The sequence below is a fragment of the Impatiens glandulifera genome, chromosome 1 (genome assembly GCF_907164915.1).
Source record: "Impatiens glandulifera chromosome 1, dImpGla2.1, whole genome shotgun sequence".
Lineage (NCBI taxonomy): Eukaryota > Viridiplantae > Streptophyta > Magnoliopsida > Ericales > Balsaminaceae > Impatiens > Impatiens glandulifera.
The window spans coordinates 138,136,996-138,209,084 of record NC_061862.1 but is presented as its reverse complement, the minus strand read 5'-3'; the positions used below and the strand labels follow the sequence as shown (position 1 = coordinate 138,209,084).

General features: G+C 33.0%; 4 protein-coding genes and 1 pseudogene across 4 annotated transcripts; 3 read left to right on the top strand and 2 right to left on the bottom strand.

Moving 5' to 3' along the window:
* The first annotated feature begins 45,813 nt into the window (after positions 1-45,813).
* LOC124944904 (uncharacterized mitochondrial protein AtMg00810-like) lies at positions 45,814-46,409 on the top strand. The gene is made up of 2 exons (XM_047485256.1): positions 45,814-46,196; positions 46,256-46,409. Exons 1-2 carry the CDS (start codon positions 45,814-45,816, stop codon positions 46,407-46,409), a joined length of 537 nt encoding a protein of 178 aa, XP_047341212.1.
* A 1,928-nt stretch (positions 46,410-48,337) lies between these two features.
* LOC124944894 lies at positions 48,338-48,868 on the top strand. The gene has a single exon (XM_047485246.1). It carries the CDS (start codon positions 48,338-48,340, stop codon positions 48,866-48,868), a length of 531 nt encoding a protein of 176 aa, XP_047341202.1.
* Positions 48,869-53,272: 4,404 nt separating this feature from the next.
* LOC124940994 (glutathione S-transferase DHAR2-like) lies at positions 53,273-54,618 on the bottom strand. The gene is made up of 6 exons (XM_047481324.1): positions 54,417-54,618; positions 54,242-54,332; positions 54,018-54,161; positions 53,802-53,919; positions 53,574-53,714; positions 53,273-53,491 (listed from the first exon to the last, which is right to left on the bottom strand). The coding sequence occupies exons 1-6, from the start codon at positions 54,553-54,555 to the stop codon at positions 53,405-53,407; spliced, it is 720 nt and encodes a 239-aa protein (XP_047337280.1). The 5' UTR covers positions 54,556-54,618; the 3' UTR covers positions 53,273-53,404.
* A 4,549-nt stretch (positions 54,619-59,167) lies between these two features.
* Positions 59,168-59,638, top strand: LOC124944885 (uncharacterized mitochondrial protein AtMg00810-like). The gene has a single exon (XM_047485236.1). The coding sequence runs from the start codon at positions 59,168-59,170 to the stop codon at positions 59,636-59,638; it is 471 nt and encodes a 156-aa protein (XP_047341192.1).
* Positions 59,639-62,818: 3,180 nt separating this feature from the next.
* Positions 62,819-64,635, bottom strand: LOC124940978 (annotated as a pseudogene).
* Between the last annotated feature and the right edge of the window lie 7,454 nt (positions 64,636-72,089).

The following is a 72,089-nucleotide window of genomic DNA, read 5'->3' as shown; positions in this document are numbered from 1 at the left end:
ATGCCTTGCATCACCCTTCAGTTGAGTAAAATTTGAAAAATTATATTTAAGTCATAAAAATTAAACATAAATTTAATATGCAATTGGTTAAATTCTCTAATCTTGTGCAGCAATCATAGAGAACTGATTTCAGGAAACGGGTAGAAGCTAGGGTGTCACGTCCCAAAATTATACTTTTCACGATCGAGCCTCTTCGTTCCTAGCTAAGATTTGGGACCGAGGATACGAGAACCCAGGACTGAGTGGTCCGACCGATGATCCTGCAGATGAAAGATTTATTAGGCAAGTACTTTTTCTATATTATTTTTTAAACCCATACAATGTTATCTATTCACATATTTAATATAAATAATGCATAAGGTTTTCAAAGCATGTTTTCATTGCATGTCCATGATTACTAAAAAATGATGATTTTATAGAAGGGTTATGGATTCAAAGGAATTGACAGATATGGGAGGATGGTTACCGACATGAGCTTTAGTAGTTTGATTCCACAATATAGCTAACGGAATTGACGGTTGAATGCCTTCTCTTGAGGGCCAACTCTCAAGGTCTAGGGTCCCAATATGACTCAGATGTAACTATACATGATTGACTGATGATATACCTTTAAAAAGCCTCATGGATGCAATGCATAGTAAATGTCTTTTATGTATTCATTTAAATGTTGGATGGGTATATCGACTCACTATGCTTATGTGTTGTAGGGACCCAGTTACCATTTTTATGACTGGTGAAGGAAGATTTGGAGTCGAGCATGGTGAAAGAGATGCGTGTGGAAGGAGGGACCGAGACCGTACGACCAACTTTTATATCACCATTTTAATAGTCTTGTCTAAAAGCCACCCTAGCGCTTCCATATTTATGATCGAAATCATGTTGAAATAGGTGCATGAAATAAGGATTTTAGGGCCTTACAATTTGGTATTAGAGCAATGGTTCCGAACTTTAGTACTATCACACACATACTCCTACAGATGCACCTCTAAGAGATCTCCTTCAGTTTTGTAAATTGTTTTAAAATAATGTTTTACATGACATGAAACTATTTTCATAATGATTTTAAATAAAGTTTTGCATGAAACTATTTTCATAATCACAATAGTAGCACGGCCCATAGGATCGAATTTCGGGTCGAAATTCCTTATTAGGTGGGTAGTTTGTCACGTCCCAAAATTTAAATTTTCACGAACAAGCGTCTTCTCTACTGGATAATATTTGGGATCAAGGATACGGGAACCCAAGACCGAGTGGTCCGACCGATGATCCTACAGATGAAGGATTAATAGGCAAGTACTTTTTCTATACTGTTTTTTAAACCCACACAATGCTATTTATTCATGTATTTTATATAAATGAAGAATGAGGTTTTCAAAACATGTATTCATTGCTTGTCCTTGATTTCTAAAGAATGATGATTTTATAGAAGGGTTATGGATTCAAAAGAATTGAAGGATATGGGAGGATGGCTACCAGTATGAGCTCTAATAGTCTGATTCTACAATATAGCTGACGGAATTGATGGTTGGATGCTTTCCCTTGAGGATCAGCTCTCAAGGTCTAGGGTCCCAATATGGCTCAGATGTAACTGTACATGATTGACTAATGATATACCCTTAAAAACCCTCATGGATGCAACGTAGAATAAATGTCTTTTATGTATTCTTTTAAATACGTGTTGGGTCTATCGACTCAATATACTTGTGTGGTGTAAGGACCCAGCCACCGTTTTTATGACCAGTGAAGGAAGATTTGGAGTTGAGCATGGTGCAGAAGATGCGTGTGGAAGGAGGGACCAAGACCGTACGACCGACTTTTAAATCAACATTTTAATAGTAATGTCTAAAACGCACCCTAGTGCTTCCGCATTTAATATCAAAATCACGTTGAAATATGTGCATGAAATTAGGATTTTAGGGCCTTGCACAGGGCATGCGTACAAGGTAGACCAGATACATCAAATACACTACAAGTACAAGTTCGACCCTTGAAGTCAACTTGAAAATCAAATTCACCGTCATGCACATGGAACTGGAATCGGTTAAGTGCATAAACATTGTAAAATCTAGCATTCTCGCCTTGCTCACGTAAGAACTTTTCATAATATGGAGATAAATATTCTTTATGGTTTGAAGCTTTTTCTCTTTTTTGATAAACCATTCTTGTATTGTGAATCTTAAATAGTCAGTTGATATTGTTATAGGATATTTCCTAGGTTCCCTAATCTGACTATTAAAACTCTCTGTGTAATTTCCTGTCATTTGATTGTATCGTGAACCGGGGAAAAAGGCACGACTCCATCTCTCCACTCCAATTTGTTCTAAATATTCAGCAATTTGAGGGTCTTTAGTCCTGATCTTGTCGAAATACAGATGAAACATTGACTCGGTGTATGCGTGAGAAGCCAACGTGGTAGTTATCAGTTTTAAATTTGGCCATAATATTCATTTTGATGTGGTATGTGCATGCACTGTGATGTACTTATGGAAAAACCGCGGACAAGGCGTTGGCAATACTTGGGTGTTTATGGGATTCGAAGACGAGATCCAGAACTGATCCAATTGCCAACATTAGTTGTTGTATAAAATATGTCTAGGAGTTATTATTCTCTAAATCAACGACGCCAAAAGTAACGGGATATAATTGCTCATTCGTATCTAATGCTATCGCAACCAATAATTGATCTCCAACCTTGTGCTTAAGAAAGCTAGCATCGACGCACAATACAAGATGACAACAACTTATGAAACCCCTAATTGAGATGTTTAGGGACATGAACATATACCTGAATTGGCCTTCCTCATCTGTCTGAATGTCAGTTATGGTACATGGGTTATTCTTCTACAACATGAAAAGGTATGATGGCGATTTACCATAGGAATCCTCCACAGTTCCTCGCACAACCATTAAGGTATTTTCCTTAAACCTCCAAGCCTTATTATATGTCGGAGTTAATCCATAGCTTGTATGCATATCTTCCATTATTTTCTTAGGCTTGTGATCATGGTGATGGTCCATGTACTTACGTTAGATGCACTTCCCAATTACCCTTGATGGTGTTTGCCTCACATCCTCTTGCCTCGTCAAAATTGAGTATGTGTGTACTTTTACAAATTTTCGAATCTCAAACATCTCTGAGAATTTTCCTTTCTTAGCACGCAATCTTCATTTGCAGTTCTCAGTCAAACATTTCACAAACCGAAGATCCTTTGTTGACTTCTCCACTTTGAGAATAAAATGATTAGACATCGCATGTCTATGTAACCTCAATTGTATTTCTTTTTTGATATCGAAAAACGTACCCACTTCTAATTCGTTTTCAATGGTTAATTGAGCAGGTGTTTCAATATCGAGTGGTTCATATGAGAAGTGATTGGTTCCCTTAGTATGGCTGAATATTTTCCTAGTATGGGAAATGCTTGATTCCCGGGGTGAATGACCTACTCTTGTACTAGCACAATGTCTCGGACGCAAACATTGGGCTTGTACACCTTAATTTCTCTATCATTATCATGTTTTGTCTCCAAAATGATCCTCATCATCATAGGTATTTTCTCTTTCTTATATATATATATTTCTCTTTATTTATCTTTATTAATTAATTGTTTTTTTCCCTCACCATATATATATATATAATTTCATAAAATTTAATAATAACGAAGTTTCATCATTAATTATTCTATGTCTATTCCTCTTTTATATATATATATATATATTAATTATTTTTTATTAATTATTTTAAAAGTAAACTTAATAATTCTCATCTAAAATATTATATATTAATTGAATTTAACATTAAATATTAATTATAAAAAACTGCAAAAATAATAAGAGTTTCAGTTATAATATTATATTAATTCAGTTTAACATTAAATATTAAATATGAAAATATACAAGAATAAAAAAAGTTTCAGTTAACATATTATAATTATCTATTAATTTAATTTAACATTAATTAATGATTATATCAACGTATATAACTACAATTAAACCAATATATTAAATCAATCAACTTTTCATCTTCTTCTCTACCCAAATATTTTCTTCCTATAAATAATCTTAGATCAACAAGGTTCAATTGAAGAGAGAATAGTGATATCTCCATATCGACTCATAATATTCTTAATTTCTCTATCAATATCATGTTTTCAATAATTGAATTTGCATTACGTTATGTTCTAACAATTTGTTGTTCATTGTTTTACATTTTTTGACTTGGAAAGACATCTTTCTGTTCACATACATCTTGCTGCCTTGGGAAGACATCTTACTGTTGAAATATGTCATTTTCCAGGTCAAATATTGGGAATACATCACGATTAGATCCTGGTATTTTGCTTTCTTGAGTTGAAGGTAGTGACTTCTCTACTAAAGAGACACATAGTGGAGTGCGATGATGGGGTAGTGAAGTCGAAATTTCTTTTAAATAGAATGCCACATCGCCATCTCGCTTGATTGTTGCAGGATGAGCATTCATTATAACCATATTATACTTCACTTTAAACACTAAATCATATATCTTAATTTGTCCACACCAATAGAATCATATATAATTTCATCTAATTCGGCATATGTAACATTTCCGGGTACATTCACACCATGCCATTAACTTGAGACAAAAAAACTAACACCACCATCATCAATTTTCCACTCTCCATCAAAGAGGAGAAAAATACTCATAAACATATTGTCATCTGCAATTGATAAACATTCATAGTGAGTGGAATTTGTGTCACAATCATCAATTGTATACTAGAAGTGTGAATCATCAATTGCATTTTTCGTAGGTGAAAATGTATTTTTCATAGGCAGAAAATGTATTTTCGTCTACGAAATGCATTTTCGCTTGCGCTTGCGTAACAATCAATAAACACAGTATAACAATCAATATAAACAATATGAACAATGTTTTCATCTATAACAATATAAATATGAAACTTACCCATCGGCGGAGTTCGGAATGCTACGGTCGTGGGGTAGCAGACGTCGGGGAGAAGGGAAGTAGAAGAAGCAGACGTCTCACGTTGTCGGGGCTTGTTGTCTTGCTGCGCTGAGGGAGAATGAAGATGGTTCGTCCGTTAGCCGTAGAGAATGAAGGAAGTGACCAGGGAAAGAAGAGAAGAGAAGAGGGAATTATTTTTTCCGGGGTATAATGGTCTTTTGTCAGGGAAAAAATGTTAGTTTTGCAAAGATTATTCTCCCTGTTATTTTTGGAAATAACTCTCTTATCAGGGTTATTTCGTCAAATTTTCCTAAAAATTAACGAAGTTAATTTTTTTTCCATTAAATGGAATAAATTTGATACAATTTATTAAGTTTATATACATAAATTAAATTTTACAATTTAATAAACAAATTAGAAACTTTCGTCCAACTTTATACACAATATTGACATTACCCAATTAAAATTAGGTTAATATAACGACCCAGCCATAAATAAAAAATAACATTATAATATTTAAATTAGGATTAAAATAGTATTTTTATATTAAATAATAAAATTTATTTAAAAATTACAATATTATAAATTTTACCCATTTTCAAATAAGTTATAGGATCAATCAAATCAAATAAAAATGATAGGGGCCACGAATCCTACGTGGTCTTCCAAGTCGCCCTACGTCGGCATTTAAAAAATAACTTTCGGGACGTTTTCTCCTGAAAATAAAAACTTTCAGAACATTTCGTTTTCTCCCGAAAATGAAAACTTTAAGGACGTTTTGTTTTCTCCCGAAAAAAAAACTTTCGGGACATTTTTCTCTTGAAAGTGTACATTTCCAGACTTTATTCTCCCAAAAATAATTAATTTTCTCTATTTTCTGCACACGTGGCAGATCACGTTAGATTTGTGGTTTTGCTTTCGCTGCACCGTCATTATTCAAAATAAAAACTGTAAAATAAACTTAAAATCAAACAAACCTAGGACTATAAAAGAAAATTTAGAGAGAGACAGAGAGAGATGAATTTGGAGCTACTAGCTCCAACCACCAATTAGCATCAAGTGTTTCCAAACCAAATCCAATTTGGATTCGCAACCAAGTGGGTTACTCCCGTTTCCGAAACAAGTTGATCCTATATTTTGAAGTATTTATAAAATGGAGTCACGTGAAAAGGGGTCCTTTTCCAATTGCAATATTACAAGACATAAGAAATTGTCATTTTTATAAATCTCCTACAAATTTCAATCTTCTCTCCACCAATTATTATTCATCTCTCACGTGGGACTGCCTGACCCGCTTTTCATTCGTCTAGTAATTCTCCTTCAATATGATCATCAACTTTATGTATATGTAACCTCTAATGCTATGATCTTTTACTTAACTTATAAAAAACAACAACAAAAATGGATAACCATCGGTTTAAAAGATCTTGGGCGACAGCCGCCATGGGTGACTCTTCCGTATCATATATTCATATATATGTGTGATCGATTTTTTAAAAAAAAGAATTTTGATCAATTAGTTTGAAAATTCCGGGAAACTCTTTAAAAAATTTATTTTTGAAACGTGAGAGGAATTAATTTTAATGTCTCACAACGACTAAAAAAGAGTCGCCACCTAATTTTAAAAATTAGGAATTTATGAGATTTGAGTTCGGTGTTTGGTTACGTGTGGGAAAGGGTTTTTTAGACACTATGTCTCACAACGCCCCTAAGGTCTCTACTAATTAGTTTTGGCCTTTCTTTAAAACATTTTTACGCTTTACATTTTAGAACTTTTTTCCATTTTAAGCGGGTTTGCATAAAAAAAAAATAATAATAATAATAAATAAAAAAAATAAAAAATAAATAAAAAAAAATAAAAAAAATAAAAAAAATAAAAAAAATAATAAAATAATAATAAAATAAAATAAAATAAAATAAAATAAAATAAAATAAAATAAAACTGTACATGTACAAAGAAAATATATTGTTTTTATTTTTATTTTTTTAGTTAGTACTCTTCAAAATATGGCTAGTTTTATAGAAATTTATTAATAACATATCTAATTATTCAAATAATAATAATATAATAATAATAAAACTGTATAAAGAAAGTTATTTTTTTTTATTATTTTTTTTTTACTTAAAAAGTTTAATATTAGATCTAATTATTCAAATAATAATAATATAATAATAATTACAATACTATACTAAATTTTTTTCTTAGGGATCTTCAAATTCAAAAGCGTTTATACAAATAAAACAGTTTTTTTTTTACATTAAACTTATTTTTAGTTATATTTTATTTACATGTTAGGTTTAAAGTTTACATAAAACATACATAAAGTTAAAGACCTAATTAGCTAATAATTATACATACAATCATATTATATAATAAAAAAACCAAAAGCAATCTTATTATAGAAAGACCAAAAGCAATCTTATTAAAGACAAAAAACTAAAGATAGAGTCAAGAAGCTTACAAAGATGGTTGCTTTCTTGACTCAAGTGTATGAACTCTTTTTCTTCAAAAGGGGCAGCCTTGGCACTTTAATATTAAAATTTTGGCTCTTGAAAATAATGTGAAAATAGTGCAATGTGAAAAGAGAGAAAGGTGAAGGTCATGAGCCTTTTTTTCAAGCCCCTTAGCTAGGGTGTTAAGAGGGATATTTATAGGCAAAACTATAAAACCCTAGGGCACAAAGGCCCATTTAACACACTTGACCGTTGGGAAAAAAACTATTTTAAACATTTACAAATGTTTAAAATAATGGAGCAATCTCCACTTGACATGTAAATAAATATCAAGTTTTCATCCAATGAGATTTAAGCTTTATTTAATAAATGATATAATACTTGGTCATTTTAATTTTTAATTAAAAATGACCAAGCCTTTCATGCTTCTCTTCAACACACGGCTGAATTATTCTTCCTTTGACAACTTCTTCCTTTATTTTAGCAATCTCTTTTTTCCTTCTTTGACCTAGGATGCTTCTATAGACACCGTTATCTTTTTATTTTTTCACGTCATCCCTTTATACACCCCTTCATCCTACAAAAAAAAGATTTTGTTAAAAACACAAATAAACAATTTTATTTTTAATTATTCCTATTTAGGAACAATTCTAATTAAATAAATAAAATGCTAACTAACTTATTCAAGAAATCAAATTTCAAAGTTTAATCTAACTAATCTAACAAACAAAATATAAGAAATTTTATAAAAACGCTAATATATATTTTGTAAAATATTTTTTGTTTTTTTAATTTTTTTTATAAATACCCAAGGTAATTAATTAAATAAAACCTTGAATATTCTAAATAAAATAACTTCTCTAAGTGTTGTAACAAAGACAAATTACTACCTTAACTTTATTAAGAATTCAAAATCAATTATTTTCAAAAACTCAATTGTTCTAAAAATAACCGTCTTTAAAATAAATCGTGCAATAAGCCCGTGAATGAATTCGAAAAAACTTGTATATGCTCGGATTTATTAAAAGCATAAACTATAAAATTAGGCGTGAAAAATGAGTGTCTACAATATGATAACCTATTTTTTTAATACATGTTTAAGGGTTTTGAACTCTTGATAAATCTTTGAAGTTGATCATATGGAGATATATGATCATTATGATTCAGGTGCATCATCTAATAGAGAAGTGTCTGATCTTTAACACGAGTAAAAAGGAGTGCAGTCAAGCCTTGTTTAAACATGCAAATATTGAATTGGTCATCACTTCATCTGGTCAGCCTCCTCAAATAGAATCTTTGCTCTTATTTTTTTTCCTTGTTATCATATGTTGGATAAAAAACTTGGAGACTCATATCGCAATTGGTAGAGTGGAGTACTCACTCATCATTTTCATGAGTTCGAATTTTCATATTCGAACCATTTACTTAACTAATAAAAACAAAACTATTAGAAACTTAAACCCATTATTCAGTTTATTTCTTTTAATTCAAATAATTTTATAAAGAGTTTTATTGGTTTCTCAACAAAATAGTTTGTTTTCAATTTAAATTATAATACTATATAGTTTTTTTGGTAAATGTTCCAGATGTGAACTCAAAATCATGACATTTTAGTACATAAATTTTCCTTCTCTACTAAATTTTAACAATAGTGTGAAAGTTAAGTCAAACCATTCTAAAATTAAGTTTCTTCAATCATATTTTAAAAAGAAATTAAGATGATCAATTAATTATAGTTAAGATCAACAACCATTTTTAAAATCATAAAAACATTTATTATTAAACTCATTTTTTGTAGAGTGTAGAAAAAGTTTATAAAAACTATATATAACAAGTTATAACTTGTGGTAATAAATCATAGTCCAAAAGGCAGCCAAACAATCTGGACAAGTAAAGAAAAACAAAACATAAAAAATATAAAAAGAAATTGACTAACAAATTATAACCCAAAAGAAACAATATTTAGATTGACCCAAATATCAATGACTGGATATTGGAGTTCCGACCATTTGTGGATTTTCTTTGGCTCTAATTTAGAGTTTATAAGCTTCTTGTTTTGCCTAACTTAATTAATTTGTACTCTCCTCAGTAAAAAAAAATGAATTTATTTGTTGATGTCTCAATTTTTAATTATTATTAGAAACATTTTGATTTATTGAAGTGAGATATTACCCGGGGGGACGGGACGGGACGGGACGGGACTATATTATTCTAGCTTATTCCAAAGAAATAATATGTGACGCCCTAAAATCCTACATTCCTACACCTAATTCAACGTGATTTCGATTATAAATACGGAATCTCTAGGTTGCCTATTTGACATGACCATTGAAAAGGGTGATATAAAAGTCGGTCTTACGATCTCGACCCCTCCTTCCACACGCATCTCCTGCACCATGCTCGACTCCAAATCTTCCTTCACCGGTCATAAAAACCGTGGCTGGGTCCCTACACCACACAAGCATAGTGAATCGATAGACTCATAGACCTAACAAACATGTAATAGAATACATAAAAGACAATTATTCTGCATTTCATCCATGAAGGTTTTTAAAGGTATATAATCAGAAAATCATGTACAGTTACATCTGAGCCATATTGGGACCCTAATCCTTTAGAGCTGATCCTGAAGGAAAGGAATCCATTTGAACCGAATTTGGTTATGCACAATTAGGAGTCCATTCCTAAATCCCTTGACCTGTTTTGGACCATCATTTAGTTGGCAGTAGTAACTAGAGCTCATGCTATAAACTCTAGTCCCATAAATAACCAGCCAGTATTTTGGATTCAGACTACTAGAGCTCATGCCGGTAGCCATCCTCCTAGATCCATCTGTCAATTCCTTTGAATCCATAGACCTCATATAAAATAATCATTCTTTAGAAATCATGGACATGTTTTGAAAACCATATGCTTCGTTTATATAAAATACATGAATAAATAGCATTGCGTGGGTTTAGAAAACGTATAGAAAAAGTACTTGCCTGATAAATCCTTCATCTGCAGGATCATCGGTCGGACCACTCGGTTATGGGTTCCATCATCCACGGTCCTAGATCTTTGTCAAGACTGTATATTTCTCGGTCTATAAAAGCTGATTTTAGGACGTTACAAACTATCCACCTTATAAATAATTTCGACCCCAAAATTCGATCCTATGGGTTGTGCTACTGTTGTGATTATGAAAATGGTTTCATGAAAAATATTATTTCCAACCATTATGAAAAAATGTTTCATGTCATGCAAAATATCATTTAAAACAATTTACACACTTGAAAGAGATCTCTTGGAGGTGCATCTATAAGAGCATATGTGTGAAAGTAGTAAGGTTCGGAACCATTGCTCTGATACCAAATTATGACGCCCTAAAATCCTACTTTCCTACACCTAATTTAATGTGATTTCGATCATAAATGCGGAAGCATTAGGGTTGCCTATTTGACATGACCATTGAAAATGGTGATATAAAAGTCGGTCCTACGGTCTCGGTCCCTCCTTCCACATGCATCTCCTGCACCATGCTCGACTCCAAATCTTCCTTCACCGGTCATAAAAACCGTGGTTGATGCTCTACACCACACAAGCATAGTGAGTCGATAGACCCAGCAAGCATGTAAAAGAATACATAAAAGACATTTATTCTGCATTTCATCCATGAAGGTTTTTAAGGGTATATCATTAGACAATCATGTATAGTTACATCTGAGCCAAATTGGGACCCTAATCCTTCAGAGTTGATCATGAAGGAAAGGAATCCATTTGAGCCGTATTTTGTTAGGCACAATTAGGAGTCCATCCTAAAAGCCCTTGACCTGTTTTGGACCATCATTTAGTTGGGCAGTAGTAACTAGAGCTCATGCTAGAAACTCTGGTCCCATAAATAATCAGCCAGTATTTTAGATTCAGACTACCAGAAATCATGCCGGTAGCCATCCTCCTATATCCATCTGTCAATTCCTTTGAATCCATAGCCCTTATATAAAATCATAATTCTTTAGAAATCATGGACATGCAATGAAAACATGTTTTGAAAACCATATGCTTCGTTTATATAAAATACATGAATAAATAGCATTTTGTGGGTTTCGAAAAAGTATAGAAAAAGTACTTGTCTGATAAATCCTTCATCTGCAGGATCATCGGTCGGACCACTCGGTCCTGGGTTCCATTATCCACGGTCCTAGATCTCTGTCAAGACTGTAGATTTCTCGGTCTGAAAAAACTAATTTTTAGGACGTTACACTATATGTCAATAAACAATCACTATAGTATTTCTAAGTTTTCAATTTGAAGATCTAATTATCTCGTTGAGTTTTTTTCTCATGTGTAGTGTGGAACTAGTGTGGAATGAGCTGGAAAAGGAGAACAAGGAATTCTTTGAGACGTACTCCCAATCTCAATGAAAAGAAGACAAGATGTTGGAAGTCGAGACTAACGAATTGATCATGAATATGATTACCAAATCATCCAAGGATTCGGACAAGTAATGCATACACTCCTATCTATGCCCTAACATATCATAAAAGTCCCAAATTTATCACCAAGTCTCAAGTTGGGTAGCTAGAAAATGATTATCATATTAATCATGAAAGAAGCATATATATATATTAATCAAGTTGGATAGTTATATTAATGCATGCAATATTAATTAATAGTCATTATGTGCAAAAGGACGGACGAGGTACTCATGATGTGGTCCTTCCTTAATTGATTCAAATTTTCTGCTAAAAAAAATATACAATCAATTGTGGTGGGTGAATATATGTATATATAAAAAGTTGTTGCAGGCTGCAGCTATCAATCGGTCCTATAAATCTTAAATAGTGATAACCAATGTGCGCCATGTTTGTTTTCTTGCTAGCAATAAATGAAGATGTGGAAGTGGGCACCACTTACTTTTGTATAAATAATTTGTGTTGATCTTTATGTGTTTTTGTGATTTTTTTTTGGTTAAAGGTAACTTTTTTTTTTAATATTTATATAAACCATGAAAAAATTAAGCAGTCATTAAACTAACCCAAGTATCATTTCAGTCTCCTTCTCATCTATTACAATTTAATTACTCAATTTACTAAATAAATTTTGTTTTAAATTAATATTTTTTTTATTATTATTATCATAACTTTTATTTAAAGTATTTTTATTAAAAAAATTGCATACATTCATCAAAATCATCACTAATTATTATAATTTTCTTTCTTTAGATTCTAGAACTTATAAAATAACTCAAATTTGAACGAGAGACTAGGGCTTGTTTGAGAAAAGAGTTTTACTTGGGTTTTATCCTAAAAACTCTTGTTTGATAAAAATTAGGAAAAAATTGGTTTTTAAAATTTGAAAACTAATTTATCCTTTGACTTTAGAGAATATGGTGTAGTTAAGAGAGTTATAGTTTAGAGAGAGGGAGAATAAAATTAGAGATAATTTTGGTATTTAAATGGTAAAATTATTTAATTTGATGGTTGATAAAATGTTTGAGTTTTTAGATAAAAATTGAGTTTTATCCCAAAAACCCTTTCATCAAACAAACGAGCTACTAATAAGTTCAGGGAATAAAAAGAGTAAATGCGAGAAAATAAAGATATAACAATTAAGAAATAATATTAAAAGAAACGATACCCTTACAAAAGCCGATTTTCAACGAAGTAATTGAGGTAAAGGGATAAATAATATTGTTAGCGTAATGATCAACGACAGGATGACGTCTCTAAGAAAATAATCAAATATATCTTATATGAAGCACTATCTCAACTAGTTGCAATTTCATTAAAGTTTTTCAATAATGTTAATATATGAGAGAATGAAATGTTTATGATTTATTTTATAATTAAAAAACGAAGAATTTATTAGACTTTTATAGTAATTCGATCATGACTACTCTCACCACAGGAAGGAACGAAATATTGTGAATTAGGACCTAAAAAATACCATGTCAGAAATTTAGAATAAGAGAAATATTTCGATGTTTTTTTAGTCTTTTATTATATGTTATGTTTATTTTATAAACATTAAATTATGTGTATAATAAATAAATTATTATAATTATAATAGTTATGATAATGATATTATCACACTATCTAATAATCTTAACAACATTATGATATATAATTTATTTTAACATATATAATAAATAATTGTAATATATATTATTATACAAGTTAAATCACATTATTTTTTCAAATTATCAAACTTATTAAGAAATTATAAAAACAGGTGTGTTATGGTTAAACTTTCTTCAGTTAACTTCTCTTCATCCAAAGTATTTACTGAAAAATAAAAATAAAAACTTAAACAAAATAGAGAAGAGTATGAATAAGAACAAACAAAAAGCCGAAAAAACCAACTAGCTCTTAGCTCTTACAAGAGGTGAACAATCCATTAGAGAAGTCGAAGAACCAAACAAAATCTCAATCATGTGAGAGGTGCACAATCCCCGTTAGAAAAAGCCGAAGAACCAAACAAAATCTCAATCATTTCATTGAGAATCTTCTGCTATTCAATTTGTAACTTATAATTCAAATTTTGTCGACTTCTTTGAATGGACATTAGTAAAAAATTATGAATTATCTATTTTAATTTGTTAAAGTTGGTCACATCTAGTATTTCAATACAATACCATGGGTTCATTTATCTCAGTTTTGTAAATCATAATTTATTTTTCAACAGAAAGTATTCAAAAATTAGGTGATCAAGAAACAAAATCTTGATTGAGTAGTAAATTGATTTATTAGATTAAGCAATGATGGTAGAAAATGTTGGTAGAAAGAAGCTGTAGAGAATGTTGGGAATAAAGCGGAATAATCATACTTGTGATAATAAACTATTCCCCACTTAATTGAATACTTAAAACGAGAAATAACAAACATAAACGGAAATATAAATGACACAATAACACAAAGAATTTAATGTGGAAAACATACTTAAATAAATGGGTAAAACCCATGGAACTTTCGTCCAAAAAAAACTTCACTATAATCAAATGTTAAACATGAAACACGTGAAGATAAGAGTTAAACAAAGAAGAGATATAATTATTTTTCTATAAGTGTATACTAAATGTCTCTCATATGTGTTTTGAGAAAGTCGTTTTCTCCAGCTTTTATAGAAGGACGTACAACTCAAAAATCTTTTTTCAATAAATTCTTTGAACAGTGGTTGCGCTTTGAAATCAAGACACAAACAAACGTTCCGGTCCTTCTAGCACACGGGGATCGTCCCTACGCACCGGGGACGAAGCGTATAGGTCACTAACGCTTCTCGGAGTGGTTCATCGTCAAAAGAACAACAATGGATTGTAGCATTTCCTTTGTCGGCACCTGACAAAAAGCAAATAGCTTATCTCAACTACTTGACTTTAGTCCCAGTACTGAAAGACGTGATTGAACGAGTTTCTCTGATAACATTCATTGCCCTATTTAACACAAATGAACTTTAGATTTTTATTACATATTTGAGAGCCTAAACAAATAACTCAATTGAAAAAAAGTGTTTTATACTTTTATTACTAGCATATATATAGTCTTCCTTCAAGTAGGTTCACTTTCCATTAGGGTTCATTTTGAAGAACCTTATATAAAGAATCATTTTCAAGAACCTTATTGTTAGGATCTAGGTCGCGGCTGGCAGACCGGGGTTGGCCGGTTTTGCACCTTTCACTCAAGGGGTGGTGATTAATCCGGTTAAAGATTAATACCGGGGTTTCAATACTACACAAACTGTCACAAACCCTTGAACCGAGTTCAAGCGCGGAAGTGATTTGTTTCAGGTTGAAGCAGAACACACACGAGATAGGCAGGACCGGATTTGAATAAGACAGGTTTTGAGATTGCTGGATCGGTTTTGGAACTTAGTAATTCGGTTGGAACGGTATTAGTGGGTTAGTGCAGATCGGTTATAGAGTAAATCATGTAGAAAGTAAATAACAAGACAGATTTTTATAGATGTTCGGAGATAAAACTCCTACGTCACCCCTTCCTCTCGAAACCGCGAGAAGGATATTCACTAAGGAATACAAACACAATACGATCGAGACTTATTTCCTGCTCGATAACACTCGTACAATTTTAACCGAAATTGTAGAATTACACTTTCAAATAAACGCTTTAGCTTTCTAGAGATAGAATACAATGCTTTACTTAGGATGTTGAAAATCCAGAACTTGTAACCCACTTTTATTCCTCTTCAGCTCCTTCTTTTATAGGTGAAATGTGCCAACGGTCACATTTCATTTCCTTGAATCTGATTGGTTGAGCAGAGGTTCATTGATTCAGACCTGGCGGTCTAGTCTTCCAGTGTGTAGGTCAAACCGGCTAGGTTTGTCTTTTACTCAATATGGCAACTGTCAGTTGGACAGTTGTATGTACTTGGAAGATTGCCTTTCTGATTTATCCTTAAGTAGAAAGATCTTGTAGGACGGTCTTCTGCATCCTACAGACTTTCCTCAGACTTGTATGAATATGGCGATATTCAGTCTGTTCCTTCGGTATCATTCTCAACAGATACCCGAAGTATCTTTTTATGCTGGTCGGTTATGTATGTTAACCGGATGACTTCCGGTTTTTCCATGGCTTCTGAATGACTGACTGTTTAATTGATTCTGGCCTTCTAATTTGACCGATCTTGACTTTCTTGTGCGGTCATGTTTCTGGTCGGTTTAATTGCTTGACCGGTTGAGTTTCTTAACCGGTTGAGTAATTTGACCGGTTCGGTTCTTTTCCTGTTCCTGCACAAGAGTTTTATTTTTGTTAAGTTTTATTTAACCGATCTAATTTTATCTAACAATTTCTCCCTTTTTGATTATTTTATTTAAAATATTCAAAATCATGTAAGAATGCAAATGTAGGTCGGTTTTGTTTTTATGAATTTCCTTTGGCTGGATTTTTTGAAACTGACTTGGGAGAATTTTTTTGCAAAATTTTGGAAAATTTTGAGAAAAAATTTGAAATTTTTTATCTTTTATCTTATCAGTTTCTCCATTTTTGATTATTTTATTTAAAATATTCAAAATCATGTAAAATTGCAAATGTAGGCCGATTTCCAAAAATTACTTTATATTTATAAGAAATATGCTAAGGCAAAATACTATATATATGATAACCGAAATAAACATAAGTAAAGATAGAAAATAAAGCCCCTATTTCTTCGATCTGGACGACAGGAAATGGTCCAGCAGTTCATCGTCTGAATTTTCCTTGTCCGCTTGAGCCGGCCTTGAAGAGGGACCTTGACCACCTGAGGTGCCGGTTTGAGGAGAGAACGGTTGACCGATCGTTCTGATTGGAATCGCATTTAAAACCCGTTGTCTTCTGAGTTGCGGCTGGACATCTTCTTCAAAATCATCATCGGTTTGCAAAGTCGGGTTGGGTGGAGGATCAACAACTGTCTCGGTGACACTGTCCAATAGTCCGGTGAGTTGCTCCTTTGTCGAAGCCGCTTTCTTTTTACATGTGACCGGAACTGAAGGAGAAGCAACCGCCCGGTACTTCTTGTGAGCCTTTTCAAACTTGCTGTATGTTTCCTGTTGGGCCCTTAGCTTCTCAGCATCTTCGGCTTTTTGAGCCGCTATGGACTTTGCGATCGCTGATGCATTAACTGCCTGGTTTTGCATATGACCGGCTATGTTCGCATCAGCCGCTGTCGTTTCCTTCTGTATACGAGTCTGCTCGTCCAGCGCGTCCTGAAAATTCTGAGCCGCCCGAGCATTTGCCTCTTTAATCGCTTTATCGGCAGCCAACTTAGCCTCTATTAACTCTGCCACCTGTTCGGTGACCGCTTTGAGATCGGCTTCAAGCTTTGTGTTCTTTTCCTTAAGGGTTGTATTCTTTTCCTCAAGGTTGAGTATCCTGTCAAGTGTTGAGCCGGCTTGGGCACTTGACCGGGCCAGGTCCTCATCGACCTTTGTCAGCCTTTGATCGGTCTTTTCTTGAGACCGTTCCAAATCGGTTACCTTCTGGCTGACCGAAGTGAGGTCATCCACCAACTTTGGAGTTATATCCTCCAATGCCTTGGTTCGATCTAGGTGAGCGTCGTACAGTTCATCCGTATTACCGTAGTTCGTTTCAACTGACGTAATCCGCTTGACCGCCTCGCCAAAATCATCCTTTGTTGTCTCGGCTATCTTGACTGCTTGAACCGCAGTTTTCTTAATTTTCCTCTTCCAAGGCCAAACCGCGTCGTTGACAAATTCTTCAATGAGAGTTATGACCCTCTCTTCTGTTATGGCCGGTTCCGAGTTCCCGACTTGAGTAGATGCTCGATTGTCGATGAGAGGTGTCTCTGTCCTAACTTCGGATATGTTGATCGTCTGATCCGGTGAAGGAGATGATAGCTCTTCATCGCCCGGATTCTGACCGTCAACATTCTCAGGAGGCGGTGAGTTCGTTGTATCTTGATGTTCGGGCACCGCTTCAAGCCGTGCCACTTCCTCGGTGAGCTCTCTTTCCTTGATCGCAAGCAACTCCAACACCAAGAGTTGTAGTTGAAAATTCTGTGTTCCCGGAGTATACTTTTCTTTAAGGCATTGAATGTGTTCGGTGAGCTTTTGTAACCGAGCACGAGGTTCTACTATTGCGTATCAGTCTAAGGCGGTTTTGACATCTTGAGCCTTTGTGAGGTTGATGACTTCCTCTTCCATCTCCATCAACTTTTCGAATTTTTGGCCAACGGTTAGACCCGGTAGCATGTGTTTGTAGAATAAATGATGCCAGTGCCGGATCCATTGACAGAATACTTCGGACGCCTCGCGAGCTTGCTGATGGATTTCGTCTATGATTCTGCTCACGAGATTCTCGGCCATCTACTGGGTATTGTCGTTAGCGTGAACATCTTCTTCCTAAGGTCGTCTGCACCGGTATCAGCATTGTCAAGACTGACCGATTGATCCTCGACTATCGGTCCTTTCCCTTTACCGGACTGATCTTCTCCGGTATTCTGTGAAGCGGTTCGGTCAGAACTGGATGCCGAATCTTCATCATTGGGGGTTTCGGACCGCGGATCAGCCGATCCAGTAGATTGTCTAACTTTCTTGCTTTCGGATTTTTCTTTGACCGTAACCGCTCTCTTAGCGGTTGCCTTCTTCCTTCGGCCACCCGTAGAAACGGAGGCCTTCCTTTTGTTGTTCCTCTCCTTGAATTGCTTAGACTTTATTATTTTGCTGGATGAGAGGTGAACGTCAGGACCGGTGTTGATGTTGAGATGGCGCATAATTTTCCCAAGTGGGATGGCGTATCCCCATGACCGGGTGGAATCCAGATCCACCATTTCACATAGGTTGTTGAAAACAACCTTGGCCCAGTTTATTTGGATGCCGTTGACTAAACCGGCAAGCATCTCAATCTTCGTCCGGGTGAGACTGTCATAGTTTCCCCCTCTTGCTTGAACCGATTAGTGAAAATATCACATAGCGGTTTGTACTCCGGTCGAAGAGATGTTTTCTTTCCGGAGACTGTGATAGAAACCGCGGTTTCCGAGAGAACTTGGCAAGCTATTTCGAAAGTTTCTTCATCTAAAGTCGCCGAGAGGTTGCTTCCTTCTGATGGTAGTTGTAGGATTTCAGCGACCAACTCTTCTATCAGTTCGATCTGCTAACCGCCGATGGTTGCAATTATTGTTCTTCCGGTGAGAGATGGGGTTTGGAAGAATTCGTTAACCGCTTCCTGGTATAGAATAAATGGACCGCCTTGAAAGTATTTGAGGCCGGACTCGGAGATCCGGGATAGGACTTGCTTTTCCGGAGCCGAACCGTTTGCCCGGATTTCCTCAAAGTCGACCTGGACGATATGTTTGAATAGTGTAGAATCGCGACACATTCTGGATAAACGAACCGAAAGAGCAAGTGAATAAGAATTTGAGAGAGTTTGAGGAAGCTTAGAGCTAGAGAGAGAAAGCCAATTCACGTAAGAATGAAATAAAATGACTAAGGACTCTATTTATAGTCGCGGTTTGGAATTCCAATCGTCGCGAACCGTCCCATCACTTTTAGGCGGGAATTTTCCCTCCAAGAGCATTGAGCGGGAAACCATGGGCGGGAAACCACTGGCGGCAAACCGAAGGCGGGAAAAACATAGGCGGGATTTTCTGCGCGGGAACCTATAGGCGGGAGTCCCTAGACGGGAAATTTCCCTCCGAAGATTTTGATCGGACTTTTAATTTAGGTTATTTTAACCTTTGATGAAGCGATTCTTCTTGTTAACCGTTTATTCAAGAAGTGGATTATTTGCCGCGGTGATACGGTTTTTGATTTTGGCCGGATTTTTCAATGAGGTAGTTTAATGATTTTAACCGGTTAGATAGATGTAATGAATATTTGCAATTATTGACCCGGTTATCAAGATGAAATAGATATTCATTGAAATGAAAGATACAAGATAAAAACCGATTCATTTATCGGTTTAGAATGCATAGGAAATGAAATTACAACCTATGTAATGACTATCTTGGAGAGCTTGTCCTCCACCAAATCCATATCAAGAATGTTCGAAGGGGATGCCGGTGTACTCGGTCCAAATTCTGGACGATACTTAAGAATGAGCCGACTTATATGAGGGGCGTAACCGAGACCTCTTTTGGTCTCCACCATAGTCTTCAGGTTACTGTATATGATCGATGACCAGTTTATGGGTGCATAACTCACAATGTAGGTCATCATGTCGTACACCCTCTTAGAGTAGTACTGGTTGGGAGGTTGGCAGATGATGGAGCGGTTGACAATCTCATGGAGAAGCTGGATGTGGTGGCGAAGACGGGTTTTTATCCCGTTGTTCTCCACCGGCACCCCGGTTCCGGAGAACAGCCAAGAATAAGAAGCCGCGGCTCTACCCTCCCGGTTCGGAAAGTCCGAAAACCCTTCGGTGGGTAAGTTGAACATTTGGGCGAGTGCATTTTCGTCCATACAGAAGAAACGACCTCTTATCGAGGAGACAATATGATCTCCTCTCATGGAGGCGTTGTTGAAAAACTCGGTCACCTTAGGAAGGAGTATGGGTCCGGATTCTTCGAGAAAATCTCGAAGACCGGTGTCGATTAGCGAATCGAACATGAGCTCCTTTGTTTCCAGATCCTCGAGCAGGAGACATGAATCAAAGTTGATGCTCAAGAAGTTCCTTAGAGTGCGGCTCGACATGATTCAAACTTAGCCAAGAGAGAGAGTTCAAGAGATTTTGTTTTGAGATGTGTTAAGTTGATGAGGTGAGGTTCCTTATATAGATCCGAATTTGGAGGGAAAATATCAGCATTTAATGTTGAAGATCAGTTTTGTCTTATTAAGGAAGAGAATATTTATGTTTTTAAAATTCCTTGGGAAGGAGTTACTTTTGACCGGTTGCGGAGCTCGAGGTAAGAAATCTAGTTCAAAAGAAACCAAGTTAGTTGGATAGCAATTACTCATGTAGTTGGAAGTTGGAAGTTGAAAGTTACTTCTCATTAATGACGGATACTACAAGAAACCGGAAAAGTAACTGATTAAAACCGAAGATAACATAAACTAAGCCGAAATGATCATAATAGAGTTGAACCGAGATACAACCGGTGCGTACAGCAAAATGACCGGTTATAAGAAGGAGTGACTTAGTATCCGTTGGAGTTGGCGCGGCCGTTGGAATTGATGTGGCGGTTCCTCCTCTTCCAAGCTTTCTCAAACCGCTCATAGAATGAGTCGGTGACCTCTTTGGTGAGTATCTGGGCCTAGTTCAACCCTTCGCCTGGACAGAGTGGAACTCCAAGCTCCAAAAGTAGGCAGCTTATCTGGGGAATGAGGCCGGTTTGGCGAATGCCAATCATCCAGATTAGGACGTCAAACAACATCCTTGACCAGTTAACTGGCGTACCCGTGGTTATGACAGACATCATGTTAAAAACCGCAGCACATTAAGTGTTTGTGACATCCCTACCCAGTATGCTTCGACCGATGACATCGTTGAGAAGCTGATATTCAGCTCTCAGCGATGACCTGGCACCGTGGTCATTAACCGGGTGGTCTGACCGAGCAAAACTTAAGGCGATTTCGGCCTTCAGTTCAGCCGGAATGTTAAGGTCGGTGAGTCCTTGCTTCGGAAGGTCGAAGCATCTAGCAAAATCACACTCTGTGAAATCGAACACAGTTCCTTCCACCTTGGACTGAATGTGAGTGTCAAAGTGAGGAGTACCTCGAAAAACCCTGGCATTGTAAAAGAATTACATGACAGATTGGAAAGATGACATGTTTGTCATCTAGAAAGTGTTTGAGAATAGTGTCTTCAAATGACTTAATCATCTTGAAGACTTCATAATGCTCAGTGCCTTGAGCAGAATCGAAATCCACTTGAAGGATGTTTGGAAACTGGGACATTTTGTCTTAGTAAGAGAATGAGTTGTAACTTGTGATTGTTTTGTTTAAGGTTTGCCTAACTTATATATTAGTGGAGGGATGATCTTATTATCTAGTGTGTTGCAGGTAATGATGTTAATTATCCATAGGATAAAGCATTTTGCATGAAATAAGCATGTCTATAACCTAGGATGTGGGTCATAGGCCTGGACGGTGAAAGATATCATATCTTCACGTCTTTTGAGGTATGACCATTTTACTTTGAAGAGGTAATTTTTCAGAACAGATAAGTTTAAACACAGATAATTATTCCACTTTTGTTTGGAGGCCAGATAATCCGAAATAAGCTATTTCCAAACCGGTCAGTTATCAGTCATTCGTCCCGATGCGATTATTTGGTGCATGCACTAAGTAACCGGTCGGTTTACTCTAACTGATAGACAGAGCGGTTCTTCTATAGATACCTTGGGAAATTTGGAATCCTACAATTTAGGAGGAACTACCAGTTTTGTCCGTCCGAACCGATTTCACTTTTAAGCATCCTTAGGAATAAGTTGATTAATATCGGTCAAACCGAGTGTGAGTCTGAATTGAGAAAACTTAGCTTCCGACAGAGGCTTTGTGAAGATATAGGCTACTTGTTGTTCTGTTGATACGTATTCCAGCCGGATATACTTCAGCATGACATGTTCCCAAATGAAGTGGTGCCTGATGTCAATGTGTTTGGTTCTAGAATGTAGAACCGGATTGTAGGTGATTTCTATGGCACTTGTGTTATCACAGAAAATTGGAGACTCCTCGGCTGTGATACCGAAATTCTTCAATTGTTGTTGGATTCAGAGAAGTTGTGCGCAACAACTTCCGGCTGCCAGGTATTCAACTTCTGTAGTTGACGTGGCTACTGATGTCTGTTTCTTGCTGTGCCATGAAACAAGCCGATCACCTAGGAATTGGCATGTTCCGCTGGTGCTTTTTCTATCAACTTTGCAACCTGCATAATCTGCATCTGAGTAACTTGTGAGGTTAAAAGATGAATCCTTTGGATATCACAGACCGACTTCAGGAGTTCCCTTTAGGTATTTCAAGATTCTCTTTGCGGCTGTGTAGTGAGACTTTTTTGGATTTGCCTGGAATCTTCCACACACACCGACCGCAAATAGTATATCCGGTCTACTTGCTATCAGGTATAGAAGAGAACCGATGATTCCACGGTAAGCTGTTAGGTCTACTGCTTGACCGTCATCATCCCTGTCCAGTTTGACCGATGAGCTCATTGGAGTAGCGGCTGAGGAGCACGTGTCCATCCCAAATTTCTTTAAAAGTTCCTTAGTATACTTGGGTTGACTTATGAAAGTTCCTTCTTCGAGTTGCTTAACCTGAAGACCTAGGAAGAAACTTAATTCTCCCATCATACTCATTTCAAACTTGTTAGTCATTAAGGTTGAAAATTTATCACATAGCTTAGGATCGGTTGAACCGAAGATGATATCATCTACATATATTTGAACAAGCAGGATATGTTCTTTTTTCTCAAACTTAAATAATGTTTTGTCCACCGAACCGATGGTGAAATCATGTTTTAACAAGAATGCGGTTAGTGTGTCATACCTAGCTCTAGGAGCTTGCTTTAGACCGTATAAAGCTTTGTTTAACCGGTATACATGGTTGGGCAGTTCAGCATTTTTGAAACCGGGTGGTTGTTCAACATATACTTCTTCACGTTGGTCACCATTCAAAAATGCACTTTTAACATCCATTTGAAAAACTTAAAAAAATTTGAATGCAGCTAAAGCTAGAAAAATCCTAATAGCTTCAATCCTGGCTACAGGGGCAAATGATTCTTTAAAATCAATGCCTTCTTCCTGTTTGTATCCTTGTGCCACTAATCTGGCTTTGTTCCTCGTGACCAAACCGTCTTCATTGAGTTTATTTCTAAATACCCATCTTGTGCCTATGACAGGTTGATCTTTCGGCCTAGGGACTAGATACCAGACTTTATTACTCTCAAACTGGTTTAACTCTTTTTGCATTCCCAAGATCCAATCCGGATCTGACAATGCTTCATCCACTCTTTTCGGCTCAATCTGGGATATAAAGGCGGAATTAAAGTATTCCTCCAGGATTTGTCGCCTAGTTCGAACGGGTTCTGAAGGGTCACCTATAATTAGCTCAGGAGGGTGATTTGTGTTTCTTTTGAGGTTCGGTTCAGGGGCGTCTACCAAATCACCGTTTACTTGATCAAGGCTAGACATATCGGTAGGCTGAACAGGGATGTCAGACCGACCGATTTCCTCAGTTTGGACCGAAGTGTCAGCTTCCTGTCGTGGGACAGCTTGATCCGGCTGGGTTTCATCATTACCCATTTGTTCATGGACAAACTGCCTGAAAACCGGAATCTCATCTTCACTATCAGAATGGATATTGTTATTTTCCAATCTGTTGTGTAGATCAAAGCATGATGCAATGTTGCTTTCAACCGATTCATCGAAAACAACATGAAGTGATTCCTCCACGGTTAAGGTTCTAGTGTTATATACTCTATATGCTTTACTGATTGCCGAGTAACCTAGCATGATCCCAACATCGGATTTTGCATCGAAAACAGATAGATAGGTTTTTCCATTTATGTGAATGTAGCATTTACATCCAAAAATCTTAAGATACTTAAGGTTAGGAACCCTATCAAAATATATCTCATAAGGTGTTTTGTTGTGAAACTTGTTAATCAAAGACCGGTTTTGTGTATGACATGCGGTGTTGATAGCCTCAGCCCATAATATTTGGGCAATACCCGATTTGGCTATCATGGATCGTGCGGCTTCCTTGAGAGTTCAGTTTCTTCTCTCGGCCAGGCCGTTCAGTTGAGGAGTCCTAGCACTAGACAACTCGTGTCTAATACCGGATTCATCAAGAAATGCATTTAGAGTACTATTTGTGAATTCGGTTCCTCTATCACTTCTAATGCTATTAATGCGTGTTGATTTTTCATTTTGCAAACGTTTAAGCAGTGTGATCAAATTTGATGCGGTATCACGTTTAGATGGCAGGAATATTACCCATGTATACCTAGAATAATCAACAACAACTACCATAGTGTAGAGCATACCTCCTAGGCTGACGACCCTAATCGGTCCAAATAAATCCATGTGTAGAAGATCTAAACATCGGTTAGATTGAATGTGTCACTTACTCTTAAATGTTGACTTAGTTTGTTTACCCATTTGACATGTTGAACAAACCTTATCCTTATTAAACACTATGTCAGGAACTCCTTCAACTAACTTTTTACCGCGAATATAGTTTAAGGTTTTCATGTTTAGGTGGTTTAGTCTTTTATGCCACAGCCAGGTTTGATCGGTTTTAGCTATCATGCATATAGGATATTCTACTTTATTTTTCCAATCTACCTTGTATATGTTCCCTAACCTATTTCCGGTTAGCAGTGTGATACCTTGATAATTTTTAACTAAGCATGCATGTTTAAGAAATTCTACAGTGTATCCAGCATCACACATTTGACTAATGCTTAGTAGGTTAAAACGTAGGTTTTCGACTAAGAGTACATTATCAATTGTTAAGTTACCATGGACAATTTTACCCTTGCCCACAGTTCTACCTTTTGAGTTGTCACCGAAGGTGATTAATGCACCGGTTTCTATTATGATGTTGGTTAGAAGGTTGTTGTTCCCGGTCATGTGCCTGGAGCAACCGCTATCCAAGTACCATTCAGAGTTTCCTAGCCGTTTCTTCATATCCTGTAAATTATACATATTTACAACTATTTGGTACCCACATTTACTTGGGTCCACAAGCGATTAGTCCCTTAGGTATCCAGACTTTGACAAACCGGACAGCTTTCCTGGTCAATGTCTTAACTAATTTTATTGCACTCGGTTTCGAGTCTTTCTGCTTTCCTAAGAAGGCCTTATGTGGAGATGATCTTTGGTTTGTCCTATGTGGTTGTGAGTTGGCTTGCCTATTTTTGAACCGGTTGGCTTTCTTTTTCTCAGGGTGAAGCCATTTTTCAGAGTCGGTTGGACCTACATAGGTTAGTTTGTCTTTCGTATAATAGGCAGTTAATTCCTCTTCAACGGTTAAGCAACTTCTAACAAAACTTACAAAGGGAAGATTATCCTTTGTGAGCCTCATTTTGTCTAAGTGTTTTTGGTCTTTGGATCTATTGTTTTTGTATCCTAGACCAAACATGCAAGTAGGATGTCTTTTATAACTACACATCTTGCTTACCATTTCACTAGATCTTTTCCATGCGGCCATTCTATACTAGAGTCGGGCATTTTCCTCTTCGGTCAGCTCTTGAACTGCCTCCTTGACCGGTTCGGTCTCAGAAGGTAGTTCAATTTTTACCTCGGTTTCTAAGATGTTTTCAGGTTCTATGGTCTTTGGTTCGGTCAAGGTAGGTACTATGGGGTCGGTTCTAAGGTTGAGTTGACTAGGTAATAAGGTTAATAGGTTCTTATACTCTGCTACCATATCATTCAATGCATTATATAACTCATCTTTAGTAAATTCTTCACAAAGGGAGTCAAATACATGTTCTTCATTTGCCATGAGGCATGTGAGTTCATCATCACTATCACTGTGAGCCCATAAGCTTCCTCCATCATCGGCTATCAATGCTTTTTGAACCTCACTTCCTTCACCGGTTTGTTGATAGTTATTTCGGTTATTCTGATTGTCCGGTTTCCGGTCATCCCTCCTTGGTTTTCTGCATTCCCACTTGAAGTGTCCCAAACAGTTGCAGTTATAGCATCTTACGTTAGACTTATCACCATAGTTATAGTTATTGTTTGTCGGTTGGCTTCTCTTTATGAACCTCCCAAATTTCTGTGCAAGCATTGCCATGGCATCCTCGGTGAACTGTTCAGCGGTTCTGATCGTTGCAGATGCAACAGGTTCTGTGGATGTGATCAATGCTCTAGTTGAGGTTGAGGCTGAAACTTCTTCTTCAGTCCTAGATCTCATTTCAAACTCATATGCCTTAAGATCTTCGAATACATCGTGTAGCTTCATCTTGCTTAGGCAGTTTGATTCCCTCATCACCATTGTCTTTATGTCCCACGCACTTGGAAGAGATCTTAACGCTTTCATGATGACTTCCTTGTTGTCATACCTCTTGCCAAGAGTTGCTAGCTCGTCTATCACATTTGTGAACCGGTCACTGTATTCCCTCATTGTTTCTCTCGGTCTCATCTTGATGTTTTCAAACTTCTGAGTAGCCACCATTATCTTATTTTCCTTGGTTCTTTCATTTCCCTCATGAATCTGAATCACCGCTTCCCATGTTTCCTTTTCTGTTTTGCAATCTCTGACCTTGCAGTACGTGTTTCTGTCCAAACCGTTGGAGATGCGGTTTCTGGCATGGTTATCCATATTGTTACTTCTCCTATCTTCAGCTGTCCAATCCTTCCTGTCTTTGTCAATTATTATCGGTCTTTCGGCTATGATGAACTGCATCTCGTCATCCATGGTGATTAAATGCAGGTGCATGCGTGCCTTCCAGTTGGCAAAATCGTCACCTTCTAGCATTGGGGGCCTATCGAACGACATGCTTTCTTGAGTATTGAAATAACTTCTCTAATACCAATTGTTAGGATCTAGGTCGCGGCTGGCAGACCGGGGTTGGCCGGTTTTGCACCTTTCACTCAAGGGGTGGTGATTAATCCGGTTAAAGATTAATACCGGGGTTTCAATACTACACAAACTGTCACAAACCCTTGAACCGAGTTCAAGCGCGGAAGTGGTTTGTTTCAGGTTGAAGTAGCACACACACACGAGATAGGCAGGACCAGATTTGAATAAGACAGGTTTTGAGATTGCTGGGTCGGTTTTGGAACTTAGTAATTCGGTTGGAACGGTATTAGTGGGTTAGTGCAGATCGGTTATAGAGTAAATCAGGCATAAAGTAAATAACAAGACATGTTTTTATGGATGTTCGGAGATAAAACTCCTACGTCACCCCTTCCTCTCGAAACCGCGAGAAGGATATTCACTAAGGAATACAAACACAATCCGATCGAGACTTATTTCCTGCTCGATAACACTCGTACAATTTTAACCGAAATTGTAGAATTACACTTTCAAATAAGCGCTTTAGCTTTCTAGAGATAGAATACAATGCTTTACTTAGGATGTTGAAAATTCAGAACTTGTAACCCACTTTTATTCCTCTTCAGCTCCTTCTTTTATAGGTGAAATGTGTCAACGGTCACATTTCATTTCCTTGAATCTGATTGGTTGAGCAGAGGTTCATTGATTCAGACCTGGCGGTCTAGTCTTCTAGTGTGTAGGTCAAACCGGCTAGGTTTGTCTTTTACTCAATATGGCAACTGTCGGTTGGACAGTTGTTTGTACTTGGAAGATTGCCTTTCTGGTTTATCCTTAAGTAGAAAGATCTTGTAGGACGGTCTTCTGCATCCTGCAGACTTTCCTCAGACTTGTATGAATATAGCGATATTCAGTCTGTTCCTTCGGTATCATTCTCAACAGATACCCGAAGTATCTTTCTATGCTGATCGGTTATGTATGTTAACCGGATGACTTCCGGTTTTTCCATGGCTTCTGAATGACCGACTGTTTAATTGATTTTGGCCTTCTGATTTGACCGATCTTGACTTTCTTGTTCGGTCATGTTTCTGGTCGGTTTAATTGCTTGACCAGTTGACCGGTTGAGTAATTTGACCGGTTCGGTTCTTTGTCTGTTCCTGCACAAGAGTTTTGTTTTTGTTATGTTTTATTTAACCGATCTAATTTTATCTAACACTTATATAGTATTTTTCACTTGTGGTATTAATTTTAATTTGTTGTAATATTATAATATCATTTTATATTTAAAATTCAAATTTTTTAAAATAAAGTGAGTTTTCATATTTTAATTGATTAATTAAGTGATTTAATATTTAATAAAAGAAACTCTAAAAAAAATAAAAAAAATATCAAATTAGCACTAAGAATAAACTTAAATAATCTAAGTGACAAAAATGATTTTAAAAATTATTAAAGATTATGATTCGATTTCTATTTAAAACGCTTTGAATGGTAAGGTAAGGTAAGGTAAGGTAAGGTAAGGTAAGGTAAGGTAAGGTAAGGTAAGGTAAGGTAAGGTAAGGTACATACTAGCTTCAAACCTTCAATAAACAAAAATAAATACTTTACCTACAATTAAATGTGAACATAGAGTTAGAATTTGAACAGGATTTTAAAAAAGGGCTAAAGCTAAATTTCAAATATACTATATATATATATATGTATATATATATATATATATATATATATATATATATATATATATATATATATATATATATATATATATATATATATATATATATATATATATATATATATATATATATATATAACTTATGTTTGTGCCCAAAATATGGTCATAGAATTGATATGGAATTGCCTTTAGAAAAAAGAAATAATTTGAGATTTATGCTTGTGAGCAAAATATGGTCACAGATTTAGTGGAATTATATATTTTATTAGAATAATTTAGCAAAGAAAAGTCATATTTGTTGCTTTTTAATATGTTTTTCATTTTTTTTGTATGTATAATTGTATGTTTATTTATTTTTTGCTTAACAAAATAAATTACAATAAAAAATGAAATAAAATATTCTAAGAGCAACAACAAATAAGAGAACCAAATGTTTTAAAAAGCTTAATTCATTTTCAACTACTAAAAAACATGTCAATAAAAATTCTAAAAGAATCAGACAAAAGAAATAAGTACCCAAATTCTTTCAAATGTCAAGCCATCAAATTTCCATTTGGTTGATTTCTAACAAATGTCTTGACAACAAAATTCCATTATTTTTATTTATTTTTATTTAAATATTGTTTGGGTGATATATTTATTGAGTACAATTCTAAATCAATAATTAAGAAATCAAGCAACGGTGAAGATAGCAATTTCGCAAAGTGAATTATGCTACTTAAGAGAGAATACTAAGGAAATCCGTTTTCAAATTTATTTTTTCTCTTTTTTAATATATGATTTGGGTTATTCTTATGTGGCTAACATGACCAATTTTTAAATTAGGTGTTATTTAGTAGAAATCAATTTGTAACCTTAGTTATTTAGTTAAAACTCTTACCAAAATTGTTTTACTGAAATTCTTACAAATGTCAAGCCATCTGAATCTCAATAATTTATTTGGTTCACTTTTAATCAAATATGTTTTCGGTGATTAATCTTGATTTTGGACTACATGCAATTCTAAGCAATTAAACAATTGCGATGAAAATAATTTCGTAAAATATTAAAAGTGAACTATGAGATAATGAAACCGTTATAAAAGAAGATCCATAGTCAAACCCTAAGCATGTTTCATCTTTCTCTTTTTTAATTTGTAATTAGGGTTTATTCTTTGGTGGCTAATGAACAGTTTTTAAATCAGGATACCTTTCATTACTTGGATAAGATTCTTGCCACTTTTTGTCTGAAATTCCATCAAATGTCTAAGCCATCAAAATTTTCATTTGGTTGATTTTTAACAACTACCAATGCTCCAATACAACAATTAAAATTCCATTAATTTGGTTCATTTTTAATCAAATATTCTTTAGGTGATTGATATTTATTTTTAGACAACAATTCTAAGCAATTACATTCATGAAGGTGATAGATTTGCAAAATATTAAAGGTGAAGTATGAGATAAGGAAACCGTAATACAAAATGCTAAAAAAGACCCATCAAATCCTAAACATGTTTTTCTCTCTTTTTTAATTTGTGATTCGGGTTTTTATCTTTGGGTAAGAAAATTTTAATTTAGAAAATTTTTAGTAAGAATCCAATCCAATACCTTTGTTTATTTAGATAAGACACTTACTATTTTCTTTTTCGAACAGCAATTTTTACAAAATTCAAGCCATCAAAATTACATGAGTCTAATGAAAGCTTTTTCTAATATGTATGAGAAACCATTTGCTCCAACAAGGTACATTTAATGAAAATGCTCTTCAATTTAAGAATGATTGATGATATTTCTGTCACTACTCATTTGAATGAATTTAATACAATTATGAATCAATTTATATATGTTAAGATTGATATTTAGGACAAAGTTAGTGCCATGATTCTGTTAACATCTCTACCAAATAGTAGGGACACTATGAGAGAAGCAATTAGTAGCGGAAGAAGTTCGTAACATTGATTCTAGTGAAACTTTTAAAAGTTCTACTATAAATGATGAAAATAAGGGCAGAGGTAATGATTGAAATTTCAACTGAGGCAAGAGAAAGTCTATGTCGAGGAACATGAGGAGTCAGTCCAAGTCTGGGCGGACATTTAATTATTAGAATTGTGGTTGGTAGGGCCACTTAAATAGGAACTATAAAGCACCGAAGAGAAACGGTGATGATAAAATTGATGTAGAAACACAATTATAGAAATCATCAATGATGTGTTGCTTCTATTAGTTGATAGCCCAATATATTCATGGGTTTTGGACTCGGGAGCGACTTTCCACACCACTGCCCAAAATAATTAATAGAGAGTTATATGGTTAGAAACTATGAGAAAGTTTATCTCGCAGATGGTGAGCCACTAGATATTGTTGGTATGTGGGACATTATAATGAAGACGGTAAACAGTTCTATTTAGAAGATTAATAAGGTGAGACACATTCTAGGTCTAATGCGCAATTTGATTTCTATTACAAAACTCGATGACGAATGTCACAGTTTCAGTTGTGGAAATGGTTCGTGGAAGGTAATTAAAAGAGAAATAGTTGTTGCTCGAGGTCACAAAATTGGAACATTACACACAACTTCAACATTAGTTATAGTTGATGACTCGAAGAATAATGAATTATGGCATTGCAGGTTAGGCTATATAAGTAAAAAAGGATGAAAATTCTTTTGAGGAATGGTTAGATACCATAACTGAAGTCTATTGAACATCAGTTATGCAAAAAATGTATTCTTAGAAAACAAAGATGTGTGAGTTTCTTAAACATTGTGAAGGAACTCAAGAAATAAATACTAGAGTTGATACATATTGATATATGAGGACATGCGCCCATTTCTTCTATTGGTGGATCATAGTAATATGTGACGTTTATCGAAGATTCGACAAGAAAAATATGGATTTACTTTATGAAGAACATATCTGATGTATTTATTGTTTTCAATAAATGTAAGACATTGGTTGAAAATGAAACAAATTAGAAGGTTAAGTGTTTTAGATTTGACAACGAAGGCGGGTACATCAATTCAGATTTTAGAGAGTATTATGATGTGAATGAGATTAGTATGGTGAAGACTGTTCCCCAAACGCCTCAAGAAAATTGAGTAGCTGAATGAATTAATCGACATTGAACAAGTGTGCTAGAAGAATGAGATTGCACACTAGACTACCTAAAACCTTATGTGCAGAATCTATTAATAAATAGATGACCTTCTGTTCCTCTTGAATTCAGAATTCTAGAAGAAGCCTAAAGAAATAAAAATATAAACCTTTTTATTTGTAAGTGTTTAGTTGTTTATCATATGTGCATATTAATGAATGTGATAGAAACAAACTTGATCCAAAGTCTAATAAGAGTTTTTTCATGGGTTATGGTGATATGGAGTTTGGTTATCGTTTTTGGATAATCAAAATTGGAAGATCAATCGTAGAAGGAATGTCATCTTCAATGAACATGTTCTTTACACAAATATTGTTAGGAAGACATCAGATGATGATTCCAAATTGGAAGAGATTGGTACGGTCGATTTGAGAGATTTTTTAGTTGAACATATAGTGATTATTGAAGAAGACCAATGTGTTGTTGAAGAAGAAATTATTGAGAAAGTGGCCCCAAAGAAAATCAGCAAACATCGGTTATACGGTTGAGAAGATTGTCAAGAAATAGAAAACTAGTCGAGCGTTGGTCTCTATCTCTGAACTACATCTTGTTGACCGATATAGATGAGCCTGAATTCTACGAGGAAATAATACAATTCGATAAATCAGGTAAGTGGGAGTTAGCTTGAAAGATGAGATGAACTCTTTAATGTCAAATCGGACTTGATAATTTACCGAGGTAACAAAAAGAAAGAAATGACTTCACAATAAATGGATCATCGGGATTAAAGAAGAATATGATAAAAGTATGAGGTTTAAAGGCAAAGTTGGTTGTGAAATAATTTCAACAGAAAAAATATATTGACTACAAAGAGATCTTCTATCCAATGGTTAAATTGATATCAATTAGAACTATTTTGAGTTTGGTTGTGAATGAATACCTTCATTTTAAGCAAATGGATGTTAAAAATATTTTCTTCACGCTGATTTGGATGAAGATATTTATATGTGACAACTGACTTTGAAGTAAAGGAAAATATGAGTTTGTGTGTAATTTTAGAATAGTCTGTATGGTTTGAAACAGGCTCCATGACATGATACAAGAAATTTGATAGCTTCATGAAAGGTAAGGGTGTTCATCGGTTCGTGTTCTTCAATTTTTTATTCTTTATAAGCCAATTCGAAAACCGAGTCGAATATTAAAATTCGAATTTGGTTTATTCAAATTTAGTTAAATATTCAGTTTAGACCAAATATTAACCACATTTACACAATTACACAATTGTACTTTTTATTACAATAATTGTACTTATACTTTTCTTACATTCACTATTAACAAATTATAGTGATTAGAATTTCAGAAATAAGGAAAGGCTAGCGGCTATCCTAATTTAATATTATATAAAATATATAACTATTTAATTATATCTAATAAATTATATAATACATAATCAAAATATATAATTAAAATAAATAATAAAATGAATTCGGTTTTCGATTAGGTCTTCGAGTTAAAACACAACTCGAAAATCAATTCGAAAACCATATATGAATTTGAATGGGTCTAAAATTCGATTCAAAAACCAAAAATAAAATTCGAATTTGGTAAATTCGAATTCGATCGTATATTCGGTCCAGACCAAATATTGAACATCCTTAATGAAAGATAACAACTTTATGAGGTGTGAAGCTGATCATTGTTATTATATCAAGATTTTAGAGAAATCATATATTATTATGCTCCTCTACGTTGTTGACATGTTGATTGTTCGGCCAAACTTGTATAAGATTAACAATCTAAAGAAAGAGTTGTTTGAGAATTTTGCAATGAAGAATTTGAGTGCTGCAAAACAAATTCTTGGGATGAGGATCTTCAATGATAAAGAAGTTTTCAAACTTTTACAAGAAGAATATATGAAGAAAGTTTTCAATATGTTCAACTTGTACGATACAAAATTAGTTACTACTTTCTTAGCTAATCACTTTAGACTATCCAAAGATCAATCACCTTCAACAAAGAATAAGAAAAATTACATGGCTACAATTTTGTATGTCTCTACCATTGGTTGTATTTTTTATGTATGTGATGATTTACACACGACCAGACATAGTACATGTAGTGGGAGTTGATACCAGATATATGAATAATCCGGGTAGACAACATTGGAAAGTAGTCAAATGGATACTACGATACTTAAGAGGAAGTATGAGTCTCTCTTTTTTTTTCGAAATTCTAACATGAATTTGGAAGGATACGTTGATACTGATAATGGTGGTGATATTGTTGATAGTAGGAAGAGCATAACATGGTACATATATAATCTAGGAGATACTGCAATCAGGATGGTTTCAAAACTGCAAAACATGGTTTCTCTTTCTAGTTGTGAGGTAGATAATATTGTTGTGACAAAGGTTGTTAAAGAGATGTTGTGGTTGCAAACCTTTTGCGAGAATTAAGTCAAAATTACAAGGAAAGTGTGTTGCGATGCGATAGTTAGAGTATCATTTATTTGGAAAAGAATTCGGTTTATTGTGAAGGAAGAAACATATATAGGTTCATTATCATTTCATTCGATCAGTTTTAGAAAATGGAGTGTTAGTTCTTGAAGATTCTCAATAGTGAGAATCTAGCTCATATACTGACAAAAGATGTGATAAATGAGAAACTGAAGTTGTGCGCAACTTTAGTTGGCCTTCTTTGTTAAGACACTAGATGGAGAGCCGCTAATGATTGAGAGAAGATTATGTTTGTCTCCAAGTGACGGATTGTTGAGTTGTGGAGCCTACCCTTATAATAAATTGTATAAAAATTAATTAGAGTTTATCGGGTTTGTGTTTCGATTTGGTCTTTGGCCTGACCAAAGATATTTAAGTTTTAATACATGAATATTTACCCTATAAATATGTTATTGTTAAGAGTTTTACAAATGAATACAGAATTCTATAGATATAAAGTGTGAGGAAAAACTTTGTATTCTTTCTTCTTCTTCATAGTAAATTTAAGTGATGCCTGAAGTGGACGTAGTTATTTTGAGTGAACCATTATAAATATATGTCTTCTTGAGTTTTTATTTTTCTTGCAATTTTGTAGATCGTTTCAAGCAGACCAGATTTAAGGATTCAAATCCTAAAAAATCTTTCGGTGATTGATCTCTATTTTGGACTACAATAGTAAGTTAGTCATTTATTTAATCAAATTAGGAAAATCTTGCAATTGTGAAGATAACAATTTCGTAAAATAGAATGTAAGCGAAATCCTTTTTCAATGATTATTTAGATATGGCTTTTATCTCTATAGATATATAGTTTACAAAGTTGCAAACTCCTTGTTAGGATTTGGATCCCCAAATCTGATCTGTTTAAAACGATTTGTAAAAACGCAAGAAAAAGAGGAGCATAAGAAGGCACCAATTTATAGTTGTTAACACAAAAAAAACTGCGTTCACTTCAGTCGCCTCCAGATTTCACTATGAAGAAGAAAAAATAGAGAGTTATTTTCCTCACACTATTTATCTCTCTAGAATTATATCTCCCCAATGTAAAATCCTTAACAATAATATATTTATTGAGTAAATATTTAGGTAATAAAACATAAATAACTCTTGGTCAGGCCCAATCCCAAACGCAATCACAAACCCAATAAACTCTAATTAATTTATGTAGAAATTATTATAAGTGTGTTCACCATAAATCAGTAATCTCCTACTTGGACACTAACTTCATCATATCTCAATCGGTAGTATCTCTCATCTGGTGTCTTAACGAAGAAGGTCAATTGAAGTTGCACACAACTTAAGTTTCTCGTTTGTCACAGCTTTCGTCAGCATATTAGTTGGATACTTGCTCCTAAAAATTTTCTTAAGAGCTAACACTCCATCTTCTAAAGTTGATCGGATAAAATGATAACGAACTTGTATATGCTTCGTCCTACCGTGATAAACCGGATTCTTTTCCAAATGAATGACATTCTCACTATCGCATTGCAAAACACTTAACCTTCTGATTTGTTTAAATTTCAACCAAAATCTTTCACTTCTTATAATAATAAATATTTCAGACTTGTGCTTTATAAAATAAACTCAAATTTTTCTTATCGAATTATTTATAAACGCCACGTAGTAGCGTGATCTACCAATAGAAGAAACATGTGCAGGTCCCCAAACCTTAGTGTTTACCAACTCTAGCATTTCTTTCTTGAGCTTTTTTCCAATTTTTAAGAAACTAACACGTTTTTGTTTTCCAAAAATGCAGTTTTCACATAACTGATGTTCAACATACTTCACTACTAGAATCTGACCATTCTTCAAAATAATTTTCATCCCTTTTTTGCTCATATAATGCCATAACTCACTATTTTTTGAGTCATTAACAACTGTCTTTAAATGATGAATTCGTGTATAACGCTCTAGTTTGTGACATCGAGCAACAACTATTGTTTCTATAGTCACCTTCCACGCACTATTTGCACAACTGAAATTGTGACATTCTTCATCAATTGCGCATTAAACCTGGAATATTTCTCACCTTATTAATCTTCCAAATATAATTGTTTGCCCTCTTCAATTTGATGTCCCCAATACCTACAATATCTAGTGGATCACTATCTGCGAGATAAACTTTCCCACAGTTTCCACCCACATAGTCCTTCCTTAATTCTTTTTAGAAAATTGTGTGGAAAGACGCTACTAAGTCTAAAACCCATGAGTTTATCCAACTATCAACTAACAGAAGCAACGCATCAATGATAGTTTCTATAACTGTGTTGGTTGCATCATTTTTATGATCACCATTTTCTTCAGCTTTTGCAGTTCCTCTTAAAATGACCGTACTTACCACAATTCTAGCAATCAAATGTTCGCTCACATTTTGAGTGACTCATCTTGTTCCTCGATATAGACATGTTCTTGCCTCAGTATTTCAACATTCAAAGTACAATCTTTACCTCTATTGTTACTTTGGTATTTCTATCATTATCTCTACCTCTAATTTTAACATTCAGAGTAGAAATTTTGAACATTTCACCAAAAACAATTTTACGAACCTCTTCAACAAGAATACGATCTCTAACTTCAATAATTTTCAATTTAAAATTTTCAACATAATTACTAATTGATGCCTCATATGTTCCCATCTATTTGGTATAGATGCTAACAAAATCAAGGCACTAACTTCGTCCTTAAAATCAATCTCAACAGAAAAAAAATGATTTACAATTGTATTATTCGTTCAAATGAGTAGTGACAAAAGTATCATCAACCATTCTTAAATTGAAGCGTCTTTTAATTAAATATACTTTGTTTTTAGTAGATGTTTTCTCATACATATCAAAAAGAGCTTTCATCAGACACATGGTGGTCTTCTCATTTGTTACGTTATGAGCAACAATCTTGACTAGCATCAATCAAACAACTCTCAAAACTAGTCTATTAAAGAATTTCCATTTAGCTTCATCCATTTTCTTTGGTTTCTCACTCAAAGGAACATGAAGCTTCTTTCCATAGATTTAATCTTCAATCAACACCCTCTAGAACGCATAAAATGTTCCATCGAATCTTCCAATGTCCTATACTTTTATTTCATTCCATTGTCTTAAATGCTCTAATCTAGCCTAGTAGCTCTAATATCAATTATTAGGATTTGGATCCCCAAATCTAACTTTCTTGATATGATTTGTAAAAAACGCAAGAAAAAAGAAGAACACAAGAAGAAAAATATTTATAATGGTTCACTCAAAGAGCTAGTCCACATCAGTCGCCACCGGGTTTCACTATTAAGAAGAAAGAATACATATTTTTTTTGTCTCACATTGTTTACCTCTTTATAATTATATCTCTCCCATGTAAAACCCTTAACAATAATATAATTATAGAGTAAACATTTAGTTAATAAAATTTAAATAATAAATCTTGGTCAGGCTCCAGCCAAAACCCAATAAACTCTAATTAACTTATTTAGAGTTTATTATAAGTGTTTCCTTTCTATAACATTATAAAAAAAATTCCACAAGCAAACCTAAACATGGAAAATTAAATAACATAAAAACATTGCAATATCCCAAATATCTCTAGCTTATGTAATGTAACTCCCCAATCCCTTAAAATAACTTGTATTACCTTCCATCAAAATAACCAAAACCTTCCTATTATATTGCAACTTTGATGGGATGAGTTCTATATGTAATATTTAAGGCTAATAACTATATATCATGATCTTGAAGCTTGAACTCTAAAAAGAAAAGAACATAAAAACACTTAGTTATTATCTTTTTCATTTATTTCTTAAGAAGCTAGCAGTGTCTTCATTGATCCATCCATACCTATCTATGAAAGGATTTATTTGATTCTTAGTTGAATACCGGTCACTACAATCCTCTCATACATTTTCATCTTTCATAACCTCCCACACACATTTATTAAACTTAAACCCAGATCCAAACCTAATCATCATTATCTTATCACCCTTCTTCAACCTTTTCTTCGCCTCCATGTACCCCAGTGTTCCTGAATCGATGAAGCGCCATTCTTGCTGGCTCGATATAGTATTCACTCAGACTCAAGCTCTTACGTACGGCTATTTATAATAATTAGTAGTGTTCGATATTTGGTCTGAACCGAATATCCGACCGAATTCGAATTTATACCGTTTTTGAATTGGTTTCGTGTTAGAATTTTAACCCGAAAATCAAACAAAAAAATCGAATTCATTTTATATTATTTATTTTATTATATATTTATATATTATATATAATATATAATATATAATATATAATAAATTATTTATTTTATTATATATTATATAGTTTATTATATATAATATATAATGATTTATTTATTTTATTATATAATTTATTATATAATTTATAATTTATTATATATAATTTATAATATATTATATATAATATATAATAACTCTTCCCTCGTTCTCTAAACCTAATTCTTTAACCACCCACTTTATCTATTCTCTAAACTTAATTTCTCAGCCGTCCACTTCATTTATATTCTCTAACTTTAATTTATTTGTCGTTATGCACTTCATCTTTATTCTTTAAACCAATTCATCAGTCGCCCACCTCATATATATATTCTTTAAATCTAGTTTCTTTCTATTCTCTAACCTAATAAAAAAAATCTCTCTAACATCATTATCTTTATTCTCTTAACATAATTCTCAAACCCTCATCTCCCTCTTTCATCCCTATTTTCATAAGAAAGAATCTCTGGGCTTCAAATGCATCTTTGAGCTTCGATCTATCTAATTTCACTCTCTCTTAGCTTCTTTTTTGTCAAAACTCTTAAATATTGATCTATCTCCGTCGTTTAAAACCTATTTTAAATTCAAGATATATCTCCGTCATTCAATATCTATCTGTTTGGTTCAACATCTTAATTCAAATTTTGATTTGAATTAGAATAATTAGAATTAAAGATATAACAATAAATGAAAAAAGAAATTTGAATTTGGTTCGAATTTATCAAATTCAAATTCGGTTTTCAGTTTTCAAATTGGCTAAATTTTATTTGAAGAAACTGAATTGAGGAACTCGAATAACTCGAAAATCAAACCGGTGAATACCCCTAATCACAGCCCCACCTTCAAGATATATATAGAAATGTCACGTCTTAAAGATTCAAACTCTTCCCCCCACTTCTTCAAGCTTTATTGATGTGTGACGGTAGCTACGTGCGTTATTTTTTGTGTTCGAAACGTATAAGTACCAGCTAAAAGATAACTATTTATCATTAGAAATTATTATTATTTCTTAAATCTCTTACCAATTTTTTTTATAAAATGACCTTACCTTAGACATTTAGGTTTTTCTAGTATTAAATTAGTGATGTTCACTCCACCAAGGTAGCCCAGTGGTAAAAGTTAGCTTAAGAGATTAAAATGTTACGGGTTCAATTCTATCTGAAAGTGTTTTGAGTTTAAGAGGGGAGCATGACTGTGGAGTGTCATGTTATAATCTCGTCATTGTAGGATAACAATATAATCATCGTTTATTTTGTAAATGATACAAATTGTGAACACTTAACTAATGAACTTGCCTTAATTAAGTTTTACCTCTAACTAGGAGTCTCAACCAAATATAATATTTATTTACTATACAAAACTACAAAAATATAAAAAAAAAATTAATAAAAATTGCATTCAATAAATAAATACTAATAAGTATATCTAAAATTTGAGAGATAGTACTAATGAGTACTATCAAGAATCTTAAACAAGTTATTCTGATGGATCTTTGTTGGGAAAATTTATGAGAGTCTAAGATGCCTACTAAGATCTTTTTTTTTAGAGTTATTCACGGCGGTATTCTCACTGACAATATATGTATGAGAAAAGATGTGATTATTGTGAGTCGTTGTCGCATGTGTTACAAAGAGGTTGAGACAGTTTCTTATCTATTTTTACAGTATCACGTTGTTGCAAGTATACGAAGAATTTTGTAAAATTTAACTTCCGAAAATCGTTTAGTGGTTATTTGGAGGCATGAATTGGGGCGACTAAAAATGCGAGACTTAGAAGATTGGTATTTATTCTTATAATTTTCTAGTGAACTATCTGGTTGGAAAGAAATTTGGGAAGATTTATCAATCAACGTAAGTCGTTAAAGATTATTCACAATAACATTATTACGATAATTCAATTAATTATTTTACTATATTAAATTTGTACTTAAACTCTTTTATGTTAGGTTTTTATTGGTGTGATTAAACGAATTTTTTTATTAAAAGAATTATTTTTAAATAAAAAAATAATAACGAGGTGAAAACAAAGGACATGATACGATGATTCCATGGAAATAACTTGGACTTGACAGGGCAATCACGTGGCGGGTAATAATTGGTTGAAATAGATTGAAAATATAATCTGATAAAAATGGCTGTTCCCCAAGTGGACATGAAAGGGTTAATATTGATCTTATATGGTGTCACGTGAAAAGGGGTCCTTTTCAAATTGCAATATTACAAGACAAAAGAAATTGTCATGTTTAGAAATCTCCTACAAATTTCAATCTTTTCTCCACCAATTATTATTCATCTCTCACGTGGGACTGCCTGACCCCTTTTTCCTTCGTCTAGTAATTATCTTTCAATATGATCATCAGCTTTATGTATATATAATCTCTAATGTTATGATTTTCTACTTCACTTATAACAAACAAACAAAGGACATCCCTCGGTGTAAAATATCTTGGGCGCAAGACGCAATGGGTGACTCTTCTGCGTCGTATATTCATATGGTAACTTATTTTTTATACAAAACTTGTTTAGGTTTCTTGATAAATCTTTAGTTGATCATATAGAGATGCATGATCATTATGATTCAGGTGCATCATCTCATAGAGAAGTGTTTGATCTTTAACATGAGCAAAGAGGAGTGCATTGAAGCCTTGACTAAACATGCAAAGATTGAATCGGTCATCACTTCAACTGGTCAGCCTCCTCAAATAGAATCTTTGCTTGTTTGTTTTCTTGTTATCTAATAATGGATCATTATATACACCCTTAAGTTTCGTGCATTCAAAACTTTTGTTTACAAAAAAAATTGGACTCATAGCGCACAATGGTAGAACAGAATAACTAATGATTATGAGTTCGAACTTTCATACAGTTGAAAATATCAATTATTCAATTTGTTTTCAAATAATTAAATTGATAATGAGAATATTGGTTCCTCCATAAAATATAAGAATATTATGTTTTACATGAAAAATACAAAATTAATTACAAGCTTTTTAAATGATCCGGTGTGAAGACTCCTAAGACATGAGTTCTTCACTATGAATCTTTGACTAAATTGTGACAATGATTATAATAAGTTAAGAAACTATTCTAAAATCTAAGGTTCTCCAATCATTTTGGAAAAAAAAAAAAAAAAAAAGAGAAGATCAATTAATTAGAGTTAAGATCAACAATCATTTTTAAAATGATAAAACCTCATTTTATCAATCCCACTTTTTGTTGAGTGTAGAAAAAAAAAATAAACAATAAAAAACTATATATAACAAGTTATAACTTATGGTCATAAATCATAGTCCAAAAAGTAGCCAAATATATAATGTAAAAAACAAAACATCAAAAATATAAAAAGAAATTTACTAACAAATTATAACACAAAAGAAACAAGATTTAGATTAACACAAATATCAATGACTGGATTTTGGAGTTCTGACAATTTGTGGATTTTCTTTGGTCTTAATTTAGAGTTTACAAGATTCTTGTTCAGCCTATAACTTAATTTATACTCTCCTCCACTTTTCTGTAGAAGAAATGCGTAAACTTAAATGTTGATGTCTCAATTTCGATTATCATTTGAAATAATTTTTTTTTATTGAAGTATGTTGTCACGAGAAATGACTGAAGAATATTATTCTATCATATCACAACAAATAAACTCTAGTCTATAAAACGATCAACAGTCACTATATATTTCTAGGTTTCAATTTGAAGAACTAATTTTCTTGTTGAGTTTTTTCTCTAATGTGTAGTGTGGAACGAACTAGAAAAGGAGAACAAGGAATTCTTCGAGGCCTACTCCCAATCTCAAAGGAAAGAAGACAAGATGTCAGATGCCGAGACTAACGAGTTGATCATGAAGATGATAACCGAATCATCCAAGGAACCGGACAAGTAATGTATGCACCCTTATATTGATGCCCTAAGAGAACATAAAAGTCCCAAATTGATCCTAAGTCTCAAAATGGGGTAGCTAGAAAATAATTATCATAATGAGTATGAAATAAATTGATCATTGTTTCCAAAACAATTGTCCATATATATATGATTCGGTGTCAAAATTAGAACTCATGACCTAATGACATAAGTTACTGTACTTTATTATTGAATTATGAGTCCCCGCCACTCTAAATACATAAATTATTGTGTTATATTATTGAGTTATGTGTCTTCACTACCCTAAATACATAAGTTAATGTGTTTTATTTACTAAGGTATGAGTTTCTACTCCAAATATATTATATAGATACATATATTGATGCATGCAATATTAATCATCATCATGTGCACGGCCGGACGAGGTACTAATGTGGTCCTTCCTTAAATGATTCAATGTTTTCTGCTAAAATGAAAAATAAATACAATCATGTGTGGGTATATATATATAATAAGAATTTGCAGCTATCAATCTGCCCCATTTGTGCATATGGGTTTAACTAAAAGTTGTTAGCCTTTATTTTCCTTTATGAAATTAGGGTTATTTAATTATTTATGAATTTAGGCTTGCATGTATAAGTAATTTAAGGTTTCTAGACTAATTTACTCATTTATAAGGGTTGTTTATAAATGTTGATGTACAACACTTAAGATTCTTAAAATTTCTTCTTTTTAACAAATATTATTGTCTTTTTCAGTGTTTCATTTCTTCATAACTGTTTTTAGAAGATCCAATAATCAGAACCAACATTTGGTATATTGTCCTTCCCAGAATTTTTCAGAGTTTCATTTCTTCATAACTGTTCTTAGAAGATCCAATAATCAGAACCAACATTTGGTATCAGAGCCTATCTAAGGAACATGTCGTCAAAATCAACCAGAGATGCGGCAACAATGATGATTAGAAGAGAATGAAACGTGACGCTCTCCTATTAGTGACTTACGAAGAGTAACTACTTAGTGTGGACGTTGAAGATGCGGATAAACTTACAAACACAAAGAATGTGGGAAGTCGTGATGTTCGACGAGGTCGACAGATGGAATGATAGAATGGCTTTTGCCGCCATCTATCAAGCGCTCCCCGAGGAAGTCCTTCTCATGGTGGCCGAGAAGGATTCTACCAAGCTAGCGTGGGAGACGTTAAAGACAATGCATGTTGAAGTGGAGAGAGTAAAGGAGGAAAAAGTGCAAACCTTGAAAACATAATTCGAGGCAATTCGCATGAAGAATGGGGAATCGATAGATGATTTCACCATGAAATTGGCATCCATCGTGACTGGTATCCGCTTGTGGGAGAGAAGGTGGAGGAGATCTCCATCGTCAAGAAGTTCCTTAGATTTGTATCACAAACATACATGCAGGTCGTTACAGCGATTGAGCAATTTGGTGACTTCAAGAATATGATCGTCGAGAAGATTATCGGTCGTTTCAAAGTCCACGAGGAGAGACTTCGCGGCTATGGAGACCAAGAGGAGGAGAACATATTACTAACGCATGATGAAGGATGTCACAAATGAAGTAAAAACGGAGAAGACTATTTTTCTTTTGGATCGAAGAGTCACAACGGCAACAGTGGAGATAAATGAGGTCGTGACAAAGTGCGAGGTGGAGGTCGAGATCGTGGAGAAAGCTCACATCAACAAGAAGACACCAAGCCCCGCAAAGATAATAAAATAATGAAGTGTTACGCTTGTCAAAAGTATGGGCACTACGCGTCTCAGTGCCCTAACAAAAGGCCTGACGATGAGGCAAACCTCACTAGCTTCTATAACGAGGAGCCATCATAAATGTTTGTTTAGGTAGTGACGGATGCTTTGCCCGGAGATGATGAGAAAAACTTCATTAGCTTCTATACCGAGGAGCCAGTATTAATGTTTACTGAGAGAGTGACAAATGCTTTTCCCGGACACGAAAAGTCAAACCTTGAAGAGTTCGTACAAGAATCGTCCAAGGAGAAACTAGAGATGGTGTTTCTCAATGAAGAGAAAGTCATGGAGAAACTCTTCGCAAGTGGAAATGAGTGTAATCACACTAATGTGTGGTACCTTGATAATGGAGAAAACAACCATATAATGAGCCATCGAGAGAAGCTCAATGAGCTCGACAAGAAAATTACCGGTAATGTGAAGTTCGAAGATGGAAGCAAGGCACACAGGTTTCTTGATCCAGCTTGTGGGAAAATCTGTGTGAGTAGAGATACCATGTTCGAGCAAGAGATGAAGTGGGAGTGGTGCAACAACAACAATAAGCTCGTACAATATTTCATGGAGTTTAGATTCCTACGAGATGTTAATGCGGAGGAACCACTAGTAGAGATGGATCTTGATGAATTGTTATTTTTCACCACCGATGAATCAACAACATATGATGATGCGGTAGTCGAAGAGTCATGGAATGAGGCCATGAACAACGATATTGAGACTATCAAGAAGAACTAGACATGGGAGCTCACCGACTTACCACCCAGTCACAAGACCATCGATTAAAGTGGATTTTCAAGTTAAAAAGAGACAACGAAGGCAACATCCTCAAACACAAAACGAGATTGGTAGCGAAAGACTTTGTACAGAAGTAAGGCATTAACTTTGAGGAAACCTTCGCACCGGTGGCCAAACTTGACACAGTCAAGCTAATTCTTTCCATCGCATCTCACTATGGATGAGAGATTCAACACTTGGATGTCAAATCAGCATTCATTAATGGTGACATCTAAGAAGAAATTTATGTCGCTCAACCTTAAGGCTTCATCATCAAGAATAAAAAGCACAAGGTGTACAACTTATACAAGGCTCTTTACGGACTACATCAAGCACTAAGGGTGTGGAACACTTGCCTCAACAAGAGAATGATGAGTCTCGGATTCATGAAATATTCTCAAGTGCAGGCTATGTACACGAGAAACCATGGAGAAAAAATACTCATTGTTGGTGTATACGTCGACGACTTGATCGTGATAGGATCAAGAATCAAGGGTGTCAAAGAGTTCATAAAACAGATAATGAAGGAGATCGAGATGAGTGATCTCGGGCTACTCTCGTACTATCTTGGTATTGAGGTGGACTAGGAGAAAGATAATATTGAGATGAAGTGGGAAACTTAGCAAAGAAGGTGTTAAAACAATTTACAATGGAGAATTGCAACTCGAGAAAGTATCTGATGGAAGAAAAATTACATCTTAGAAAGGATGTGGAAGGAAGTTTAGTGGATCCAAAGGAGTATAGGCATATCGTCGGGTGTCTCGGGTACTTAATGCACACTCAACCCGATATCTCTTATGTGGTTGGCATAGTGAGTCGATACATGGAGCAGCCTACCACTCTACATCAACAAGTAGTAAAACACATTCTTCTTTACATGAAGGGAACGAAGAGCTATAGGATTCAGTTAAGAAAGGGACGAGAAGTTGAAGAACTCGTTAGTTTTACTAATAGTGACCTAGCTAGTGACACAAACGATAGAAAAAGTGCTAAAGTGATGGTGTTTTATCTCAACGGTAATTTGATCACCTAGTAATCTCAGAAGCAACAAATTGTTGTTTTGTATTCATGTGAGGCGGATTTTATGGCAGCTACTGCAGCATCGTGCCAAGGACTTTGGCTGAGAAACTTGTTGAGCGAGGTGCTCGGATGCGAGCTGAGACCGGTAACCCTCTATGTCGACAACAAGTTTGTAATATCATTAATGAAGAACCCAGTGTTTCATGGATGCAGCAAACACATTGACACTCGGTTTTACTTCATTCGTGAATACGTCGAGAACCGACAGATCGTTGTAGAGTTCGTAAGCACCAAAGAGTAACATGCAGACATTCTCACCAAGGCATTAGCAAGAGTCAAATTCGTGGAGATGCGAGAGCTACTCGACGTGAAGAATCTCGAACTAAATCAAGATTATAAGGGAGATTGTGAGTTTAAACATTGATTGTCAACAAATTAAAAGTTTTTAACCTTTATTGTCCTTTATGAAATTAGGGCTTATTTAATTATTAATGGACTTGGGAATATATGTATAAATAATTTAAGGTTTCTAGGATAATTTACTCCTTTATAAGGGTTGTTTGTAAAGGTTGATATACAACACTTAAGATTCTTCAGACTTCTCTTCTTTAACAAACATTATTGTCCTTCCCAGCATTTTCTAGAGTTTTATTTCTTCATAACTATTCTTAGAAGATCCAATAATCAGAACCAATAGGGTATGGGAGGGTGATCGAGTAATGACAAAGGTATCCAATGTAATTTGGAGTTAAAATGTGTCTTCTTCTTCACGTGGATAAGAGGAGAGGGCGCCATGTCTTTTTCTTGCTAGCCATAATTGAAGCTATGGGAGTGGGCACTACCTATTTTTGTATAAATAATTGGTATGATCTTTATGTCATTTTGTGATTTACTCTATCTTAAAGGGTTTTTTTTCTTATAAACCATAACAAAACTAAGCTATGAATTTTAAAAGTAATTTGAATAACTATTGGTAAAATAATATAATAATTATATGATGTTCAAGAGATGAGAAAATAAGTAAAAGTAGAGTTGTAACAACTAAGAAATAATAATAATAGTATGGGGCAATCCGCATTCATACCAGGAAGATCAATTTCACATAACATTCTTCTAATGTAGGGATTATTGAAGGGATACAGTAAAAAAATATATCTCTTAGAGTATCATTTAAAATTGATATTAGAAAGGCATTTGACTCTATCAAATAGAGTGTTATTTTTGAATTCTTGACTGTTTATGGTTTCTCGCGTTTATTTGTTGAATGGATCATGGAATGTGTCTCTACACCTCATTCAATTTGTGTGCGTTAATGAATTACATGATGATTTTTTTAAAGGTGAAAACGGGGTGATACAGGAGTGATCCCCTCTCTTCTTACCTATTTATTCTTATCATGGAGATATTCGATTGTATTGTTAAAATACTTTTGAAGAGTCGTCCATACACTCATCACCCATTTTGCAAGTAGGAAAACATTACTTACATTTGTTTTGCGGATGACATTTTTCTTGTAGCTCATGCGAATGTGAATTCCATTAAAACGTTGAAGGAGGGGCTAACTTTCTTTACTAGTGTTACAAGTATCTATCTATGAAGACAAGAGTTTGGCTTTCTATGGCGGTGTTAAGGAGGAAACAAAAGTGGAAATCTTCACATAATGGGCATCAATGAGGGTACCTTACCGGTTCGATACTTGGGAATTCCTTTGACCTCGAAACAAATTCAGATTACACAATACAGACCACTTATCGAAAAGGTGAAAAATTCGATCTTAGGATGGGCTACGTTGACGTTGTCCTATGTAGGAATAATCGAGTTAGTCAAGAAGGACACGATGTACATCATTGGATATTGGTCACAACAATTGGTTCTCCCTTAAAAAGTGATGAAGGAACTTGATCAAATCATGATAAACTTCATAAGGGAAAATCAGGGAAGAGGAGGAAAGAAAGTCAAATAGGAAGATGTGTGTATGCCTAAGGAGGAAGGAGAGATCGGGCTAAGGAATTGTATCGAATGGAATAAAATTCTTACAATTAGGCATTTTTGGGCTATTGAAAAAAAATAAGGATTCCTTATGGGTTCGATGGATACATTCTAGATTTATGAAGAAGGAAAAGAGTGTGTGGACCTGTAAGATCAAAGCGAATATGGCATGGTCGCTCAAGAAAATCCTTAAGTTAAAAGAAAGCGTCAAGAAGATGTTTGTTATTCAAATTGGAGATGGTAGAGGAACACTCTTTTGGCATAACCCGTGGTTTGAAGAGATTTTAATCGTTCTTAAAGATGAATTTGGGCGTACTCAAATTACAAGGGGCTGCCATGATGCTATTGTCCGTGATATTAAGGAGGGGGAGTGGAACACGCTTTTGAGACAAATCCTAGAAGGTACGAGAATCCTTGATCATTTACATGCTTTACAATTTAATGTGCATATGGATACTCGTGTCTGGAAGGTTGAACAATGTGGTAAATTTGTTGCGGGATTGGCTTTGGATATGATACGTGTTAGGAGTGATTATGTTCAATGGTTTCATGTTATTTGGTCTCCCAAGATTATACCTAGGCACCAATTCATGTTATGGTTTCACTTTAGATGGAGGTTTAATACACGTGATAGGATCATGAAATATATAGATATTCTTGAGTCAAAATGCTTACATTGTAATGATGTGGATTAGAATATTGATCACTTATTTGGTTGCTGCCCATTTTCTTTGGAATAATGGAAGGAGTTTGCTAAGTCCATGGCTTTGGCTAGTTTTCCAAGGGAATGGGGAATATTAAGGAAGTTGTTATGCTTAAGGTAAAAGGTGAAAGATTCCACTCTAATGTATTCAAGTGTTGCATCGGTTCTATTGTCTATCATATTTGGGAGGAACGCAATGTTAGAGCGTTTTCAAGAATTCGTATAACCATTGATGAGGTTTGGGAAGGCATTGTAAATGATGTTAACTCGTTTATGCGAACGTGGAGACGTATTCCTACAAGTGAGCAAAATTGGAGTTTATGCCAAAGGTGGAAGATCTCTTACAATGAAGTCACTTAATTGGAAAATTTCAAGGCGAGATAAAACTTTAAAGTGTGTTTGTATGTTTATCGTTTATTTCGATTTTCTTTAAAATCATGTCTAGGTTTGTCTAGCATGATACAAACAATTAATTTCGGTTTTTTTTTCTTTTGGGGATTTTTAAAGAAATAACACTAAGTTGTTTTTCCAAAAAATATATATATATATATTAAAAGAACAATATATTTACAAAAGTTCATTTTCAGGGAAAAAAATTGAATTCAAGGAATAAATGACATTGTTACTAGATGATTGTTTTTTGACTCAATAATACGAGACAGTTCAATAGATCTTTTAATATTAAAAATTAAAATTAAAATTTTAATTAAATTTAATATAATATAATTTTATAGTTTTCAATTCTATTTTTTTTTTTACTTTAAAATTATAATTCATATAATTTCTTTTTATATTTTTATTAGAACGTTTTTATATATATTTTTTAAATTGGATTTAAGTATATTATATTATTTTTTTTTTATTATATATATGTTCACGTCTTTCAAAGCTGATCATCATTTAAAGCTCATAAATGTATGTAAATACACTTCCCAATGTTCTAACATCTATGATCTAACTTAATATATATAATTTTTATTATTATTTTTGTTTTTGCCTTCATGATTCATTGTTTATTATTATTATTTTTTTATATAGAGTGTAAATGGAAAATGAAGCTAAGAAAAATTATGGGTCAAACGAGCCCTCTGGTCAGCTCATCACCTAGACGAATTGGTCACAAGAAAGAGTACGGTTAGTTCTATACTATAAATTTCTATATTAGGGAGTGCAGGAAGTGTCCATAGTATACGGGTAGCATCGAATTAAACCGAGAGGACAAAGCAGGAGCATCGTTCTCGGTCCCACTGGAGAGATTGAGCGAACCAAACGACCGCATTTTCTTCAATGTACGTCTTACTAGACAAAAAACGATTCTTTCTTGAATCCACTGACCTGACCTATGCAGCTAGATGAACCAAACTACCCAGCTACTATATATGATGACACATAAATTAATCTACCAACAACATAAAGCTGCATGTAAAAATTACAGACACACAAGTAATACTAGTAGAAAAAGGGGTATTAGTAAGATGAAAAGTAAGATAGTTTATTAGTAACGGTGTTAGATGAAAGTCGTTACTGATAACCTTCTCCAATAACGGTAACTTAAGTCTTATCTGTAACGGTTAATACGATAACCGTTACAGATATAGGGAAGTAAAGATGAAAAGACGGCTAGCTTTCTGTAACGGTTTATAAATCACCGTTATAGATATGCTATTAGTAACGGTTTTAACCTAAAACCGTTACTAATAGCTCACGGAGAGAACTTGAACCGAAGCCTTAACTGTAACGGTATAGTAAAAACCGTTACAGATACTAGCAAAGAAGATTAATGAACGGTTCACTATCTGTAACGGTTATAAAGAAACCGTTACAGATAATCCTTCAGTAACGACACATTGGTAAAACCGTTACTGATATTTCATATTAAAAACTATATTTGCATCCTTATCTGTAACGGTTCAAATAACCGTTACTAATGTACTAATAATAGTAACGGTTTAATATAGCCGTTACTGATAAAACTAATTAGTAAGGGCGTTCGAGCGTCGTTACTATCTGTCGTTACAAAAGACCTATTTTTCACTAGTGTAAGAGGGCAAAGTACTATTGTGTTATCCACCTCCCGTAGGTGTGTAGAATCCAATCCGACCATCAAGGTCAATCCCGAAACACCTTAACCAAAGAGTCAAAGAAGGAAACAGATGAACTGCCCAAAATCAAGTGCAACTTGGCGTTTTGGATTAAGGCCTTCTTGACCGACTAAACCAAACCAAGCAACTTACATTATACATTTAGAACACGAAACAAACATAACAATAGAAATACAACGACATTCGAAAAAGGTTTTCACGAAACTGTATTCAATGAAGAATTAAAATCATACAAGGAGAATACAAGGTCAGCAAAGATCTAAACAAATTCTAATAATTTGTAAGGTCATCTTGACCCTACAAGTACATTTTCAAATTCAAAATAAAAAATGTAATATAAAAAAAAGTTAGTCATCCGTAACTTAAAAACTCATTTTAAACTTAAAATAATATTATCAAAATATTTAATTTTAGACCAAACTTTTTAACTTTTTTAATAATATCTATATATTTATCTAACATTATAAATTAAATCTCATAACTTTATAATAACTTATTAACTTTTAAATTCTCATTTAATTATAGAAAATTTTGATAAAATTAATCATTGATCAATAATTTATACACAATAAAAAAATTAAATATTATTAAATAAACATAAATTATATTACACAAGCAAAAAAAAATTACAACAAAAACAAACATTATTAAAAAAGTAATTCTTACACATAAGATAGATGATTTATCAATTCTTGCAATGTTGTTGATTATTATAAATTTATGATACGTAAAAAGTATTAATATAAAATATAGGATAAAAACAAAAAATTAAAATATAAATATATTATATAAATAAATTAAAATGTAATAAATAAATTTTAAAAAAAATTGAATTTGAATAGAAACTATGTTGGTTTGAGAATTTATGAATAGTAAGTTAACTGGAAAGTTGAATGTAGTTTGGGAAATGGTTAATAATTCTGTTGCTCTTGACCCTGTTTGGCATGCACAAATTCATTTATTTTTTCATCTAAAAACACAGGCCGATACAAATTAATATAATAGGTAAAATTCATTTAATATATTTTATTTATTTTTTAATATTTTTATTTTATTAAAATAAGTTCAAATTTAAATTAAAAATATGAGTGTTTACAGATTTATTTTATAGTTAAATAACAATTAAAAGACTGAAGAATTTATTAAACAAATAATGTCTTTCGAGATCCTGACTAATCTTGCCATAAAGAAAGCAAAGGAATACTGTGAGTTAGTAGCAAAATATTGACACTAATTAAATGTTTTAGTGTTTTAGGTATCTTCTTTATGTATCTAAATACTTTGAAAGTATTCTATAACTTATCAATGGCCGTTAATGTATTTCTAACCTCTTCTATCGAAATTAACCAACTTTTTTTTGTCAAGGTTCGTAAAATCTTTTCTACCAACAACGAGTCTAACATAAGTTCCGTCACTATTATAAAGTACTCTTTGATAGTATACCCTTCTTTAATTTCAAGCACTTCAAATTTCTTTCTTAATGTGTTCAAAAGTGAGTGTTTCACTATTTTGTTTCCTCCGAACTTGCTCTTCAAATAATTCCATATAATTTTGGATATCTTAAAGTCCAAAATTTGCTCGAACATTATTTCTTCATCTAGTTTAATTAGAAGTTTACACTTAGTAATAGCATTCAGCTCTTTTACCCCTTGTTCGATGATACTCCATATCTCATTCGCTCTCAAAATGTTCTCCATCAGCTCACTCTACTCTAGTGATCGTAGTGCTGGCCAACATTGATAAGAGTACTGTACGAAACTTTCTCATCTCTCATGTATACACTCACAAGACCTTACCTTACTCTTGTGTTTAAAATCACTTCACTCTGAAATTGCTTATTCGTAGCAATTTCGATTTAGATTTGTAAAACTATATTGTTGAATCAAATAAGTTTAAATGGCACTAAAAACTAACTAAAAAGGCATGTGAACATGTGCACTATTATAAACTTAAGGATAAAACTAAAATGAGACATTTATCACTTTCTCTCTAACCAAATTATTCATCATAAAAACAAAACCATGAACAATCACCCTTAGAAGAAGTCGAAGAACCAAACAAAATATCATGAAGATGAAACTCTGAACCAGAGGCACTGTTAAGGATCTTCTTCCATTCAATTTGTAATTTTAATCCAGAACATTAGTAAAGAATTTATGAATGATCTATTTTAACTTGTCAAAGTTGGTCACATCTACTTCAGTACAATGGGTTAATTTATTGATGTTTTTAAAATCTGAATTTTTTTCATCAAAAAGTATTCATAAATTTGGTGATCAAGAACCCAAATCTTAATAGAATAGTCAACTGATTTATTAGATTAAGCAATGCCCTTCAAAGTAGAAATTTCCATTCTCTACTACAGAAAGAAGCACTAAAGAAAGTGTTTTATTACTAGTTTATACAGTCTTCTTTCATGAGTAGGTTCAACCCTTAACCTTTGCCTCCCATCCTGCAATCACATACTTTTCATCCGCCTTAGTCTTCACAAATGACTCCCGAGAAAATACCAACTGTTAAAAACAAAAACAAAAACAGAACCAAGAATGGATCAAAGTGTTGGGATTTTGAAATGTTGCTAGGTTAATGTCATACCTTAGCATAGTCATTAACATAAACTAAGTCCTTAGGAATGGTCCAACTTTTAAAATGACCTAAAGCCACCACCAAATGATAAAGTTTTGGGGCTAAGCTCAAATCAAGACCAGAAATATTTTCTCCATTAATGTAAGGACCCTGAAGGAGAATGAATACATAACTGAAACAACAACTCTTGATTACCAAACAAGAACAGAATGAAAAGAAAAAGGGTATATAAAATACATGTTCCTTGAGGTGTTCATTCAGTGCCTTAAGTTCATTGAGCAAAACCTTCTCCGAACCATCACTTGAATTCTTGCTAATCAGGAAGGTTGTAAAAGAAGAAAAGATTTTCGAACCACTGTGATCATGATCAATCATCAATTCATCAATTCAACATGCAAATTCATTATCTAGACAAAAGATTATTCCAAATTGAAGAGAGAAGTATATTATTACACAGATGCAAAATCAGGACGATAAGTGAGTGAAGGGTATGGGTATTTTTTCTCAAGGATACCCACAATCACATCAGAATCAGCTATCCATTTGTTTCCCCATTTGATAAGTGGCACCTTTCCATTAGGGTTCACTTTCAAAAACCTTATATAATGAATCATAATAATCAAAATCAGTAACCATTGTTAGTTATCAACATTAATATTGAAAAAACTTGATCTAACCATTTGGGTTTATTGCTGATATTCACAAGATGCAATTTGTAAGGAACTTTCTTCTCCACCAATGTTAGAAGTACCCTTTGGCTAAAAGGACCTGAAAATAACCAATGAAGGAGATGAACATAACTCCATTGTTAAGTAATAGAAGAAGTTCGATTATTTTGGAGAGATATGTTACAGTCTCCTAGAACATTCGGAGCGCCGACTGCGGCTTTCACGCAGACTTCCAAAGCTAGATTCTTTCCTTTAATCAGAACTACACAGATTGAGAGAATTAACAGAGAAAGAGGAATTTGAGTTTGAGATTTAGTAACCATTTTCAAATGAAAAAAGAACAGAGAGAGAAATGTCAGTGTTTTTTAGGTTTAGTTCTTTATAGATAGAACAGTAGAGGCTTTCTAGAGACATCCAAGCATTAAACTTTGCTTACCTTAAACAAAATCATGCAACTAATTAAATACTTTAAGAGCTTCTAATTGAGTTTATTTGCTAAATTATTTTTGTTGGGTTGTTAAAAATTAAAATCAATTATGTTTCTTAGAAAAAATTGAATAAAAAGTTTATCAAAAAAACATTTTTTTCATCCACTTTCCTCCTATAATGTTTTATATAATTATTCAATCACTTCTATATTTATTTATTTTAACTATATATTTTAACTAGATTTGGTTAATTGCATTTATTCTTGTTCATTCTTACCCTAAAAAAGTAAGGTTATTTAAGTCCATAAACTCAAAATTATTATTCTTGAACAACTTAGTGTCTTTTTTCCGCACTGCTACCATTATGAAAATAATAAGAAAAATCGGCTCTATAAAAGGAATAAGTGAAGCTCATATTGAACAATATTGGAATGAAAAAATATTTTCAAGATGAACTTGTTTCCATAGATAAATAGTAATTATTATGGTGACAAAATATTAATTTTTAAATTTGATTTAAAAAAAAAGTGTGAGATAAATCAAATTCATTTGAATTTAGAAAACTAAAATGTAAAAAATAAGACACGAAATCAAAATTATGAGTGATTGTCTCTTCATCAATATAATTTTTACTTGTGCTACTATGAATTTGTTATTTATATTTTTAATTATTTGAAATATTTATATTTTATATAAATCAAATAGGTGTATTTTTATTTTTTTAATTGATAAATTAAGTGATTTAATATATAATAAAAATATTCAAAAAAAAACAAAAACAAATTAACTCTCAGATATTTTATCTAGAATTAAAAATGAGTGATAAGAGGAGAAAAGTTGGCAGAGAATGACGAAATCACTGTTGGCTGGAAAAAAGATAAAGGGTTGGGAGAGTAAGAGAGAAAAATTTGTTAATATTTTAGCGAATTAAATTGCGTCATCACTAATTCTTTTTAAAAAATTTTCTCCCTAATCATTTCTCATAATTAAATATGAACATGGAATTGAAATTAGAACTTGAATAGAAATTTAAAACAATGGCTAAAGCTAAATTTTAAATATACTAGATATCTAAGTTATGCTTGTGCACAAAATATGGTGTTAGAATTAATATGGAATTACCTTTTGAAATATAAATAATTTGGAAGATTTATGCTTGTGAGCAAAATATGGTCATAGATTTAATGTGGAATGCCTTTCAAAATAATGAATTAACGTGTAATTATACTAATAAGATATTTTAGTAGAATAATTTAGCAAAGAAAAAGTATGTTGCTTTTTAATATGTTTTTCATTTTTTTTACGTATAAAAATAAGAGAACCAAATGTATTAAAAAGATTAATTCATTTTCAGTTACTAAAAATGTCAATAAATATTCCAAAGGAATCAGAAAAAAGAACCCAATTTGTACCCAAATTCTTACAAATGTCAAGCCATCAAAATTCCATTTGGTTGATTTCTTACACATGTATAGACAACAAAATTCTATTAATTTGATTTATTTTTATTTCAATGTTCTTTCGGTGACTAATATATATTTACTACAATTATAAATAAACCCTTCTTCAAATCCTAAACATGTTTTTTTTTCTCTTTTTTAATTTGTGATTCGGGTTATTATTAGGGGCTAATATGACCCATTTTTAAATCATATGTTATTTAGTGAGAATAAGTCTAAAATCTTTGATTAATTTTTATAAAAAAAAATACCAAAATTCTTAGAAATGTCAAGCAATCAAAATTCCATTGGGTTGATTTCTAACAAATGTCAATACATCAAATTGTCATTAATTTGGTTCATTTTTAATGAAATGTTTTTTTAGTGATTGATCTTCATTTTTTACTACATGCAATTCTGAGCAATTACGCAATTGTGAAGATAATAATTTCATAACATATTAAAAGGTAAAGTAGGAGAGAATGCAACTACAATACAAAAAATTATGAAGAAGAATCGTAAACAAACCTTTAACATGTTTCTTGTTTTTTCTCTTTTTTAATTTGTGATTCGATTTAATTTTGGGTGGCTAACATTTTTTAAATTATAATTTTCTTAGTGAAAATTATGCCATATGCCTTTAGTTAGGTAGATAAGAATCTTACAATTATTTTTTTTAAGAAAAATCATAGTCAAACCTTAAGCTCATGTTTCTTTTTTCAAATTGGTAATTTGTGATTAAGTTTATTTTTTCTTAGCTAACTTGATCAACTTTTAAATAAGAACGTTATTAGTGAAAATCGTTTGTTTTATATACTTTAGTTATTAAACAAGACTTTTACCAATATTTTACGAAAATTCTTACAGATGTCAAGCCAGTCATCAAAATTCCATTTGATTGATTTCTATCAAATGTCAAGACAACAAAATTTCATTAATTTGGTTCAATTTTAATCAAATCTTTGTGATTGATCTCCATTTTTTACTACAATTTTAAATCAAAGATAACAACATTGTAAAATATTAAAGTTAAAATATGAGAGAATGCAAGCTGAATTATTTTCAACTAGAAAAAACCTTCAAATATGAAAATTATAAATAAACAAAATGATCCAATGGGATTATCAATACAAACCTTGAAACTCAATAAAAAAAAAAGTTGAATTCAAATAAGATTTTATGTAATAATTTAAATTAGAAGTTATTTTAGATAATTTAATGAATGATTTCTTTGATTTTTTTTTTTATCATTTGAATACCCCAAACTAAACAAGACCTTAAGTGAATTTATTTTGAAGTTATTTTCTTTATAAATTGAGATCGTTTGTAGTCCGTAACATTCCATGTTTATAAATCAGAGAGAGGGGGAGGGGGAGGGGGAGAGGGAGAGGGAGAGGAAGAGGAAGAGGAAGAGAGAGAGAAATCAGATGATTAAGTTTGTTCAGAAAAAAAAACTCATGAAGATCTATTTTTTATTGGTCCTGATATTCGATATTCTAGGTAAACATATTTTATTTTTCTCTTCTTTTTTCTTTTTTTCAAAACTTAAACAATCTTTAATTCTTAATTTTTCGCTAACATGGTATCTGTAGGACTGTATATATCTCCTTTGTAAGTTTTTCTTTTATACTTACCGATAACTAACTTGATTTTCAAATGTATATAATTAATTTATTTTATATCAATGCACTTACAGATTTACGTTTATAAATATTTATCAAAAAAAATCAACCATGAGGTTTAAGGTATTACCGTATGTACTGGCTCTATTGTGTGCGTCAATTAAGTTGTTCTATACTCTATTAACGTCTAGAGATATTCTCCTCCTATCTATTAATATATTCGGATGTGTCATTCAGACCATATATATCACCATATTCATATATTACGCGAGGAGACAGATTAATGTTTAATATATTTCTTATTATTATACATATTTTTTTAACTTTTATACAATTAGTAAATCATATATTTATTCTTTTTTTACAGAGACAGTCGATCAATCTAGTTCTTTGCTTGAATTTAGGAGTATTTGTAGCTATTCTTCTCTCCACACTCTTTTTAGTGCCATTTTCATTCTGGGCACGGTTGTTGGTTGGATTTGCGTCTCCCTCTCCATATTGATATTTGCGTCTCCGTTGAGTATTGTTGTAAGTTTTATTTACATATTTATTGATATTTATTTGATTTATTATCAATATTAATTTATCACGTTAATGCATGCAGTTTGAGGTGGTGAAAATCCAAAGTGTGAAGTTTATGTCATTTACGTTATCCTTCTTCCTCACCATTAGTGCAATTATTTGGTTCATATACGATATTCTAGTAACCAATGTGCTGATTCAAGTGAGTTTTCGTCTAAAAAAAATTGATATTATTCATGCATATTAATATATAGCATATTTATTAGCATATTTATTGAAATGTTTCATCTCCCAAATGTGATTGGACTCTTCCTAGGAATTGTTCAAATGGTTATATATGGAATATATAGGAACAAGAAGAAGATCGTCGAGGAAGAAGACTTGTCAGAAGTGGTTGTTGTTCCGAGTGCTGGGGACCCTCCTCAAGTAATCCAAACTGACATCGTGGAAGAAGAGTTGTCTATTGTTATAAGTATCGGTGACCTTTATAAGAAAATAAAAATCAAATAAAATTAATCATTTTAGTTATTAGGAAAATAAATTGTGAATTTTATAGTTTAGATTGAATGTATAATAATGTAAAAAGGTTAGGGACTTGTTTGTATATTTATTCTGTATATCAATGGCAAAATGCCCTAATGAGATTTCAGTTCTTTTCTCAATTGATTAACATTTTCATTCTCTGCTTTCGTTTTCTTTTCAATCGGATTTCATTCTGCGCCCGATCATTAACGAAGAGTAGATCTCTTCGTCGTTCATGGTATCAGAGCCATTTTCTCAATAAAAGATTTAGGAGAAGCAAAATATTTTCTCGGAATAGAAATTGCAAGAAATTCTAAAGGAATATATATTAACCAAAGAAAATATATTCTAGACATTATTGATGATGCTGGATTAATGGGATCAAAACCAACAAATACACCTATGGCAAAAGGGTTTAAAATTGAACTACAAGCTAATGAAGAATTAGCTGAACCTGAGCCATTCAGAAGATTGATAGGTCGATTAATATACTTAAATCTAACTAGACCTGATATAAGTTTCTGTGTTCAACAATTATCACAGTACATGCTCAAACCAACAAAAAACCAAATGATAGCTGCTATTCAAATTGTAAAGTACCTCAAAGGAAACCCATCTTTGAGAGTATTTTACGAATCAAATAGCAACATAATTATAAAGGGATACTCTGATTCTGATTGGGCAACATGCACATTAAGTAGAAAGTCAGTTACTGGTTATTGCATTTTTCTTGGAAATTCACCAATTTCATGGAAAACCAAGAAACAAGTAACAATATCAAGATCATCGGCAGAAGCCGAATACAGAAGCCTTGCAAGCACTGTTTGCGAATTGCAATGGCTATTGTATATTCTCAAGGATTTCAAAATTTAAATTCAATTACCAATACAAGTGTGGTGTGATAACCAAGATGCAATACACATCACACAAAATCCAATCTTTCATGAAAGGACCAAACACATCGATATTGATTGTCATGTTGTATGAAATCAATATAAAAGTGGATTTATCAATCTAAACTATATTCAAATGAAATGTAAAATCGCAGACATTTTCACAAAATCCACCGAAGGAACTCATCTAATTAACCTTATAAAAAGCTTAAACTTGCAAGATTATCATCTTGAGGAGGGGATATAAGAAAATAAAAATCAAATAAAATTAATCATTTTAGTTATTAGGAAAATAAATTGTGAATTTTATAGTTTAGATTGAATGTATAATAATGTAAAAAGGTTAGGGACTTGTTTGTATATTTGTTCTGTATATCAATGGCAAAATGCCCTAATGAGATTTCAGTTCTTTTCTCAATTGATTAGCATTTTCATTCTCTGCTTTCGTCTTCGTTTCAATCGGATTTCATTCTGCACCCGATCATTAACGAAGAGTAGATCTCTTCGTCGTTCAACCTTGAACCTAAGGAGATAGTTGAGGTGGATCAAGTATGTGAGGAGATAATTAATGAGGTGGATCAAGTCTGTGAGGAGATAGATGAGGTCTATCAAGTCTGAAGTAGTTATTATTAATTTAAGTTAGTTTAAGGGAGAGCAAAAATATTAATAATTTTTATGGCTTAATTTGGTAGGTTAATATGTCTTTCAATCATCATCAATTATCAATGTAATTTTCTTGTTAGTTACTATTATATTAATAAATTTTTATATATATAAAAAAATCTAAACTCAATAATCAAATGATTCATAAGTCCTTGTTTGATGTGGGATATTTAGAATTCAAGATATTACAACATAAATATATTCACTCACTTCTTTACATTTATGTACGTCTCTTTCATAAGTACCTAAGCCATAAATAATAAGTATGTAACAAATTAAATATCATGGTGATGGTGACTACAATGTCGACAATTAAATGCATAATTGAAAAAGAGCAAAATATTGGTCCTATACAAATTAACTAACAATTTTTTTTATAAATTTCTTGGACATAATTACTAACTAATCAACCAAAGAAAACCAATAAAATGCCCCTCTCAATCTATATACTTATATCAAATCAAAATATTTAATATAATAGTCTAGTTCTAATCAGAATTTTATTTTTATTTTTTATAAATTTAACATTATCTCAGTTGAGAAAAGGTAAAGGAGTCCATTCAACGAGTCATACAAAATTCTGCATAATATTTTAATGTGTAAAACCAACTCAAAGGTATATAATATTTTTTGAAACAAGAAAGATCACATTTTACACAAACCCACTTTAATCAAGCTTTGCTCATCCATATACTAGCTCTCAATTATGAGCCATATGCTAGCTCTTAATTATGATTTATTACAGATGACACAAAATTGCTTAAAATATTATTATATATTTCAAATATAATGGAATTTATCATTGACTATTAATATATATTAGAAGTTGTTTGTCACCCAATCCATATATTTCAATGACTATTAACAAATACTAGGAAGATCTCTATGCGATGCACACAATGAAAATATAAATAAAATAAATTTAATAAAAAATAAATAATAATATGTATTCAATTTTTAAATATTTAATAAATCAAGAATAATATATTAAAATAAAAAATAGATCGCTCTCATTCCACGTTTTATTCACTTCGGTAAAATAACTTATCTTCTCATATATCTCATCACATATTTTTCCGAATGAATATCTCATCTCGTGACCTTACACTTTTACTTTGGTCAATCAAATATTTGATTCATATTTTTTAATATTTAACATTGTGACCTCACACTTTGGTCAATCAAATATTTAATTCATATTTGTTTAACCACTTTCAATTGATACTGACCTATTATCCCTCGACAAACTACATCCCAATCACACTTGGTTAAAGGTTGTACTTTTTTGTTAGGTTGCAAGTTAGAAACATACATATAACATTTTTATTTTTTATTTTTAATCGTTTTAAATTTATGGGCGGGTCAACCCACAATCCGACTCAAGTATCTATTTACTCTTACATATATATTAAAATTAACCACAGCTCTCGACCCGACAATCTGGACACTTTAAAAATTAAGCATCATTATATATACAGATTAGTTAGTTAAAAAGTTGAACTTATATTTGTTAAAATGTCTCGCGTTCATGTGATTTGGTGTTGAATTTAAAATATAAAGTGTTATTTGCCTATTTGTTAAAGGGTTGTACTTGTTTTGTTAAGTTACGAATTCGAAATATACATATAACATTTTTAATTTTTATTTTTAATTGTTTTAAGTTTATGGGCGGGTCAACCCACAATCCGACCCAAATATCAATTTACTCTCACATATATATCCAAATTAACCACAACTCTCGACCCGGCAATCCGGACACTTTAAAAATAAGCATCATTATATATATATATATATTAGTTAGTTAAAAAGTTGAACTTATATTGTTAAAATGTTCCGCGTTCATGTAATTTGGTGTTGAATTTAAAATATAAAGTATTATTAGTTATTAGCCTAGTTGGTTAAAGGGAAATACTTGTTTTTGTTAGATTGCGAGTGCAAAACATAAATATAACATTTTTAATTTTATTCTAAATCGTTTTAAGTTTATGGGCGGATCAACCTACAATCCGCCCCAAATATCCATTTACCCTAACATATATATCCAAATTAACCAAAGCTCTCGACTTGACAATCCGGACACTTTAAAAATTAAGCATCATTATATATATATATATATAGATTTGTGATACGGGTTTATTGTCGAGCTCCTTTTTATAATTAGAGTTTTTTTTTGTAATTGGAATCAAATTGATTACTTATGAAAGTAACAAACTCCCAAGATATTTGCTTTCCTTTATAAAAACAAAATCATTATTCCAAACAAGCAAAACATAAACATGTAAAATTAAAGAACATATATAAAAACATTACAATATCCCAAATATCTCTAGCATATCTAACTTCCCAATCCCTCACAATCACTTTTATTACCTTCCATCAAAATAACCAAACCCTTCCTAATGGATTGCAACTTTGATGGGACGAGTTCTATATGTAATATTTTAGGCTAATAACTATATATCATGATCTTGAAGCTTAAACTCTAAAGAGAAAAGAACTTAAAACACTTTTACTTATTATCTTTTTCATTCATTCCTTAAGAAGCTGGCAGTGTCTTCATTGATCCATCCATACCTATCCATGAAAGGATTCATTTGATACTTTGTTGGATAACTTTCAATACAATCCTTCCATACATTTTCATCTTCCATATCTTTCATAACCTCCCACACGCAGTTATTACACTTAAACCCCGCTCCAAAACTAATCATCATTATCGTATCACCCTTCTTCAATCTTTTCTTCGCCTCCATGTAACCTAGAACATACCACAATCCACCCGCGGAAGTGTTCCCGAATCGATGAAGTGCCATTCTTGCTGGCTCGATATCGTATTCACTCAACCCCAAGCTCTTTCCTACACCCTCTATCACAGCCCTACCTCCGGGATGTATACAAAAGTGATCGATCCCCGTCTTTAGATTCAAACCTTTCCCCACCTCTTCAAGCTTTGTTGATGTGTGGCGGTGGCGATGCAAGTATTTTTTGGTGTTCGAAATGTACACGTACCTATTAAAAGATAATATATGATAGATTATTGTTAGACCAATTTATTTTTATAAAACGACCCTACCTTAAACATTTAGGTTTTCCTAGTATTAAATGAGTGATGGTCATGTTGTTATAGTTTATTTGTATATAAATAGATAATTACATTAACCTAGTTAAAACTAAGGAAAATTAATTTCACAATTGTAGAACATATATATATTTTTGTAAGTGGTCCAGATGTAAATACTCGAACTCATGATCTAACGAGAACTTAAATTTACCTCTAAGTCTAAGTACGAGTCTCTACCAAATATAATATTTATTTTCTATACAAAAACTAAAAAACATAGAATATTAATGACATTTGCATTCAATAAATAAATAGTAATAACTATCTAAAATTTGAAAGTACCTTAAAAGCTCCGAGAGAGGAAGAACTTTAGGAAGTAGGACTTTGAGGTTGATTGTGAAGGCTTGAGCGGCTGCTTTGGTTAGGTATTTGGTGAGACGAAAGCCATGATAGCCTTGCTCGTCTTCTAGTTGTATGCAACACGTGTGAGCTTCATCGTTTGCGCCGACATGCGTACGAACCATAGCGTTTAACTTCATGATAGCGCGGTCTTTTAAGGTTTTGTTGTTAGTGAAAAGCATAGAACAACCGCCTGATCGAAATAGGCAGTTCGATAACATCATGGATCTCTCTTTCCCACAATACCAATTCGGTCCCATCGACTCCGTGCTAACAACTACCGCCAACTTGTTCATTTCCGTCTTGAAAAAGTGTTGCACGAGATCAATCGCGATGACACTAGCACTACAACCCATCCCGGTTAGGTTAAACGACTTCACGTCATGCCTCATCTTGTACCGGTTTATTACACGAGAAGTTAGGGAAGGTATTGTCGATAAAAGCGATACATTGACAACAAGTACATCGATCTCCGATGGAGATACGCCGGTTTTCTTGAATAAGTCATCGAGTGTATCGAACATGATGTCATCCATCTCGGTTAAGGCATCGTCGTAACTAGGGCATTGTTCTTTTCCATCAACGAAGTTTCTTGGGGCGTAAGTGTCCTCCCCGATGCCGGAGCTGACAATGGTTTGCAAGAGAAACTTGTATTCATCGAGCCCGAGATTCTTATTTCGAAGAATGATATTTGCACATTGTTCGGTGTCTAGTTTTCGGTCATCCGGTGCCTTGTAGCACTCGTAATGTAACATGTAACAACATTGGTCTCGCCGGCGAAGAACATACCTTATAAACGAGAAGACAACATAGGACACACAAAGGACTAGGAAGATGGAAGCCAGAAAATCCATGATTATGATATGTTTATTGTTTGTAAGAAAAGAAAATAGTTTGAACCTAGCTTTATATATCATAAAAGTGATCCAAGTGTAGTTATTATTTATAGGATAGGTTTAAAGATAAGGACAATTTAAAATTACCCCCAACCAACTACCTTGTGATAGCTTTCATTTAAACTCTTTAGTTTTCGGATAGATTTTTTTTCGGTCCTATATTTATATGATCACATAAGGTCAATAAATTTTATAAAAAAATTGTATTAATGATTTCTCATTTGAATTCGATCTGAATTGCGATATTCAAATAAAAGTTAGCCTTAGTTGTATCGGTATAAATTTAGTTGTATGGGTATAAATTGGTATATGATAATAATTATGGGTAAAGTTGTAAAAAGATATTAAAAATGTAAATTATATAAGTTATATATTTTATTGAATAATAGAGAATTATTAAATTATATAGACTAATAAGAATAAGAAAAAAAATGTTATAGCAATATATATATATATATATAATATATATATATAATATATATATATATATATATATATATATTACTTTATAACAGATATATGCTGAGTATAAATGTCATAGATTATTAAATATCTTCTAATAAGAATCAAACATTTATTCCAACTGAATTCATAGTTTCAATCCAAATATCTCAATAAGCAATTAATCGGGGATTGAATGATGATTGAATAAGACATCACTTATTTAGTGTCAAATCATGTTCTAAAGTATATTTGAAATTGTACTCACTCATTTGCAATGTAAAAGTAATTGAGGTGTTGTCTCCAACTCATGGTAATAAATTATGCAGGAACTAATCCTAATACACAATTTTTTTTTACGCATCTATCATCCGTCAAAATCTCTTCGTTCATTATACTCCCTCCAAAAAATGAAATATTAAAAAAAAAAAATAGAATCTCACAATTTCTTTTAATTGGAAGTCATATAACACAATTTTCTCAAACAAAGTGTAACAATAATCAACAATAAAAAAAGTTCATATTTTATTAACGTAAAATATCACACGAAAAAGGAATAACATCATCTTATCTTATGTATTTGATTCTACTCAAAAAATAATTCGAACTTAGATGGAAAAGTTAACAATAAAATTACACATTTTTTTTATTTTATCTTAATAAAAGTATACATACAAATAATGTACAATTTGATTGTTAGGATAATTACCCTATTTCCACCCTCTATTTACTAAATAGATCTAACCAACATTATTATTATTTTGTATATTTTAAATTAAATTAATGAAATATAATAATTTTGTGTTAAAAAATAACAAAAATAAAAATAAAAATTGTTATTATTATATTAAAGTGTACCAGTTATTATTTTATATCTTCTTTTCAAAGGTGCTCAATGAGGAGGACTTGGCCCAGTGATCTTACCTTGGAGTTCCCTGCTAACCAATATCATATTTGGTTTTTTTCAACAATATCCATTTAGTTTTTCTGCATTTTTAATTTGTTTTATTTGTTTAGTTCATGATAATTAATCAATATTATGATTTGCATTTGTTTTAGTTTTTATTTAAGTGTTTCACCACCACGGTTATTCGATTTTTGTGACAATAGATTAACAAAAGGCACTATCCTTTAAGAGCTTGTTTGATATTGGGTTTTTTTGAAATTTTATTAAAAACTCAATACTTTTCCACATTTCTTTTAATTGATTTCATCAATCTTTTTATTTATTAAAATATTAAAATATTTTTTGTTTAATATTTCCTCTCATCTTTTTATCTATCTATCTATTTAGAGGATAGTATGATCATTCAACTATAAAGACTCATTTTTATATAAAAAAAAAAAGTCAAATAGAAATTTGATCTAAAACTCAAGATCAAACAAGCTCTTATAAAAAAATCACATATCTCAGTGCTAATTAGATGGTATTTGTCTTGAAGTCAGAATTTAGCCTTAATTATTAAAAGTAGGTCAAAGAGTCTTCTTTTTCTAGACGGATGATCACATTTTTAGGGCGGTTTTAGAAGTTTTTGGATTTAATTATTGTGACTAATTTATTTTACTATAGACAGACAATGAATTAATGACTCTAATGGTTAATTAAATTTCTTCATTATCTATTTTTTCAATATATATACAAGCTAATCATTTTTTCTTTATTTATTTTATAAATATAGGAACATCCATGATGACCACATTAAGATTGACATTAAATAGCTAGCTGCTAGGATCATATTTACATCCGCCCTTCTCCTTATCAAAAGTCTCTAAATTTAAAGTCACCCAGGTCCCCAACTATCCTTTGACTTCATATACATATATAAAACAAAAATATTCAAGGGTTTGGTTAATTGTATGTAGATTATGCTTATGCCATCTTTTGTTTTCGTGTTTAGACTATATAAATTCAACTCGGTATCTTTCTATCACGGACAACTGCATGTAGTAGTAGATCGAATATAGTTAGTTGATGGAGGTTTTGCATTTAAGATAAAGATACGAACGCTAGCTTGTGAGTTATCGTGTGTTTGCATGCATCGTGGTTTGACTTTGCATGATAAATTTGAAGTGTATGTTTAAAGATATGTTATATTAAGTGTATATGTCACCATGCATGATATCATTGCATGTGATTAGCTAGAAGAAAATGATAGGTTGGAAGTTGATGGTTGTTGATATAAATTAAGATTTAAGAAAGGACAAGTATCTAGATTTTGATTAAGTTAACTCAAGTTTGGGGGTTTTTTATTCTATAAAAGGACAAAGGATGATTCAAAGATGTAATGGACTTGCCACAAAATTGCAATTGCACATTATTTATGATTCATATGTCTAATAAGATTTGTTTTTATTCCTTGGTATAGTTCAACAACTATTCTGATCAAATTATTTGAGTCTACTCAATATCAATATAATCAGGGATACTTCTAGTAAGGATAAAATTACAGTAAAATTTTGGGAAGAAATAATCCAATAATTTTCTGAGAATACCAATAAGTGCATCAGTCATCTGTTTTTCCGAGAGGTCGCAAATCGCAATTACCATGTAAAAAAACCATTTTTATTCTTTTTCTTATAAAGAGAGTTATGCACCCTTTTCAACTCTCTCATTAGTTAATGTCAAGTTATTGATTCATGTGAGGGTATTTTCAATAATAAAAAAAATGGTGAACCTGGATCAGATGAAATACAATGAATTGAGACCATAATTTGTAACATACAAATAAAAAGGAATTGAAATAAACATTCATAAAAGTATAATTTTGCTACTTAAATAAGCTTAATAGATTGAATCTAGTCTCAACATCAATTACGAAGGCTTGCCAGAAAGGAACTTCGAAGAACTAGATGCCATGCTATATTATTCTTGCAACTATTTGCTTTATGAATTTGTGTTATTTTGAAAAGCCCCTTAATGATTTCAAAAAGATGATTTTGGTGTGTTTTCATTCTACTATCTATTTTGTAGTGTTTTGTTTTTGCGTATAATAGCTTGTGTTCTGTTTTTTTTTCATATTTCCTTTTTATCAATTTTTTTTAAATGACCCATATAATTAAAATAAAAAACGTTTAAGCATAACAAAAAATATTACATGAAAAAAATCAAAATCAAAATCAAAAGAAAATATTAAAATTTAAATAAAATTATTTTACTCGAAAATTTTCTAAAAGAGCGATGATGCCCAAACGAAGTAATAGATTTTCCGGGTCTAATCTCCGTCATATTCTGATTTGTTAGACTAATTTTTTTTTCATATCTCGACCTTTCTTACACCATTTTAGTAGAACAATTGACTCTTGTGACATTTAATTATTTTGATATAATAAATGATCTTTAAACTTAAAAATATAAGTTTAAATAATTTATTATTGAATTACTCAAAGCTACTCAAAATATATTCATAATGGCCCAATTACCATTTGGGGCTCGAACATGAGGCGATTTTACCAAATGGGGCTTGAACTTTGAGTTGAGCTATTTGGGGTTCAGTTATCAAATATTTTGTCATTTGAGACTTTTCCTCAAACAGACGTTTATTCCGTCTATTTTAATTGACGTGACAATAAATGATTTTAATTTAATTTCCACTTGTCAAACACATCATATCCTTTTCAACGGGTTCTCTCTTCTAAAACATTTTCTTTTTCTTCCATTCCCCTCTTCTTCTTCATCTCTTTCTTCGATCCATCTCAAAAAAAAATCATCAAACCATCTCAACGATTCTGGAATTTAGATTTTTTTAACTTATCAATTTAATGTCGTTTGGTTTGATTTAGGTTTAGATTGAGATATGTTGGATTTAAAGTTTAGAATAGGGTTTTCTCTTTGTTACTTTTTCGATTGGTTTGAAGTAAAATCTACAACGTTCTCAACATCAAGAAGCTCAAATAATCTTGTTTGTTTTTGACATATAGATGTAGGCGACACTCTACTTTGTTCTTTGTTTTAGACGCAGACATTTTGTTGGAATTATATAGACCAACTTCCTTCCTATTTCCTTTGTATGATTTTGAGTATATATGAAACTCTACTAAATTATGTTTGATTGTGTTCATCTTTAATAAATAATATATTTGTGTAGACACCCCATTTTTACACTCTATGTATCTGTTACGCTTTAATTTGTAACTTAGCATTTTGAGTTCTTGATTTCAAGAATTGAGTTCTTGATTGATGGGACCGAGCGGGGAATCTATATTCAAAGTGCAGCAGAAGTATTATGAGAAGAGAATTCAAGGTTAAAGGAAAAGAAGAAGCAAATGTGAGAAGAGAATACTGCTAAAATATATCTAATAGTCCAAGATAGGGGAGCAAGATAGAAAATATAATTGAGACTGAGAACTTTCACAAAGCTTTTCATTCATGCCCATAAGGGAGGTGGAAATCAGCATATATAGCGGCTGAATTACCCAAGAATAGTCGGTTATAATCTGTTACAATAAATTTTAGGGACTTAGCAACAATAAATTTTGTGGGAAACAGAAAATAGAATTAAAATGTTGTTATGCTACAAAAATAGATTTCCCGCAAGAATTTCTAGCCCAAGTGTTTCATAGGACCGTGGAAGATGTTGTTTCTTATTCGTGGATCGTAACATCATCTCCCCTATCAAAAATTCGTCGACCTCGACGAATAGACTTTTGTCTTGTTTGCCTCCTTGTTGCCAGCATCTCCAGGCATTGAATACTTATCACTTCAGCATCTTCTCAAGTTTGGTCTTCTATTTGGGTCTCATCCCAATTGATCAACAATTGTCTTTTCATCTTCCCCTGCACCATGATGTCTTGTTCACCCACAATTTTGCCTATCCTGTTAGGTTGTGCACTAAGTTAGGGAATATTTTCAATAGCAACAGAGATCCCTTGGAATGATTTTCATTGCGAAACATGGAAGACATTATGTATTTTGGTGTCGGTCCCGAGTTCCAACTTGTAAGCAACTTCCCCAATCCTTTCCAGCACTTGAAAGGGCCCAAAATACTTTGGCGAAAGCTTGTGAAATAACTTCTAGACCGAGCGTTGTCTATATGGCTGTAGCTTCACCAATGCCTAACCTCCTATTTCCAAAGTGAATTTTTTTCTCTTTTTGTCCTGGAGCTGCTTCATATGATTCTGGGCTCTTTTCAAATGGAATTTTATGAGTTGGAGTGTGTCTTTCCTGGCTGTTAATGACACATCCACCTCTTCTACTCTAGAGTCTCCTGCTACATATGGTGTGTGCATCGGGGGAGTATCCATATATTACTTCGAAAGGTGTTGTTTGTATTGCTGTATAGAAATTATTGTTATACCACCATTTAGCCAAGGGAAACCAATGTAACCAATCTTTCGGAGTTTGGTCGGCCATGCAACGTAGATAAGTGACCAAGCATTTGTTGACTATCTTGGTCTGACCATCCGTCTGGGGTGATAGGCTTGGGACAAAGCTTGTTTTACTCCTTGTATCCTTAAGAATTCCTGCCAGAAGGTGTTTAAGAACACTTTGTTCTGATCGCTGATGATGGTTGTTGGCATTCCGTGGAGCTTAGAAACATTGTCCACAAATGATTCAGCTACGGTCCAAGCAGGAAAAGGATGTTGCAGACTCATAAAGTGGACAATTTTTGATAATCTGTCAACTACCACAAATATAACATTTTTATCTTTTGACTTAGGTAAGCTTCCAATGAAATCTATGGAGACCAATTCTTAAAATTAACTGGAAATTGCTAAGGGCTGAAGCAGACCCTTATATGTTGAATTATCAGATTTATTCTTTTGGCAAACTTCAAAAATTCGAACAAATTCTCTAATATCTTTGAGCATCCCTAGTCATGAGTAAACTAGCTGCATCTTTTTCTAGGTGACCAGCATCCTCGAATGTCCCTCTTCTGCTCCCAAATGCATTGCTGCAATTAGGGTATTTCAAAAATCATTGTTCTTTCCCACCACTAGTCGGTCCCTTTTTCTTAACATCCCTTGGTCAGGGTGAGAATCAGCATTAGCACGGATTTCACAAATGACTTTGGCTAAGTTGGGATCTTCTTTATAGCTTTCCTGAATTTGTTTTTGGATAGTAGTTGATAGACATAAATCCATGAACACTAGACCCATGCTACCCTCTTGGACAGAGCATCTGCCACAAGGTTTTCTTTGCCCCTTTTATATTGAACAACAAAATCGTATCCCACCAGTTTGTAGAGTCATTTTTCTTGTGCCGGGGTTTGAACTCTTTGTTCCAGCAAGTATTTGAGAGTTTCATGATCGGTCTTCACAATGAATTGCTTGTATCTAAGGTAGGATCTCCACTTCTCCACGACAAAGGTCAATGCCATCAGCTCCTTTACATACGTAGACGATGTTAACTTCTCTGATTCAATTGCCTTGCTTATGAATGAGATGTATCGTCCTTCTTGCATTAGTACTGCCCTTATACCAGCTCCACTTGCATCAGTCTCTACTACAAAGGGAATATTGAAGTTGGGGAACGCTAGGACCGGAGGGGAAAGCATACACTACTTTAACAACATAAATGCCTCTTTAATTTCTTTATTCCGTGCAAACTGACCTTTTTTCAACAGGGCAGTGAGAGGACGTGATATGGAACCGTGGACTTTTATAAATCTTTTATAATATCTGGCCAGACCAAGGAACCCTTTCAATTGCTTAGTAGATTCTAGAACTTGCCATGTGCTCATTGCTTCTAGTTTAGTTGGATTAGTGGCTACTCCATTCTCATCAAGAATATGGCCTAGGTAGGAAATTTTCTTGCACCCAAAATTGTATTTTCCCCTGTTAAGGAATAATTTGTTATGTTGCAATATTGAAAGTACCTTATATAAGTGGTGGATATGTTCCTTCCAGCTCGAGCTGTATACTATGAAATCATCAAAATAATACTAGCACGAACTTTCTTAGGATTGGTTTCAGGTTGCGTTCATTAAGCTTTGGAAGGAGAATGGAACATTGGTTAGGCTGAAGGGCATTAC

What these genes read in the sequence shown, in the direction of transcription:
- LOC124944904 (XM_047485256.1), top strand. Translation starts at nt 45,814, where the DNA reads ATGGAGAATTGCAACTCGAGAAAGTATCTGATGGAAGAAAAATTACAT. An exon ending in AACGGTAATTTGATCACCTA is followed by an intron (nt 46,197 to 46,255) that starts GTAATCTCAGAA and finishes ATTTTATGGCAG; the next exon opens with CTACTGCAGCATCGTGCCAA.
- LOC124944894 (XM_047485246.1), top strand. Translation starts at nt 48,338, where the DNA reads ATGGCATGGTCGCTCAAGAAAATCCTTAAGTTAAAAGAAAGCGTCAAG.
- LOC124940994 (XM_047481324.1), bottom strand. Translation starts at nt 54,555, where the DNA reads ATGGTTACTAAATCTCAAACTCAAATTCCTCTTTCTCTGTTAATTCTC. An exon ending in TCCGAATGTTCTAGGAGACT is followed by an intron (nt 54,333 to 54,416) that starts GTAACATATCTC and finishes GGTTATTTTCAG; the next exon opens with GTCCTTTTAGCCAAAGGGTA. An exon ending in ATGAACACCTCAAGGAACAT is followed by an intron (nt 53,715 to 53,801) that starts GTATTTTATATA and finishes ATTCTCCTTCAG; the next exon opens with GGTCCTTACATTAATGGAGA.
- LOC124944885 (XM_047485236.1), top strand. Translation starts at nt 59,168, where the DNA reads ATGGCAAAAGGGTTTAAAATTGAACTACAAGCTAATGAAGAATTAGCT.